Source organism: Sturnus vulgaris, unplaced genomic scaffold, assembly GCF_052056855.1.
Source record: "Sturnus vulgaris isolate bStuVul1 unplaced genomic scaffold, bStuVul1.hap1 Scaffold_465, whole genome shotgun sequence".
Lineage (NCBI taxonomy): Eukaryota > Metazoa > Chordata > Aves > Passeriformes > Sturnidae > Sturnus > Sturnus vulgaris.
Genome location: NW_028276484.1, coordinates 116041 through 187500, shown reverse-complemented (window position 1 = coordinate 187500; position 71460 = coordinate 116041). Strand labels below are relative to the sequence as shown.

At 48.9% G+C, this 71460-nt stretch overlaps 1 long non-coding RNA gene across 2 annotated transcripts; it reads left to right on the top strand.

The window, feature by feature from the left end:
• Nucleotides 1–12190: 12190 nt before the first annotated feature.
• Nucleotides 12191–29304, top strand: LOC148217691 (uncharacterized). 2 transcript variants are annotated; one of them, XR_015800851.1, is made up of 5 exons: nt 12191–12458; nt 16568–16796; nt 19125–19243; nt 19787–19977; nt 28472–29304. It is a non-coding gene; the product is annotated as an uncharacterized LOC148217691 (long non-coding RNA). The 2 variants fall into 2 exon arrangements; XR_015800852.1 differs by lacking the exon at nt 12191–12458 and adding an exon at nt 15476–15799.
• Nucleotides 29305–71460: the final 42156 nt, after the last annotated feature.

Below are 71460 nucleotides of genomic sequence, written 5' to 3'. Positions count from 1 at the left end.
AAACTAAAAGTCTGGTGCAGCAGTAGAACGTTTCTGGCTCCCGGGGAGTAAATATTGGTATTTAAATTTTAAATGTTTATTTACTTCCCGGGAGCCAGAAAGTTTCTACTGCTGCTTTTTTTATAAATCTAGAAACTAAATATAGATAGAAGAGAGAAAGAAGAAGAAGAGAGAGAGAGAGAAAGAAGAAGAAGAGAGAGAGAGAAAAAGAAGAAGAGAGAGAGAGAGAAAGAAGAAGAAGAGAGAGAGAAAGAAGAAGAAGAGAGAGAGAAGAGAATCAGAGAAAGAAGAGAATCAGAGAAACAGAAGAGACACAGAAAAACAAGAACAGAGACACAGAGAGAAACAAGAACAGAGACACAGAGAGAGAAACAAGAACACAGACAGAGAGAGAAACAAGAACAGAGACACAGAGAGAGAAACAAGAACACAGAGAGAGAAACAAGAACAGAGACACAGAGAGAGAAACAAGAACAGAGACACAGAGAGAAACAAGAACAGAGACACAGAGAGAAACAAGAACAGAGACACAGAGAGAGAAACAAGAACACAGACAGAGAGAGAAACAAGAACAGAGACACAGAGAGAGAAACAAGAACACAGACAGAGAGAGAAACAAGAACAGAGACACAGAGAGAGAAACAAGAACAGAGACACAGAGAGAAACAAGAACAGAGACACAGAGAAACAAGAAGAGAATCAGAGAGAAAAAGAACAGAGACAGAGAGAGAAACAAGAACAGAGACACAGAGAGAAACAAGAACACAGACAGAGAAAAACAAGAACAAAGACACAGAGAGAAACAAGAACAGAGACGCAGAGAGAAACAAGAACAGAGACACAGAGAGAGAAACAAGAACACAGACAGAGAGAGAAACAAGAACAGAGACACAGAGAGAGAAACAAGAACACAGAGAGAGAAACAAGAACAGAGACACAGAGAGAAACAAGAACAGAGACACAGAGAGAAACAAGAACAGAGACACAGAGAGAGAAACAAGAACACAGACAGAGAGAGAAACAAGAACAGAGACACAGAGAGAGAAACAAGAACACAGACAGAGAGAGAAACAAGAACAGAGACACAGAGAGAGAAACAAGAACAGAGACACAGAGAGAAACAAGAACAGAGACACAGAGAAACAAGAAGAGAATCAGAGAGAAAAAGAACAGAGACAGAAACAAGAACAGAGACACAGAGAGAAACAAGAACACAGACAGAGAAAAACAAGAACAAAGACACAGAGAGAAACAAGAACAGAGACGCAGAGAGAAACAAGAACAGAGACACAGAGAGAGAAACAAGAACACAGACAGAGAGAGAAACAAGAACAGAGACACAGAGAGAGAAACAAGAACAGAGACACAGAGAGAAACAAGAACAGAGACACAGAGAAACAAGAAGAGAATCAGAGAGAAAAAGAACAGAGACAGAGAGAGAAACAAGAACAGAGACACAGATAGAAACAAGAACAGAGACACAGAGAGAGAAACAAGAACACAGACAGAGAGAGAAACAAGAACAGAGACACAGAGAGAGAAACAAGAACAGAGACACAGAGAGAAACAAGAACAGAGACACAGAGAAACAAGAAGAGAATCAGAGAGAAAAAGAACAGAGACAGAGAGAGAAACAAGAACAGAGACACAGAGAGAAACAAGAACAGAGACACAGAGAGAGAAACAAGAACACAGACAGAGAAAAACAAGAACAAAGACACAGAGAGAAACAAGAACAGAGACACAAAGAGAGAAACAAGAAGAGAAACAGAGAGAAAAAGAACAGAGACAGAGAGAGAAACAAGAGGAAAAACAGAGAGAAAAAGAAGAGGAGAATCAGAGAGAGAAAAATAACTAAATCACACCAAATAAAGACAGGAGCCGGAGGGGGGGCGGGGAGGGAAAGGGGTATCTTTATTCGGGGTGATTTCTGGTGACGGATTGAATTGTTTTATTTACGGCGCAGCAAAACAATGTGTACAAAGGCACGTTCGGATACAAATTCGATTACAAATACGATCTTTCGACTCGGACTCAAACTCGCGCTCGCTTTCCTCTCCACGCCTACGGTGCACCGTGGCCATCGGTGTCCTCGGGAACGTGGTTCCCGGGAGTCTCAAAAATCGTCCTGCCTGACGAAAACCCCGGTCCCTGGACGGTCCGCGCCCTAACTTTGGCGATGAACTTCGCCTCGCGGACCGGCCGGGACCGAGGAAAAAAAAAACCCAGCCGGGGGGGAAAAAAAAAAAAACCCCCGGCTGGGGATTTTTTATTCTAAATTTAAAAATGAGTTGAAAATCCTGAAAGGCAAAAGTCACACGCGATAGGTTAGAACACGTCATCACGCACGCTCCCACGCACGCACGCTCGCAAACTCTCACGTGCGGACGTGGCCGCGCTCTTTTCGACTTACCTGCCGACCGGAACCCTTACTTGAAATGGCACGCTAAAGAGGATGCCGCCGGCGATCTTCGTCCGCCGCTCTTCGACATCGGACGCTATATTCCGGGAAAGAACGGTGGCGTCGGAGATCGCTGAGACCGATCCGCCTCGGGGACCTACGAGACAAGCATTGCTAAAGTATCGATTATGGCTAGATTTGTTTATACAAGAAACCCACAACAGAAGCGGCACGCTAAAAACCCGTGACTCTTTCGACGCGGACTCAAACTCACGCTCGCTTGCATCTCCACGCCTACGGTGCACCGTGGCCATCGGTGTCCTCGGGAACGTGGTTCCCGGGAGTCTCAAAAATCGTCCTGCCTGACGAAAACCCCGGTCCCTGGACGGTCCGCGCCCTAACTTTGGCGATGAACTTCGCCTCGCGGACCGGCCGGGACCGAGGAAAAAAAAACCCAGCCGGGGGGAAAAAAAAAAAAACCCCCCGGCTGGGGATTTTTTATTCTAAATTTAAAAATGAGTTGAAAATCCTGAAAGGCAAAAGTCACACGCGATAGGTTAGAACACGTCATCACGCACGCTCCCACGCACGCACGCTCGCAAACTCTCACGTGCGGACGTGGCCGCGCTCTTTTCGACTTACCTGCCGACCGGAATCCTTACTTGAAATGGCACGCTAAAGAGGATGCCGCCGGCGATCTTCGTCCGCCGCTCTTCGACATCGGACGCTATATTCCGGGAAAGAACGGTGGCGTCGGAGATCGCTGAGACCGATCCGCCTCGGGGACCTACGAGACAAGAGGCGGTGGCCGAGTGGTTACTTACTTGAGAGCCAGAGTTATCCCCACATATTGTCTACCAAGAGCCCCAGAGAAAAGAGAGGAACAATAAAGTTTTCTAACTGATCTACCTAAAAGCAACTATGTGCCAGGGCAGGGCAGCTCCAAGCATAATCACAGCGACAAGCGATACAATGCAATACAGTACGATACAATACAGGCACAGGCAAAGGAAATGCAGTGAACTACAACACAGGCAAAGGAAATGCAGTGGATTGCAACACAGGCAAAGGAAATGCAGTGGATTACAACACAGGCAAGGAAATGCAGTGTTTTACAACACAGGCAAGGAAATGCAGTGTTTTACAACACAGGCAAGGAAATGCAGTGATTTACAACACAGAGAAAGGAAATGCAGTGGATTACAACACAGGCAAAGGAAATGCAATGGATTACAACACAGGCAAAGGAAATGCAGTGATTTACAACACAGGCAAAGGAAAAGCAGTGATTTACAACACAGGCAAAGGAAATGCAATGGATTACAACACAGGCAAGGAAATGCAGTGATTTACAACACAGGCAAAGGAAATGCAGTGATTTACAACACAGGCAAAGGAAATGCAATGGATTACAACACAGGCAAGGAAATGCAGTGATTTACAACACAGGCAAAGGAAATGCAATGGATTACAACACAGGCAAGGAAATGCAGTGGATTACAACACAGGCAAAGGAAAAGCAGTGATTTACACCACAGGCAAGGAAATGCAGTTATTTACAACACAGGCAAAGGAAATGCAATGGATTACAACACAGGCAAAGGAAATGCAGTGATTTACAACACAGGCAAAGGAAATGCAGTGATTTACAAGACAGGCAAAGGAAATGCAATGGATTGCAACACAGGCAAAGGAAATGCAGTGGATTACAACACAGGCAAAGGAAATGCAGTGATTTACAAGACAGGCAAAGGAAATGCAATGGATTGCAACACAGGCAAAGGAAATGCAGTGGATTACAACACAGGCAAAGGAAATGCAGTGATTTACAAGACAGGCAAAGGAAATGCAATGGATTGCAACACAGGCAAAGGAAATGCAATGGATTACAACACAGGCAAAGGAAATGCAGTGATTTACAACACAGGCAAAGGAAATGCAATGGATTACAACACAGGCAAGGAAATGCAGTGATTTACAACACAGGCAAAGGAAATGCAATGGATTACAACACAGGCAAGGAAATGCAGTGATTTACAACACCGGCAAGGAAATGCAGTTATTTACAACACAGGCAAAGGAAATGCAATGGATTACAACACAGGCAAGGAAATGCAGTGATTTACAACACAGGCAAAGGAAATGCAATGGATTGCAACACAGGCAAGGAAATGCAGTGATTTACAACGCAGGCAAAGGAAATGCAGTGAATTACAACGCAGGCAAAGGAAATGCAATGGATTGCAACACAGGCAAAGGAAATGCAGTGATTTACAACACAGGCAAAGGAAATGCAGTGAATTACAACACAGGCAAAGGAAATGCAATGGATTACAACACAGGCAAGGAAATGCAATGGATTACAACACGGGCAAAGGAAATGCAGTGGATTACAACACAGGCAAGGAAATGCAGTGATTTACAACACGGGCAAAGGAAATGCAATGGATTACGACGCGGGCGAAGGAGACGCGATGCGATACGGGCGGATACAGCCCTAGATGGGCGAGTGATGATGACATGTAACTCCTTACAGAAAGGTAATGCAAAAGCTATTAAGAGGACACTCGAGAAGATCGTAAACCGACGAAATGAAGAGACGACCGCCGAGTCGACGTGGAGATAGGGACGAGATGGAAGGCGGGCTCCCAGCGCCGGTAGACCCACGACGACGTCAAGACGAGGAAAAGACCGACGACGCGAAACGAGCTAGAAAGCGGACGGGGTTCGGAACTGCCCTGCCCGGCAAAGGCTTCGATGAAGATGAGGATAAACCCTCTGCCTTTACCTCCAAAGGGAACATCCCGCTACAGCCCTCTCCTCTAAGCTAACTTCAAATTTCCTCCTGTCACCTTAAAGGCTTTTCCCTTTCTCCCCACCACCGGCCCCGACACTTATCTTTAGAAAGATGAGGGGACAAAATCCATCCTCGGTACGCGTGGGCGCCGTGGAAGTCGAGACCTCCTCCGCGTCCTCTTCGGTGCGGCCGTTTCCAAACTGCCTCCTCCGAGTGCCTAAGATGACAAAACAGTAAATATGACTCTCTCGCTCGAGCGGAGTAATCCCCGGGAATACTTTGCACAGCTTCCCCGGCTCACCTCACATCTTCTTTCGGCTCCCGTAAGGGGTCCCTGGCCACGGACCGGATCCGGCCACATCTAAAATGAAGTTAACACAAAAGTCAAAGCCCCGCAAGAGAGCTCTACGGCTCCCAACATCCCGGGTCGGTCTGCAGATATAGCCTAAAGCACAACTACACCCGGCGTCCCAAATTGCGAGTCCCCGGGACTCGTCCTCCGGGATCTATGCCCGAACTAGGCGGCAGGGCAGAGCAGCTCCGGGCCGAATATGTGCAGGCACCCGTGACACGGGACTGGACGAACGAGGGGACGACACGGGGAGGAAAAGACACTCGGGGGGAAGAATGACCCCGAGGACCGAGAGGATGCAAAAGAAGATGACCGAGAGGAGACCGAGAGCCAGCCGATGAGCCTGGAAAAAGATGCTAGCACGATGATTTATCGCAAAAAGAGCAAAGATGGATGCCTGAGAATCCAGGGGTCACGATGCTCCCCCTATGTTTTCAAAGTCCTAATTCCTTGTAATGGACCTGTGAGGGCTAGGGCTGTCAATACAGCTCAGAACAAGACCTGAAAAGACAGACCGGATGCTACTATTGAGAGATAAGATTCTGATATCTGAGCTCCCCGGCCGAAAATTAAAAGGCGCTGGCACCTGGCCGATGAATACAGAGATCGGAGATGTTAAGAGGGACCCCGGGGATTCCGGGATGCCCCTCAAAGGGCTAGAGAAAAACAGGTGCGACATAAGACAGACAAAAGACACGAAAAGCACGAGAGACAAGTGACGCAACACCCACGGAGACTGCTCTGCCCTGCGTGCCTCGGCGCTGCGATCAAACGGATCATCTTTATGGGGCCTAAGGGGCCGCTTCCTGGACGTCCCCATCTGCAAATCTGCCTCCGAGATCCCCCCTAAAATGTCCACACCCACCACCTCGCTCCCACCCCCTATGTGTTGGCAGCCCTCCACTTATCTCTCCGAAGTCCGGGGATGAGAATCCGGGTCTGCTGGGAAGGAAGGAGGCCCCGCCCTCTGGGAGGTTCCTGCGGTCACCGGGCTGATGTTTCCGAGTCAGCTAGAATAAAGAAAAGGAAATATCACAGCTGGTGCTAAGAAACTCATTGGCCAAAACCTGACAATTCCCTTACTCACCGTGTCCCGAGAAAGCCCGGGTCTTCGGGACATAAGCTTCGACAGCTCTCAGAGGCTGAAGCCACCGTCAGAGGGTATGCCTGGCTTAAGAAGAGAGAAAGTGATGAGGCGTGGCTGAAAATGGAGTTGACCCACCCTCCTCCTCCCGACATCCCGGTCTCACCGCAAGTCCTCTGCCTTTGTGGAAGGCACGCCGGATGGCACCCTCAAAAAGGAGAAGGTGAAGGCTTCATCACAGACTCCTGTAATGCTTTTAGAGGGGTCTTCAGAGCACTGAACCAGGTCTGGCAGCCAGCTCCCGAGGAGGTGTCAGCTTCAAGTGAGTGCACTGCTAAAAAACACAAATAAAGTAATGGATAGTGAGAGCTGCACCTGAAATTGAGACCTGACTAAAAGAAACTACTCTGCCCACAGGTCACAGCTCACCTCGTCCACATGAACTTGTCTGCTGATATCCATCTTGAACTGCTGAAGAAAGCACTAAGAACAATACTGTAACACAGTCACCTTTTATGCTTCCACTGCAAATACAGTGACTGACCTCCAGGGGGAGCCCCCTCCCAGAGGATGGGCCCTCTGACTCCGATTTAATCCATCTGCATCTGAAAGGAAGTAAGGACAAAAGTCAGAGCCCTGCAGGAGACATTAAGACCACTACACATCCTGGCTCACTCTACAGATAACACCTAGAGCACAACTACACCCCCCATCTCAGATTGCGAGTCCCCGGGACTCGTCCTCCGGGATCTATTCCCGAACTAGGCGGCAGGGCAGAGCAGCTCCGGGCCGAATATGTGCAGGCACCCGTGACACGGGACTGGACGAACGAGGGGACGACACGGGGAGGAAAAGACACTCGGGGGGAAGAATGACCCCGAGCACCGAAAGGATGCAAAAGAAGATGACCGAGAGGAGACCGAGAGCCAGCCGATGAGCCTGGAGGAAGATGCTAGCACGATGATTTATCGCAACGAGAGCAAAGATGGATGCCTGAGAATCCTGGGGTCACGATGCTCCCCCTATGTTTTCAAAGTCCTAATTCCTTGTAATGGATCTGTGAGGGCTAGGGCTGTCAATACAGCTCAGAACAAGACCTGAAAAGACAGACCGGATGCTACTATTGAGAAATAAGATTCTGATATCTGAGCTCCCCGGCCGAAAATTAAAAGGCGCTGGCACCTGGCCGATGAATATAGAGATCGGAGAGGTTAAGAGGGACCCCGGGGATTCCGGGATGCCCCTCAAAGGGCTAGAGAAAAACAGGTGCGACATAAGACAGACAAAAGACACGAAAAGCACGAGGGACAAGTGACGCAACACCCACGGAGACTGCTCTGCCCTGCGTGCCTCGGCGCTGCGATCAAACGGATCATCTTTATGGGGCCTAAGGGGCCGCTTCCTGGACGTCCCCATCTGCAAATCTGCCTCCGAGATCCCCCCTAAAATGTCCACACCCACCACCTCGCTCCCACCCCCTATGTGTTGGCAGCCCTCCACTTATCTCTCCGAAGTCCGGGGATGAGAATCCGGGTCTGCTGGGAAGGAAGGAGGCCCCGCCCTCTGGGAGGTTCCTGCGGTCACCGGGCTGATGTTTCCGAGTCAGCTAGAATAAAGAAAAGGAAATATCACAGCTGGTGCTAAGAAACTCATTGGCCAAAACCTGACAATTCCCTTACTCACCGTGTCCCGAGAAAGCCCGGGTCTTCGGGACATAAGCTTCGACAGCTCTCAGAGGCTGAAGCCACCGTCAGAGGGTATGCCTGGCTTAAGAAGAGAGAAAGTGATGAGGCGTGGCTGAAAATGGAGTTGACCCACCCTCCTCCTCCCGACATCCCGGTCTCACCGCAAGTCCTCTGCCTTTGTGGAAGGCACGCCGGATGGCACCCTCAAAAAGGAGAAGGTGAAGGCTTCATCACAGACTCCTGTAATGCTTTTAGAGGGGTCTTCAGAGCACTGAACCAGGTCTGGCAGCCAGCTCCCGAGGAGGTGTCAGCTTCAAGTGAGTGCACTGCTAAAAAACACAAATAAAGTAATGGATAGTGAGAGCTGCACCTGAAATTGAGACCTGACTAAAAGAAACTACTTCTGCCCACAGGTCACAGCTCACCTCGTCCACATGAACTTGTCTGCTGATATCCATCTTGAACTGCTGAAGAAAGCACTAAGAACAATACTGTAACACAGTCACCTTTTATGCTTCCACTGCAAATACAGTGACTGACCTCCAGGGGGAGCCCCCTCCCAGAGGATGGGCCCTCTGACTCCGATTTAATCCATCTGCATCTGAAAGGAAGTAAGGACAAAAGTCAGAGCCCTGCAGGAGACATTAAGACCACTACACATCCGGCTCACTCTACAGATAACACCTAGAGCACAACTACACCCCCCATCTCAGATTGCGAGTCCCCGGGACTCGTCCTCCGGGATCTATGCCCGAACAAGGCGGCAGGGCAGAGCAGCTCCGGGCCGAATAAGTGCAGGCACCCGTGACACGGGACTGGACGAACGAGGGGACGACACGGGGAGGAAAAGACACTCGGGGGGAAGAATGACCCCGAGGACCGAGAGGATGCAAAAGAAGATGACCGAGAGGAGACCGAGAGCCAGCCGATGAGCCTGGAGGAAGATGCTAGCACGATGATTTATCGCAACGAGAGCAAAGATGGATGCCTGAGAATCCTGGGGTCACGATGCTCCCCCTATGTTTTCAAAGTCCTAATTCCTTGTAATGGATCTGTGAGGGCTAGGGCTGTCAATACAGCTCAGAACAAGACCTGAAAAGACAGACCGGATGCTACTATTGAGAAATAAGATTCTGATATCTGAGCTCCCCGGCCAAAAATTAAAAGGCGCTGGCACCTGGCCGATGAATACAGAGATCGGAGAGGTTAAGAGGGACCCCGGGGATTCCGGGATGCCCCTCAAAGGGCTAGAGAAAAACAGGTGCGACATAAGACAGACAAAAGACACGAAAAGCACGAGGGACAAGTGACGCAACACCCACGGAGACTGCTCTGCCCGGCGTGCCTCGGCGCTGCGATCAAACAGATCATCTTTATGGGGCCTAAGGGGCCGCTTCCTGGACGTCCCCATCTGCAAATCTGCCTCCGAGATCCCCCCTAAAATGTCCACACCCACCACCTCGCTCCCACCCCCTATGTGTTGGCAGCCCTCCACTTATCTCTCCGAAGTCCGGGGATGAGAATCCGGGTCTGCTGGGAAGGAAGGAGGCCCCGCCCTCTGGGAGGTTCCTGCGGTCACCGGGCTGATGTTTCCGAGTCAGCTAGAATAAAGAAAAGGAAATATCACAGCTGGTGCTAAGAAACTCATTGGCCAAAACCTGACAATTCCCTTACTCACCGTGTCCCGAGAAAGCCCGGGTCTTCGGGACATAAGCTTCGACAGCTCTCAGAGGCTGAAGCCACCGTCAGAGGGTATGCCTGGCTTAAGAAGAGAGAAAGTGATGAGGCGTGGCTGAAAATGGAGTTGACCCACCCTCCTCCTCCCGACATCCCGGTCTCACCGCAAGTCCTCTGCCTTTGTGGAAGGCACGCCGGATGGCACCCTCAAAAAGGAGAAGGTGAAGGCTTCATCACAGACTCCTGTAATGCTTTTAGAGGGGTCTTCAGAGCACTGAACCAGGTCTGGCAGCCAGCTCCCGAGGAGGTGTCAGCTTCAAGTGAGTGCACTGCTAAAAAACACAAATAAAGTAATGGATAGTGAGAGCTGCACCTGAAATTGAGACCTGACTAAAAGAAACTACTTCTGCCCACAGGTCACAGCTCACCTCGTCCACATGAACTTGTCTGCTGATATCCATCTTGAACTGCTGAAGAAAGCACTAAGAACAATACTGTAACACAGTCACCTTTTATGCTTCCACTGCAAATACAGTGACTGACCTCCAGGGGGAGCCCCCTCCCAGAGGATGGGCCCTCTGACTCCGATTTAATCCATCTGCATCTGAAAGGAAGTAAGGACAAAAGTCAGAGCCCTGCAGGAGACATTAAGACCACTACACATCCGGCTCACTCTACAGATAACACCTAGAGCACAACTACACCCCCCATCTCAGATTGCGAGTCCCCGGGACTCGTCCTCCGGGATCTATGCCCGAACAAGGCGGCAGGGCAGAGCAGCTCCGGGCCGAATAAGTGCAGGCACCCGTGACACGGGACTGGACGAACGAGGGGACGACACGGGGAGGAAAAAACACTCGGGGGGAAGAATGACCCCGAGCACCGAAAGGATGCAAAAGAAGATGACCGAGAGGAGACCGAGAGCCAGCCGATGAGCCTGGAGGAAGATGCTAGCACGATGATTTATCGCAACGAGAGCAAAGATGGATGCCTGAGAATCCTGGGGTCACGATGCTCCCCCTATGTTTTCAAAGTCCTAATTCCTTGTAATGGATCTGTGAGGGCTAGGGCTGTCAATACAGCTCAGAACAAGACCTGAAAAGACAGACCGGATGCTACTATTGTGAGATAAGATTCTGATATCTGAGCTCCCCGGCCGAAAATTAAAATGCGCTGGCACCTGGCCGATAAATATAGAGATCGGAGAGGTTAAGAGGGACCCCGGGGATTCCGGGATGCCCCTCAAAGGGCTAGAGAAAAACAGGTGCGACATAAGACAGACAAAAGACACGAAAAGCACGAGGGACAAGTGACGCAACACCCACGGAGACTGCTCTGCCCTGCGTGCCTCGGCGCTGCGATCAAACAGATCATCTTTATGGGGCCTAAGGGGCCGCTTCCTGGACGTCCCCATCTGCAAATCTGCCTCCGAGATCCCCCCTAAAATGTCCACACCCACCACCTCGCTCCCACCCCCTATGTGTTGGCAGCCCTCCACTTATCTCTCCGAAGTCCGGGGATGAGAATCCGGGTCTGCTGGGAAGGAAGGAGGCCCCGCCCTCTGGGAGGTTCCTGCGGTCACCGGGCTGATGTTTCCGAATCAGCTAGAATAAAGAAAAGGAAATATCACTGCTTGTGCTAAGAAACTCATTGGCCAAAACCTGACAATTCCGTTACTCACCGTGTCCAGAGAAAGCCCGGGTGTTCGGGACATAAGCTTCGACAGCTCTCAGAGGCTGAAGCCACCGTCAGAGGGTATGCCTGGCTTAAGAAGAGAGAAAGTGATGAGGCGTGGCTGAAAATGGAGTTGACCCACCCTCCTCCTCCCGACATCCCGGTCTCACCGCAAGTCCTCTGCCTTTGTGGAAGGCACGCTGGATGGCACCCTCAAAAAGGAGAAGGTGAAGGCTTCATCACGGACTCCTGTAATGCTTTTAGAGGGGTCTTCAGAGCACTGAACCAGGTCTGGCAGCCAGCTCCCGAGGAGGTGTCAGCTTCAAGTGAGTCGAAAAAATCTCAAGTGCAGTACCGGACGCTACCTGGAATTTCCGGAAGTTGTGTTCCTCCTAAAAAAACAAAACCGAAAGCTCTTTACCACCTCTGAACACACAACCCAAAATCATTGATGCAAATACTCACTGGTTTTGATGCTGTTTTCTTCACTAAATCTTCAAAGCCTTTGCTGCTTTAGATACCTAAAAGCATTTCCTGAAAACAAGCTGAGATAAGGAAAAACAGCCTCTTCACAGAAGTGGCAGGAGAGCCCTTATCCTAGCTGATCCCTGAGAGGGAATGAAGGCCCTCAGCAAAACCTGGGGTTAATATACCCCTGATTGGGCCCCGCCTGGCACACCCAGGAAGAGGAGGAGCAAATCCCACCAGGGATAAAAGGCCTCAGAAGAGCTGCAGCTGTTTGGCTCTCCTGACTTGAATTCAAGAGGAGGAAATTCAAGGAGAAAAAGGTGAGTCTTTTCTCAATATAAAAGAAAAGTTTTCAGGGAAATGAAAGCACTTTCCTTTGGGCAACAACTGCTTTGAGAAAAAGGGCAGAAATCAGGTCAGAAATAAAACTTTGTGTTTCATCAGCATAGCTAAATAACTCAGGTAATTTATTAAGCTGCATAATTGCCCCTTAGCAATTGCTAAGCAGTGCAGCAAATGTGACTAAGCAGTTGGGACTAGAAAGGAATGAGATGAATGGCCTAAGTCTCACAGACACCTCCATTTAGGGTTATCTATATTATAAATAGAAACAGTAAAAATGAAAATTCTCTGTGAAGCAAAACTCACCCCCAGTTCCCCAGTCTTCAGTTGGGAACAGTTGTTTCACGTTCCAAAGGCAGCAAGGCTCGTAAGTGACGGCGGCTCGGGCGTGAGCGAAATGCCGATTCCTTCAGAATTTTAGCAAGCGGAAGCAAAGCCGTAAATGGCGACTGTGGGCCTTTTCCCCGTGAAACTAAACTCATCCTCCCGGTTTGCTAATATGAGTTCGGGGGAGTCGTTTGTCGCTCCAAAGTCATCGAGGGTTCTAAACGGTGGCTAAACGAGTCAGAGAGAAATCCCGATCGGTTTGAAATTTTAGCGGGCAGAAGCCCGGTCTCGGGCACGGGCCCTGGACGAGAACATCGGCGCTTTTCTCTCTGAAACAAAACTCACGTTCCCAGTTTCCCCATGCGAGTTTGGAGGAGGTGTTCGTCACACCAAAGACGGCCGAGTTTCTAATCGGCGGCAGCTCGGGTCCGGCACGAATCCCGATCCGTGCGGCGTTTTAGCTCGGTCTCGGGGGGCAGGGCCCCGGACGCGAACGGTGGCCTATTTGTCTGTGAAATAAACCTCGCTTCACCGGTTTCGTAACGCCTATTTAGAGGAGGCTTTCGGCACTCGAGGAATAGCCGGGGTTTTAAGCGGTGGCACTTTGCGTCGGAGAAATGCCGGTCCGATCGGCATTGTAGCGTGAAACATCTCGGTCCTGGGCACGGAGAGCTGGAGACGAATGGCGGTCCTTTTCCCTGTGAAAAAATCCTCGCTTCCCCAGTCTCCCGGTATCGGTTTTGAGAAGGCTTTGGTGGCTCCAAAGGGAGCCGGGGTTCTAAGTGGCCGCAGCTTGTGTCCGGCAGAAATCCCGATCCGTTCGGCATTTTGGCGGGCGGAATCTCGGTCTCGTGCGCGGAGCGCCGGGCCCAAATGGTAGCCCTTTTCCCCGTGAAACAAAAATCCCTCCCGTCATCTTGACGGAGGCCGTGCCCGAGACCGAGACGCGGGACTCTATGATCCGAGTGATAAAAAGCACTTTCTTGTTCTGACTGCGCCTTAAATACCGTTATAAATGTTCACAGGCAAGCGCTTGCGATTGCTTGAAAGTTCAGGTTGCTCAGCTCTCTGACCAATAGCTCCTGCAGCTCGGTTTGGGACACATCGGTCAAATCCTTATCTATCTCCGATTCTGTCCGGCAGTAGATTTTGCCATTCGTTGTGCCGTAGAGGGCTTTGTTCCCTAGCGTTGCGGGGCTAGCGCTCGTAAAGGCAAAATCCTGGCGTACGGTTCTTGAACCGTGTGAGTGTGTCCTGATCGTGAGAGCGAGTGGGAAAGAGAGCTCGTTTGAGATGTGCTTTTAGCAGGAAGCGAGTGGGAGTTTGGACCCGCGGTTCAGTTCTCGGGCGACTGAAACGGCCGGGGAAAAACGAGGCGAGTGGGGTGCGTGAAACCCTTAAAAACTCCCTCCCTGCTGTTACCGTGGTGCGTGCGTTGTGGTTACCAGAGACAGTATATTCACTCTAACTGTATTTCTGAGGCAATACTGCCTTTTGACTTGTGCAAAAAGTTATAAGGGAAGCACAGCCCGAGTGAAAGAGTTTATTAGGAAATGAGGCATGAATATGATTTTAAGTACAGAGGCTGTGTTTGCAGATTGTTGAAATCAGAATAAGAGCAGCGTCAGTGTAAGGATCCAATCTAACCGGATGAATAGAAGCAATTCCTTTACCTCAGTGGTTTGGGCTTGACCCACGGGAGTTTGTGAATTCAGTGAACTAGTGGACAGACAGGAGGAATAAGAGAACATATTTTAAAAGTTTATATCGGACATCTGCTGGAGGACTTGTGGCTTTGGATTGGGAGCTGTGGAAAATTTAGAGAGTTAAGAAAGAGTGAATGAAATAGCTTGTATTTGTAAGAATTTTCCTGCAGTTTTTGGTGCATCTAGAGGTTGGCCTCGTGCCTGGGTGCTATTACTATCGTTCTTCTGCTAACCAGCACAGTAAATGTAAACAACAGCTCCTTGATGGAGCTGGTAAGTGGAAAGTTACATTTAGTACCCGAGCTGTGGGCTGTAAGAAAAAGTCTAGGAAAGGATTGCAAGGATCTTGTCTTGCTGAGTGAAAAGCAGGACAAGAAGCAAAGGACAAGATAATAAGAACTAAAGCAGAGGTACCGGTTTTGTTAAGGAGGGATGACGGGAACTAACCAGAGTAAAGAGATCCCTAAAACCAGTCCTTTGGGGTGCGTTTTGGCACATGGGAAGGAGCTAGCGGGGCACGGAGGCTCAGAGAACCAAAAGACCCTTGAAAAGTTTTGTACGCAATGGTGGCCGCTTTATAACTTGAGGGGGGAGCCAGGTGGCCCTCAGCTGGACATTTACATAATGAAACTTTGTTACGGCTTATGTTATTTTTGAGACACGGAAATGGGAGGAGGCGACTTACGCTGAGCGTTTGGGGGTTTTTTTGGTTTTTTCTCTCCTGAATCACCCTGAGTGACAGAAAGATTGTGGACCCAGAGCCCCCTCTGACCCCTTGGTATCGGTCTTAGAAAAAGACAACGAGACTAAATTAAAATAATGTTGCAGTACGTGCTCCGTAAACCGACGCTGCGCACACCCTGATAAGGTGTATCCAGCTAACCCTCTGGAATAAGAACCGGGGAATTTGTTTGAACCACCCGCTAAAAGGCAAAGGGGGGTGAGAGGGGAAGCAAATTTAAGACGGTTATTAACCTCAACTCCTGCTTTACCTTCTACTTCTGAAAAAAAAAAAAGCCAGCTAGAGTTGCTTCAGCTCCTATTCCCTCATTCCACCTCCTGAAATTTCTATGTCCCATCCCCCGCTCCGGTCCCACTCCACCTCCTGAGATTTCTTCTTCTATCCCGACTCCGGCATATGTTCCATCCCCTGCTCTAGTCAAAGCAATTTCTATTTCAACTTCGGTATCCAGAAGGAAGAAAAGGTGATGATCAAAGAAGAGGAGACTGAAAAGAGGAACGGAGCAGAGGATCTTACCCTAGGAGACCCTCCGGATGCAATAAAAGTAGGGAACAAAGAAAAAAAAACTTTTGATAAACACGGGAGCAACATATTCAATGCTAAATAAAGCCTTAATACCAATAACAGATGATTATGTCACGGTAAAGGGGGCAACTGGCCAATCTGAAAGGGCTTATTTTTGTAGCCCATTGAAATATAAGTTTGGGAAACAACGGGGAATTCACAGGTTTTTACGTACGCCCTATGCTCCATTAGCGCTTTTGGGTAAGAATCTATTGGAACTATTAAAAGCAAAAATAATATTCAAAACTGGGGAAATTAGTTTGGAGGTAAATGATCAGCAATACGTGGGACTGTTAAATTTAATGCTAATAACCAAAGATATTGCGGCTGAAAACAAAGAAGAAATTATTAAGAAAATAATAGATCAGCTGCTCCCTGGGGTGTGGGCCTCCAATATACCGGCGAGAGCAAAGAATGCTCTGCCTGTACAAATCTGGCTTAAAGAAGGAAAACAACCGGTTAAAATTAGACAATACCCCTTAAAAAAGGAAAGTAGGGAAGGGATTGGTCCAGTAATTAAGAACATTTTGCAAATAGGACTACTAAAAAATGTCAATCTGATTTTAATACTCCTATTTTGTCTGTAAAAAAGCCCGATGGATCGTACAGGTTAGTACAAGATTTGCGAGCTGTTACCGGCGGTAGCCAACCCCTACACCTTGTTAACTCGTTTAACATCCAAACTAACCCGGTTTACTTTTTTAGATTTAAAGGATGCTTTCTTTTACCTTTCTCTCCATGAAACCAGCCAGAAAATTTTTGCATTTGAATGGGAAAATCCCAAAACTGGACGTAAAACTCGGCTCACGTGGTGCGTACTACCCCAGGGGCTCAAGAACTCCCCTACCATATTTGGAGAACAGCTGGTAAAAGATCTAGAATCCTGGGAAGCTCCATCAGAAGAGGGACAGCTGCTACAGTATGTGGACGACCTCCTGATAGCTACTGAAACTCAAGAAGCATGTATGGAGTGGACGGTAAGCCTCCTAAATTTTTTGGGGGTCTACAGGGGTATCCCAGAAGAAAGCCCAGATGGTGACATGAACAGTTGTCTATTTGAGCTATGAGATTAGTGCTGGACAAAGAACCTTGGGACGGGATCGCAAGGAAACAATACGCCAGACCGCAACACCCCAAGCGGTGAAAGAACTGAGAACCTTCTTGGGCATGACAGGGTGGTGCAGACTGTGGATTTACAATTATGGGCTGTTAGTCAAACTCCTATATACCTTGATTACAAAAGGAAGCAGAGATCTCCAGTGGATGAAAGAAGCAACACGAGCCTTTGACCAACTAAAGAGGGCTCTCATGTCAGCTCCGGCCCTGGGACTTCGAGATGTGAGTAAACAGCTCTTTCTGTTTTCTCACGAATAGCAGGGGATTGCTCTGGGAATACCAGCGCAAGACCCGGGCCCGTACCGGAGGGCAGTCGCCTACCTCTCCAAACAGCTGGACGCGGCAGCCAAGGGGTGGCCAGGGTGCCTGAGAGCTGTTGCAGCGGTAGCACTGAACATCCGAGAGGCACGCAAATTCACCCTAGGCCAGAAGATGACCGTGGCAGTATCCCACACGGCGTCTGCAGTCCCAGAGGTGAAAGGAAGACGTTGGCTTTCCCCACAAAAATTTCTAAAGTACCAGGCCATACTAACAGAATAAGATGATGTTGAAATTGTGGTAACTAACACCGTCAATGCAGCTTCTTTCCTCAGCAGGAGTATGGGAGAACCAGTGATCCGTGACTGCCTGGAGACCACTGAAGCCGCTTACTCCAGTCGCCCGGATCTGAAGGACACCCCTCTCGGGGACGCCGAGACCTGGTTCACTGATGGGAGCAGCTACAGCATCAGTGGAAAAAGACATGCTAGGTATGCAGTTACCACAATAGAGAGGTGATAGAGTCCGGACCATTGCCAACAAATACCTCTGCACAGAAGGCTGAAATAATCACCTTAACCCGGGCCTTAGAGCTAGCTGAAGGAAAAAAACAACATGTATACACCAAAAAGTGAGCTCTGAATTGGAAAAAGGAAATGAGCTGGTGGACTGTGATAGGTTGACTTAGGAAGAAGAAACTCAGAAGACATTCTTCCTAAGGGAATTTCCTCTGTGGGGGTTGGGATACCTGCAACAGCCAATTAGAGAAAGTTAGTTCGCCCCGTGAACACAAATTTTGAGGAAGGTAATCCGGAACCGACCCTCTTTGTCTTCCGGCGGCTGAGCAGGTAACATCAACCCGAGCTTCCCTCTCCCCCATGCGGGGGGGGGGGAGGCTCGGGAGGCCGCTTGGGCCCCGTTTGCCAACGAGGGGGACCCGATGGCCAGGGGGAGAAAAAGTTGTGTGATAAGACCTTCACGGCTTCCTCCTCCACGGGCCTGCGGCTCTGGCGTGGGGGGAGGCTGACTCTTGCTGCCGCCGGACGGGCCGGGCCTGCCCGGGTGGCCATGAGCAGTGTGGGGCTGTAGCCCAGCCCCAGAAAGGCTGATTAACACCTCAGCTGCCTCCCAGCTCGGCCTGAGCCTGGCCCAACTCTTGTAGTTGTGTTAAACTTTAACTCTTTAGTGCTCAGATAAGATTTGCAAAGCCTCCAGCCTTTCCTTTGAATATGAAAGGGAATAAGAAGATTTCTGAAGTCAGTGATGTAAGAGCTAAGTTTTTAAGATGGAAAGAGAATGAGAAGATGCTGAAATGGCTGAAAATCTTTTTGTGAAATCGTAGGAATGAACTGATGTACTGAATATTCCTATAAACCATGGAAAGAGACATGGGGGGATGGAAATGTTCCATTTAATAGATGATTTGACTAAAAAGCACCTGTGTTGAGAATTTCTGTCCTGAGAAAAGAAGGGGATTTTGGTTTTCTGAAGATGAAGCCTGAGCAGAGAAAAAGGAGACAAAGAGAATCTTTGCTGTCAAACATTTCATTCTTAAAAGTAATACCCCATGAGACAGACATGGCCCACATCTACAACTTTGGGACGGTTGTAGAGTTGGGAGGAGCGTCACGGTTGCAGGTTCCCGGGCGGATGCAAATCGTGAAAGATAAAACCACAAGAGAACTGGTTTTTTCCTTCTTGTGGGAAAAATCCCTACAACTTCCACAAGAAGAAGCTTCTTTCTCCAGAAGTGAACTGAGAAAGACTAAATTGGGCACTGACCGAAGTATTTGTTATATGTTTGTTTTGTTGTTATGAAGATTGGGAGAGGGAGGGAAGGAGTGATCTAAAAACTCTTATTCTGAAAAAAAAATTTTTTTCCTCTCTTTTTGTTTGTGTAGTTAATAAATTTTCTTTTATACTCTCTCAAGTTTTAGGCCTGCCTTGCTCTCTTACTCCTGGTTCTGTCTCACAACAAGAAAAATAAGTTTATTCAAATTAGCAACTCAAACTCAAGACATGGACAGAAAGGCAAAAGAAACAGCTAAAGGTAAGGTAATTATTAAAACAATTGAGGCATCTTTAATTCTAGATGGGCAAATTTCTATGAAAGGTAAGCCAGGATACAATAAAAGGGACAAAAGGCTCATTGGAATGAGTAAAGTGAGTAAATGGGATGAGTAAATGAATAGATGGAGCGAGTAAATAAGTAAGTAAATAAAATAAGTTTTAAGTGCTTTTAGAGAGTAAAAGATCTTAGATGCCTGAGAAGTAGCACATGCTCTAGTGAAGGTTAAAAAACATGCTAGTGTTTCCTTAAGGGCTCCAAGAACCTAGCTTCAGATACAATAGTCAAGAATATTGCTTACATTTTTCAGTTAAAACAAGATAGGCCACGTGCGTAGTTTATACGTAGCCTAGCGTGCTAAAAAACTACAATTCTGATAGGTTAAGGAGTAGCGGTCCGAGTTTGTGTCTTAGCTTGCTTGGAAGTTTCTATAAAAGAACACGCCTCGGGGAGAGCCGGGGCTTCATGCCGTGGCTTTATGCCATTGCTTTAATGCCTTTGCTTTGCTCTGTTTTTGCCTTTGAGACTGATGCAGTTCTACAAGAAATAACTTTACAGCAACCGTTAGCTGCTTCGCTTTTTTAAAAAGGAGAACAAGCCCAACAGCGTAGGAGCCCTTAAAGGCACCCGGAGGTTTCCAGAAACTCGTTACACTCCCCACGGATGAAGACCCGTCTATTGGCCGAGGACCACGAGGACGTCCGTCTCCTCTGCTGGTAGCTATTTTCCCTTCCCTCTCTCTTTTTCTCTCTGTACTTTGTTTCTTATATCTCTCTACTCGATCGCAACTGAGTTGTTGCCATCTAAAAAAAATGCATTGCTGTGAAAAAACTCATTTTGTCCCCTGCCATTTGCCTGTTTGCACCTTTGAGATCAAAAGAACCATCACGAGCCCCGCCCCGTATCAAGCGGATCGTGAGGGTAAATTGGTGTCACGGACAGGATTTTCTGGCAGACAGAAGGGATGCGAGGTTGTCTGTAGTCTGTAGCAGGGGAAGGAAGTCTTACTCCAGCCGCACCTAGCTGGCCACCTTGAAAGGGTGAGCCTGTCTAGAAAGCAAGGGGGGTAATTCTGATTTCCCGCAGACTGCAGACACCTTGGTGTAAAGCATCCCCACACTCGCTCGAGGGCTCTGTCGTCAGAATTTCACAAAAGATCTACTGGTGCAAAAGGCGGGACGCTGTTGTTGTTGTTTTTTATGATGTTTGACTGCTTGATGTAGCTAAGAGACAACCCGGTGTTTTGTAACTAAGGACTGCCTTCCAAGTAGTTTGGTCTCTTCACCCGCACAGGGAAGCGAAGGGGGGCACACAGGGGAAGCTGTTTCGTTGTGTGTGGTAACTTAAGAGATAGACCTCCCCGTTGTGGTTTTTACTTTTCCCTTCACAAAATGACTGAGAATTCCACTGTAACAGATAAAGCTGCATTTTGTGCTCTATTAGCTAAATATAGGGGCAGACCGTCCCAAGGTGGGTAAAAATGGGCCAACAAAAATTGGTTTAATCTAGAAAATACCATTGATAGAATATGTTCTTTTGCAACATGAATCAAAGTTCAGACGGGGCAACAAGATAACCGTACTCTGCTCGGTTTTGGGAGCTTCTCTTTGTCCTGGTTTTGGGCAAATTTGGGGGGAAAACCTCCAGAAGGAGCCCCCAGACAGCAAACCCCACGACTCCTCCCCCCCACCCCACCGGGTTCGGGAAGAATTTCCTCGGAGAAGAGTGGGAGAAAAAACCTGTTTATTTAACAAGCAAGACACTCCCCAGCACAGGGAAAAAAGACAACACCAGCTGACAAAAAAAACTCTTTCACCGTTCTGAAGGGATGACAAACTCAGTCTCTCTGGCGAGTGGTCGCTCAGTTATCAGTCTCTGGCGCTGGGGATGACTGCTGCCGGTGACAGAGTGTAGACTCCCGGTGTTTCTTGGGGTTTCCCAGGTCCCCGTCCGGAACAGGTTCAGATGGTATCCAGGAGAGGGAGGGGACGGGGTGGAAGAGAAAACAGTCCAGGGAAAAAGTTGGACTGCCTAGCTGAACTAACTAATAAGGAAAAAGCAAGGGCAAAGCGAAGGAAAGAAAAAGAGGCAGAAGCGAGCAAGCAGGCAAGCAAGCAGGCAAGCAAGCAGGCAAGCAAGCAGACAAACCGAGCTAAAACCTCTCCTAAACATAGACCATGGGGGAGGTGAGCCGGCTGATAACAAGACAAAACAAAGCTTCACTCTCAGACTCAGTCCTGGAAGCACAGGACATAATACCAAACATAATCAGGACACACGATTGGAGATACAAACACCATAACATCACCCTAGGACATTCCACCCCTTATCTCCATATCGTGAACATACTAAACAGCATGTAAAAACTTCAGCAAGTAGAAATTTCCATCTTTCACTTACTCGGACACATTTTCTTCCATCTCACTTGCTCAAACCTTCTACACTTACACATTTCCTTCTATCTCACTTGCTCAGACCTTTGACACTTACGTATTTCCTTCTGTCTCATGCTGCCTCACCCCACAATCAGATCTCCCTGAGGCACACATCGTGTTGTTCCATCTCTCTGCATTACCCACCATGTACAACCTGGTCCTTGAGCAAAGACAATCCCACGAATGGGTTTGTCTGTACTCGGGGCAGAATTGATCCAAACTGCCTTCCCTAACAAACCTCTGATATGTGCCACTGGGACTTTGTCTCCATCTACCATATTCAGGGACTCAGACTGGGCAGGGCCCGCTCGGTTGGTGGAACCCCGGGTGTTAACTAACCAAGTGGCCTTTGCTAAATGCTGCTCCCAGTTTTTGAATGATCCCCCACCCAATGCTCTCAAGGTGGTTTTTAACAGTCCATTGTACCTTTCCACTTTCCCTGCAGCTGGTGCATGGTAGGGGATATGGTACACCCACTCAATGCCATGTTCCCTAGCCCAAGTGTTGATAAGGCTATTCTTGAAATGAGTCCCATTGTCTGACTCAATCCTCTCAGGGGTGCCATGCCTCCAAAGGACCTGCTTTTCAAGGCCCAGGATGGTGTTACGGGCTGTAGCGTGAGACACAGGGTAGGTCTCCAACCATCCAGTGGTGGCTTCCACCATGGTCAGTACATAGCGCTTGCCTTGGCGTGTCTGGGGCAGTGTGATGTAGTCAATCTGCCAGGCCTCTCCATATTTGTACTTGGACCACCGCCCCCCATACCAGAGGGGCTTCATCCGCTTGGCTTGCTTGATGGCAGCGCATGTCTCACAGTCATGGATAACTTGAGAAATACTGTCCATGGTTAGATCCACCCCTCGGTCTCGTGCCCACTTATATGTGGCATCTCTGCCCTGATGACCTGAGGCATCATGGGCCCATCGAGCCAGGAACAACTCTCCCTTGTGTTCCCAATCAAGGTCTATCTTCGACACCCCTATCTTTGCAGCCTGATCTACCTGCTGATTGTTTTTCTGCTCTTCATTAGCCCTACTTCTGGGAACATGGGCATCTACATGGCGAACCTTCACAAGTAATTTCTCTAACCGGGTAGCGATATCTTTCCACTCTTCGGCAGCCCAAATTGGTTTTCCTCTACGCTGCCAGTTAGCCTCTTTCCATCTCTCCAACCATCCCCACAGAGCATTGGCTACCATCCATGAATCGGTATAAAGGTAAAGCTTTGGCCACTTCTCTCTTCCTGCAATGTCTAAGGCCAGTTGAACCGCTTTGAGTTCAGCAAGTTGACTGGATCCACCCTCTCCTTCAATGGCCTCTGCTACCCGTCGCGTGGGGCTCCATACGGCTGCTTTCCACCTCCGATTCATCCCCACAATGCGACAGGAACCGTCGGTGAATAGAGCATAGCGTGTTTCCTCTGCTGGCAGTTGGTTATATGGTGGGGCTTCTTCAGCCCGTGTCACTGGTTCTTGTTCCTCATCTGTGACACCAAAACTTTCACCTTCAGGCCAATTTGTAATTACTTCCAAAATCCCAGGGCGATTCAGTTTTCCAATCCGGGTGCGCTGTGTAATGAGGGCAATCCACTTGCTCCATGTAGCACTGGTGGCATGGTGGGTTGAGGGAACCTTTCCTCTGAACATCCACCCCAGCACTGGTAGTCGGGGTGCCAGAAGGAGTTGTGCTTCTGTGCCAACCACCTCTGAGGCTGCTTGGACCCCTTCGTAGGCGGCCAAGATCTCCTTCTCTGTTGGGGTGTAGTTAGCTTCAGACCCTCTGTAGCTCCGACTCCAAAATCCTAATGGTCGGCCTCGAGTCTCACCAGGCACCTTCTGCCACAGGCTCCAGGACAGACCATGGTTCCCGGCTGCAGAGTAGAGCACGTTCTTCACATCTGGTCCCGTCCTGACTGGGCCAAGGGCTACTGCATGAGCAATTTCCTGCTTTATCTGGGCAAAAGCTTGTTGCTGCTCAGGGCCCCAATGGAAATCGTTCTTCTTGCGGGTGACCAGGTAAAGAGGGCTCACGATCTGACTGTACTCAGGAATGTGCATCCTCCAAAAACCTATGGCGCCTAAGAAAGCTTGTGTCTCCTTCTTGTTGGTTGGTGGGGACATAGCTGTGATTTTGTTGATGACATCAGTAGGAATCTGACGTCGTCCATCTTGCCACTTCACTCCCAGGAACTGGATCTCTCGAGCAGGTCCCTTAACTTTACTCTTCTTGATGGCGAAGCCAGCTTCCAGGAGGATTTGGATGATTCTCTCTCCTTTCTTGAACACTTCTGCTGCTGTGTTCCCCCACGCAATGATATCATCAATATATTGTAAATGTTCTGGAGCCTCACCTTTTTCTAGTGTAGTCTGGATCAGTCCATGGCAGATAGTAGGACTGTGCTTCCACCCCTGGGGCAGTCGATTCCAGGTGTACTGCACTCCCCTCCATGTGAAAGCGAACTGAGGCCTGCACTCTGCTGCCAGAGGAATGGAGAAAAATGCATTGGCGATATCGATAGTGGCGTACCACTTTGCTGCCTTGGACTCCAGCTCGTACTGCAGTTCCAGCATGTCCGGCACGGCAGCGCTCAGTGGTGGAGTCACCTCATTCAATGCACGATAGTCTACGGTCAATCTCCATTCTCCTTCAGATTTACGCACAGGCCAGATGGGGCTGTTGAAGGGTGAGTGGGTTTTGCTGACCACCCCTTGGCTCTCCAGCTCACGGATCATTTTATGGATGGGAACCACAGCATCTCGAGTTCTTCTGTATTGTCGGCGATGCACTATGGAAGTGGCAATTGGTACCTTTTGCTCTTCTCCTTTCAGAAGTCCTACAGTACTTGGATTCTCAGACAGTCCAGACAAGGTGTTCAATTGCTGGATGCCCTCTGTCACCACAGCTGCTATCCCAAATGCCCACCTGAATCCTTTTGGATCTTTAAAATACCCCCTTCGGAGGTAATCTATGCCCAAAATGCATGGGGCCTCTGGGCCAGTCACAATAGGATGTTTTTTCCATTCATGTCCAGTCAAGCTCACATCAGCTTCCACCAAGGTAAAGTCCTGTGATCCACCTGTCACACCAGCAATAGAAACAGATTCTGCCCCCACATATCTTGATGGGACTAATGTGCATTGGGCACCAGTATCAACCAAAGCTTTATACTTTTGTGGTTCCGATGTGCCAGGCCAACGAATCCACACAGTCCAGAAGACACGATTTTCCCTCGCCTCTCCCTGGCTAGAGGCAGGGCCCCTCTAAGCCTGTTTATCCTTCTTTCCTTGGGCATATGTCTTAGAGGTTCCTTCAAGGGGATCAGATATATCATCATCATCATACCTGGCAGCTTGGCTACGGGCAACTGGAGCTGCTCTCCTTTTGGTGGAACTTCCTCTTTGGGTCTTGCCTTCCTTCAATTCACGCACCCGTTGTGCCAGAGCAGCAGTAGATTTTCCATCCCATCTCCTCATGTTTTCTCCGCAATCACGTAGGAAGAACCACAGCTCAGCTCGTGGGGTGTACCTCCTCTCCCCATCAGGGGAACGTCTGCGTTGGATACCAGGGCCTCTAATTTGTACTGCTGAGATTTGGAGAAGGTCCTCTTTAATCTCCTCCCTGAGTCTTTTATGATTCTCCTCTATCTTGTCTTCTAATTTCTGCAGACGTGTTTCCACAGCTGCAATTCTGGCATGTGTTGGGCCATGCACAGCATCTGCATATGCTCGGAGCTTCTTTGCCATATCAAGCACGGTCTCATCCCTCTCGTCCCGCTTCATTATTGCTAAAGCAGAAGCGTATTCATGGGGCCCAAGTCGTACAAGTTTTCGCCACATCACAGATGTACATGGTACCAAGTCCGGATTCCTAGTTGTTATGTCATCTGAGAAGATAATCTCTGCCACTGCCATTTCTCTCAGGCGTTGGATCCCTTGTTCTATCGTCTTCCAGTGGGTCTGCTGCATATAAAGATCATCTGCACACAGGTATCTTTGTGCTACACTGTCCAGGACCCGTGCCCAGAGGCTGTGAGGGTTAGGCCCTCTCATCATTCCTTGGTCGATGACAGGATCATGTGACAGGGATCCCAAATGCCTGGCTTCAGTGCCATCCAGAATTGTAGCCTCGCCTGCAGCATCCCAAAGACGGACCAACCAACTAATTATAGACTCATCAGGTCGTCGGGTGTAATCCTTTCTTAGGCCACGGAGGTCCTTTAGGGAAAAAGACTCAATATTGGCCTCTGATCTTTTACCAGTTGCTTTGACTCCTGGTTTTATGTCAGGAGGCGTCGAGGGTCCTTCTCCTGCATCATCATCATCATCGTCATCCACTGGTCGATCAGTCTTGTCTGTGCACTTTCCACTTCTCGTGCTGGTAGCAACAGCCATTGGTTGAGGCTTACTGACAGGTTTAGCTGCTGGCTTAGGCTCACTGTCTGGTGTAGTTGTTGGCCTCGAGCCTGGGGTGTTGGCTGCAGCCTGAGTGACTGGGATAGTGGCTGATTTATCTGCCTGTCCCCCTTCCTCTGTCTGCTGCCCTACAGTATCTAGCAGGGTACGGTAAGCATATGCCAGGGCCCAGCTCACTGCAATGATCTTCTCCTTAGAATTACCATGGCACTTCTCTTTCAGGTACTTTGCCACCTCAGCTGGGTTCTGAATTTGTTCACATGGAAAATCCCAGGATGTAGGGTCAGAAAATTCCTTTAAGATTTGGCCCATATCCTCCCATTTCCCACACCATTCAGGATTCCTCACGCCTGGCTCTACTCTGGGGTCAGGGGTCTCAGCCCCTCTAGAAATCTCAGCTCTCATTCTAGAGAAACTGCAGACTGTATAGAGAAAGCTTACTATATTAAACACCAGAAAGATGGTCTCTTTAACACTCAGGGGGAACTGAACATTCTCTAATAAGGATGTAACAAATTCAGAGGAGAAGAAGGAGAACAAAGGCTGAAAAGCCTCATCCCCTGCTTCTCCTCTAACAAACTGAGTGCACAACCACAACCAAGAACCATACATTCCTGGAACAGATTCCAGCACCTTTATAAATCTCCTGCAGGCCATTAAAACCAAGCCCAGCCCGATGGATATTTTGGTCAAAGCCCCTCTGCTACAGAAATTACGCATTAGGGACAATACCAGAGCTATTTCTGGATAAGCAAATAAACCCAGGGACCACAAAGGTATTAAGACTTCAAAAAACCCTAGGGACCAAAAACCCATGCAGGCCTCCACCCCAAAAGACATGAATTCCAACAACATAGCCAATAACTGCTCTATACCAACACAAAAGAATTTGAACCAAATTATTATTAGAACAGGGTTTTTTCCCACTTTCTCGAGCCTCGAGTTGGGCGCCAATTTATTTGTCCTGGTTTTGGGCAAATTTGGGGGGAAAACCTCCAGAAGGAGCCCCCAGACAGCAAACCCCACGACTCCTCCCCCCCACCCCACCGGGTTCGGGAAGAATTTCCTCGGAGAAGAGTGGGAGAAAAAACCTGTTTATTTAACAAGCAAGACACTCCCCAGCACAGGGAAAAAAGACAACACCAGCTGACAAAAAACTCTTTCACCGTTCTGAAGGGATGACGAGTTCAATCTCTCTGGCGAGTGGTCGCCCAGTTATCAGTCTCTGGCGCTTGGGAATGGCTGCTGCCGGTGACAGAGTGTAGACTCCCGGTGTTTCTTGGGGTTTCCCAGGTCCCCGTCCGGAACAGGTTCAGATGGTATCCAGGAGAGGGAGGGGACGGGGTGGAAGAGAAAACAGTCCAGGGAAAAAGTTGGACTGCCTAGCTGAACTAACTAATAAGGAAAAAGCAAGGGCAAAGCGAAGGAAAGAAAAAGAGGCAGAAGCGAGCAAGCAGGCAAGCAAGCAGGCAAGCAAGCAGACAAACCGAGCTAAAACCTCTCCTAAACATAGACCATGGGGGAGGTGAGCCGGCTGATAACAAGACAAAACAAAGCTTCACTCTCAGACTCAGTCCTGGAAGCACAGGACATAATACCAAACATAATCAGGACACACGATTGGAGATACAAACACCATAACATCACCCTAGGACACTCTTGTAGCTGCCGTAGAAACTCGCCCTAAGCGAGGAAGCGAGGAAAGCACAATCGTAGATTCTTTACAAAACTTAGTTGAAATTTTGTAAAAACAATTAGATGAAGAAAGGAATGAAAATCGTTTGTTATGAGCTGCCCTAAGAGAAGAATGTGCCAAAAAATCAAGGCAGATTGAAACACCCACAGAAAGAGAGGAGAAGGAAATTGTTCATATTAATCAAATTTATCTCCACAGACGAGCCAAATTCCTTTAGGAAATCAAATAGGAAGTTTGTTAAAAGGATCTGTGTGACGTTCATCGTATGTAAGAAGCTTAGATTGATGACACCGAGAAGTCATATTACTATAAACTGGGTGATAAGGATCAACGCTTAGATGAGAGCCATTTTTTCCTATACAGTGAAACAAATTATAATTGTCCATAGTGAATGAGCCTAAAATTTCTAATTCTTTGAAGGTCAGATTTATCAACTCTAGAATTATCAATCTAAGTTCGTTGTCTCGAGCTAGGGGTGGGGAAAATGTGATGATTATTATATGGCCAATATTTATCAAAAGTAACATTATCAAAACCTTCTGGTAAAGGCACTCCAACTACATGAGTAAAGCTTCCTTGTAAAAATAAAAACAAAAGGTTAAAAACACCATACACCTGCACAAATAATAATACAACTCCATCTTTTTTCTTGATCCGTTCCTGGCAGTCAGTTTTCTCCCGGTGATTCTGCGCAGTTTCGTGTTCAGGTGCCTGTCTCCTGGCTTCCACTCACAGGGTCACTAGCTGGATAATGAATGGAGCAAAGAGCTGGAAAATCGAACAAGGCACACAGCAAATCTCTTCCCCACACGGTGATGGGTTTCTGCACCAGATAGGGGCGAATCAATGCTTTCTTTCCTTCTGGTCCTATAACAGTAATCATAGATTTACTTTGCAAGCAAGGAGTGCCACCTCCGTGTAAGGGTCGGTCCGAAGTTCCCCTCGATTTTGCCTCCCGACCGTCGCGAGGAGACCTCGAGGACCCCCACCCAGGCTGACTCCCGACAATGGTTTGCCGGCCGGGCCAAGGTGGATGCTCGTGACTGCGTGCTGGTGTATTGTGTTCACTGGACTGTGCTGTCGTGGCACCAACCAGAGGTCGCGTTGTACCAACTGAGGACTGCTTGACCGTACCTGTCTCCTGCAGCACCACACAATGGTCCATAAATCTTCCCACCTCTTGGCCAGAGGCCGCTCGCTTTGGATAAGGACTATAAAGAGCGACCCTCTGGAAAAGACCTTTTGAGATCTCTCCACCGAGGAAGACACGTCTACCCCCTGGAGAAGACCCCTGAGATCTCCCCACGGACGAAGACTCGTCTATCGGATGACCCGCGAGGACGCCCGTCTCGTCTGTTGGTAGCTATTTTCCCATCCCTTCCTTTCCTTCCCCTTTCCCTATACTTTGTTTCCTATACCTCTCCCCTTTACCGTAACTGAATTGTCGGCATTTGATGAAATGCATTGCTGTTGTTGAATAAACTGATTTTGTCCCCTGCATTTTGCCTGTTTGCACCCTTCTGATCAAAAGAACCATCACGACCCCCGCTCCGCATTAATAGAGGATCGTGACATTAAATTGGCCTCACGGACAGGATTTTCTGGCAGACAGAAGGGATGCGAGGTTGTCTGTAGTCTGTAGCAGGGGAAGGAAGTCTTACTCCAGCCGCACCTAGCTGGCCACCTTGAAAGGGTGAGCCTGTCTAGAAAGCAAGGGGGGTTTTTCTGATTTCCCGCAGACTGCAGACACCTTGGTGTAAAGCATCCCCACACTCGCTCGAGGGCTCTGTCGTCAGAATTTCACAAAAGATCTACTGGTGCAAAAGGCGGGACGCTGTTGTTGTTGTTTTTTATGATGTTTGACTGCTTGGTGTAGCTAAGAGACAACCCGGTGTTTTGTAACTAAGGACTGCCTTCCAAGTAGTTTGGTCTCTTCACCCGCACAGGGAAGCGAAGGGGGGCACACAGGGGAAGCTGTTTCGTTGTGTGTGGTAACTTAAGAGATAGACCTCCCCGTTGTGGTTTTTACTTTTCCCTTCACAAAATGACTGAGAATTCCACTGTAACAGATAAAGCTGCATTTTGTGCTCTATTAGCTAAATATAGGGGCAGACCGTCCCAAGGTGGGGAGGAATGGGCGAACAATAATTGGTTTAATCTGGAGAATGTGATTGATAGAATATATTCTTTGCAACATGAGTCAAAGTTCAAACTGGGCAAAAATAAAACCATGCTCTGCTCGGTTTTAGGAGCTTGTCTTACGGCAGCTATAGAAACTCGCTCTGAGAGCAGAAATGAGGAAAGAACAATTATAGACTCTCTACAAAATCTTGTTCAAATTTTGCAAAAAGAATTATATCAAGAAAGGAATGAGAACCATTTGTTGCTAGATGAAAATAATTTGTTAAAAGCTGCCTTAAAAGAAGAATGGGACAAAAATTCAACTTAGGGTGTAACACCAAAAGAAACACAGGAGAAGGAAGCTATTCACATTAATCCAATACACTCTCAGAAAGACCTAATTTTGATGAAAAATTGTGGGCAACACTGCTGCCCCAACTTGAAACCTGTGATTAAAATAGAATATGATTATATCAGTGATGCACCCCTCGAGCAAACTTCTCCACAAGTTCTGAACAATGTACCAAATCAATCTCCTCCACAGGCTCTGGGAGTTGAGCCAAAGCAGTACACCTGCACTGGGCTTTCCCAAGGGTCTGAACATTCCCCCACTTCGGCCCACCACACTTTAGCCCAGGAATTAGAAAAGATACCCAAACCTGACAATACAGCTGTCTATCAATACATTGATGATATTCTGGTGGGAGGGGACGAAATAAAAGTAGTGGGGGATACCCAATAAAAAAATAATCTCTCATTTGGAAAACCCTGATTTGCAAATTTCCTCAGAGAAAATTCAAAAACCTTCTCAGGAGGTAAAGTTTTTGGGAATTTGGTGGAAAGGAAGTATGACATGTATTCCACCTGATACTCTAACCTCCCTGGATCAAATTAAATTGCCTGAATCCAGGAAAGAGATCCAACAGGCTCTAGAATTATTAGCGTTCTGGAGAAAACACATCTCAGTCACTATTGAGACCCCTCCCCCTGACGGGGTGGCCCAGAGATCCTCAGTTGGGAAGTGGTATGCCCAGATAGAACATTACTGTAACATCTTCTCAGTAACAGAAAGAGCTGTAAAAAATCTGGCAATACAAGAAACTGAGAGCTTGGCTAATAGCCATGACAAACCTGCCTTGGTAAGTAAAGTAGCCACTCCTTTCTCCCCTGAACAATCAGCAAATTCTTGGTTCGCTGATGCCTCTGCCAAACGAGAGGGAAAGGTGGGGAGATACAGGCCAGTAGGCCTCCCCACTTCTGCTGGTGAACAAATTATTACTGAGGGAGAAGGCAGCTCTCAGGCCGGTGAGCTGACAGTTGTTTGGAGTGTTTTCCAGATTGAGGTACAGAATATCTCTCTTGTTTACATCTACACTGACTCCTATGCTGTGTTTAAAGGAGGTACAGAGTGGCCCCCTTTTCAGCAGCAAAATGATTGGGAAGTTAACAGAATTCCAGTCCACGCTACGCACTGGATAGTTCCATCATTTTAATCTCCTGCCTCCTGGAGGCAGACTCTGCTGTGTTTACTTTTCACAGAAGAACACCGAGGGACATGAAGAAGCACCCCCTTAGTGTTGGATGGCAAAAGCAAAGTTTTTCCTCCTTCACGGTGACACAAGGTGATGATGTCACAATAACTCGTAAATTAATGGCCGGATCCCTCATCAAACCTGCATACGGTTATGGCATAGGACCCCACGGCCGGACTTTATATTGTAGAACCCAAACTCAAGACTGTTGGCTAAATCTAACTGCTATACAATTTTCCTATAAAACCACGTGTGGAAAAAATGATACAAAATACTGGGGGGAACTTGATTTTAATGTTGTAACGCCTACTACCCAACCACCGGTTGTGTTGAGCCCTACGATTTTTCAATTTGGACCATATGTAATTAGAAAAACTGGCCAACAACAAATATCGTTTAATCCGGCATGGTTTCTCAAACAAATCAAATTGCTGATGCAAAATAATGTCTCAGAAGTTCAGCCAGCTTGTTCACCCTTTCTACAGACTTCTTTTGAGGGACGGACAACCTGGCTGTGGAAACGGAATCCTTCTAAAAAAATGAATGGCAAGAGACATAACCGGTGTTGTGGGAACAGGATTAGGAATTTTGAATACCATCGATTCAGAAGTACTAATGAATAAATTGGCTACCACAGCTGGAGATGTAACCAAATTACAACGGCCCCTGCAAACAGCCTTAACAGCTTTGGGGACCCAACAGTGGTTGTTATCAAACATATTACCAAGTTGGGACGTAAATGACCACAAATTGATAATCGATGCACTTGGTACTACACAAAGTATCATCTCTTTGGCTCTCAGTTGTATCCGGGCCCAGTTGTGGATGCAGTCGGTTGCTGCTTTAATTATAAGAGAAGGTGAGGAAGGCACTTTTCCCACTGAAATTTGAAAAATACTCTGGGAAAGTGCCACTGATTTTGAAAAAGAATTCCAGTCCTGGTGGAACTTAGTAAATTTTACCTACGATCCCAGCGCAAACACAGCCACAGCCTTTGTACTGACAATTCGTAATGCTTCAGTGCATTCGATATTCCCTATCATTGCATTAGGGTTGAACCATGATGGAGCTATTCTCTATCCTTTCGAGCATAGGGAATGGGCCCGTCAAATCGGTGGGAGGTGGCAAACCGTCAATTTGGGAACTTGCATTGTCCGGGAACAACAAGGGTTTATCTGTGAAAGTAATGCAATCAGAGCTCAAGATATTTGCTTGGATACAGAACAGAATGTTTGCAATTTTGAAATTCATCCAAACGAGATTCCTGAAATAGTACTGGTATATGTAGGAAATGGATGTGCATGCTTTAGAAGTGCTTGCGATAGTGTTTCCATAGAAAATTTAGTAGTGAATACTAAAAATCATTCAAACTTTTGTGTCTGTAACTTTACTAGGATTTCATGATGTGATTTTTCCTATGTAGCCCCAGTTACTTCTCACCATCTTTTGCAGTCAAATTGACTGATCCACCATCTATTGCCCACTCCAATTGGAATGAACCTCTCTCTGGTGAAGCAATTGTTGCTCCACCAAGATCTGATCGAAATTTTGGAGAAGATCAAGAAAAATGGACAGAAAACTCTAATAGCTGTTCATCACAATGTGGAAAAAATACATCGTGTTTTGGAAAGGGTAAAGACAGATGCTGAACACAGGTGGTGGGATACTCTCTTTGGGTGGTCACCTACTGCTAGAGGTGTCCTGAACAAATTGTGTCATCCCACCATTGTTCTTTTCATTTTGGTTTTGTTTTATCAGCAATTCTATACATTGTGACTTGGAGAATAATGAAACGGTTAGCACAATTGGCATCTGTGACAGATGTATCCAGATCGGTTACTGTTGACATCCCTAGGGTTATTGACACAAGGTTTTAAATAGGATAAAATATTTTAACTAGAATTGATTATCTTCTAATGGCAATTAGAATTGTTTAATCAAAAACTTGCTTTAAAAAAATTGATTTATTTCTAAACAAAATTGAAAAAAATTAAAGAATTGAACAAATTGTTTGAAATTGTTAGCAATCAAAAAATTGAATATAATTAATCTGTTTTGTTTTCCCTTTTCTCCCTTTCCTTATCCTGTCCCTTATCTTTTTCCTACTTTCCGGTCTCTGTTTTCCGGGATATGCTACCAACTTGGACGAGTCCTGAAGACGCCACAACTGAAGACTTCACTACAACTCTACAAAGGGGCGCTCTTGACGACGATCGTGAGTCACGGGGTGGTGTAAGGGTCGGTCCGAAGTTCCCCTCGATTTTGCCTCCCGACCGTCGCAAGGAGACCTCGAGGACCCCCACCCAGGCTGACTCCCGACAATGGTTTGCCGGCCGGGCCAAGGTGGATGCTCGTGACTGCGTGCTGGTGTATTGTGTTCACTGGACTGTGCTGTCGTGGCACCAACCAGAGGTCGCGTTGTACCAACTGAGGACTGCTTGACCGTACCTGTCTCCTGCAGCACCACACAATGGTCCATAAATCTTCCCACCTCTTGGCCAGAGGCCGCTCGCTTTGGATAAGGACTATAAAGAGCGACCCTCTGGAAAAGACCTTTTGAGATCTCTCCACCGAGGAAGACACGTCTACCCCCTGGAGAAGACCCCTGAGATCTCCCCACGGACGAAGACTCGTCTATCGGATGACCCGCGAGGACGCCCGTCTCGTCTGTTGGTAGCTATTTTCCCATCCCTTCCTTTCCTTCCCCTTTCCCTATACTTTGTTTCCTATACCTCTCCCCTTTACCGTAACTGAATTGTCGGCATTTGATGAAATGCATTGCTGTTGTTGAATAAACTGATTTTCTGCCGTTGAATAAACTGATTTTGTCCCCTGCATTTTGCCTGTTTGCACCCTTCTGATCAAAAGAACCATCACGACCCCCGCTCCGCATTAATAGCGGATCGTGACGCTCCGATGTCTGCGAGGGCACCTGAAGGACTTACAAAGTTCCAATTTCTTGGCCAAACAGAATGAGATATTACAGTAACATCAGCTCCTTTGATATCAGCGCCTGTGATATCAACTTGAGTTCCACACTCTGACAATTCGCAAGTCAGCAGTGGTCATTGGCGAAACAAATCCGGTTGCTTTCCAGGGGTTCCTGGTGTTGTTTTAAAGTCCCCTTTTCCCTCCAGGGTATTGTTACATTCGTCAGTTTCTCGTACCGCAGTGGCAATCGGCGTTATCTTCCCCCGCCTTTCTCGCGTCTGGAGAAGCTGGCAGGGACTGCTCGGAGGGGATCGGCGGTGAGACTTCAGGTGGAATGCGGGACGGGGAGCGGTTTCGGGACAAAGATCTCCACAAGCAAACGGCAAGCCGGGAGTAAATCTGTTGCTATTTTGTTGCGGTGAGAAATGTTATATAATTTAACCGCTACAGAGTCCCAGAAGTCTCTAGTACAGATCTCTTCAGAGTTAGCATTTGGGACATGAGTTATAGTCCATGTTACAATCTGTTTGAGCTCTTGCTTAGGCAAGACTTGATTCAATTAAAGATTAAAAATGCTGATACACATCCCTCTGATTTGCAGATATATTCTGCCCCGTGATTACCCAGTGCGCACCTGCTGTCTTCCTCTGCAGCAGAAGCCGTCGAGCTCCGGTCCGCGTACCGTCCAGCAGCAACGATGTCCAGGCACCGGTCGCTTTTCCTTCAACGTGCCTAATCCTCTTCCCTTTCAAGTTCACCGGGAGGCCTCTTACTGAAGAATATTCCGATTCTGCCCTTTAAAATCTGGGCGCCAATTGTAAGAGCCGAAATCGAGCGACGCGGGGCTCTGGGCAGCTCTTGAAAACGCCGTTTATTATATCCAAATGATACAGCCATTCACGGGTCGTGGGTGACAAGAGCCCAGCCCACAGCCTTTTCAGCTGTAGGTTTGTCCGAAGCCCCCTCCGGCTCTGGTGACGATGCATTATACGCTTTTCATTACAGAGCGTCTTAACGCACGACAACCAAGCAATACTTTTACTATTACCTATGACCTATCCTAACTACTAACATTACAGTATTCGTGTTGCTATTTCCAGTCGCAAAAGGTTAGGATGTTACAGTTTACGCTAGAAGGCGTTGTTCAGTTTTCTTGCAGTGGAAAATTCTGAGATCTCTTCTCTACTTGCAACATCGGCTTCCTTGTTTGTCTGTGAAAATCCTTTTGTTTGGTAAAACATCTTTTGTTTGAGGAGGGTTTTTCCTTTGCTCTAAGCCAAAAAATCCCCTTCCAACTCACTTGCTCTTTGCCTTCTAGTCACCCAGTAAGGCTGGCTCAGCAGTTCTTCTCTTCTATATCAAAACTTGCTGTCATTTCTATTCCTTCTTCAGATTCTACATTCAAAGATCTTTCTGTGACACGTACGTATCTGTGAGAACTTCCTGTCCAATCCTTATCGTTCCCAACACATCTGAATAGCCTTGAGTTACAAATTCCACCGGAGAAAATTAAAAAACCTTCTCAGGAGATGAAGTTCTTGGGAATTGGGTGGAAAGGAGATATGACATGTATTCCACCTGACAGTTGAACTTCCTTAGATCAAATTAAAATGCCTGGATCCAGGAAAGAGCTTCTACAAGCTCCAGGACTATTAGTGTTCTGGAGAAAACACATTCCAGATTTTTCAATAATTGCCAGGCCTCTTTATGACTTGCTGAGGAAAGGGGTGAAATGGGATTGAACTTCTCAGGAGGAAGCGCTGCAATTGCTGATTTTTCAAGCGACTGCGCATCAAGCTCTAGGCCCTATTCATCCCACAGATCCTTTCCAGGTAGAATGGAGATTTCCCACCTCAGGGTTGTCGGTGCGCATATGGCAAGGGGGCCCGGAGGGCCCTACAAGGCCAGTGAGTTTCTATTCCTGTGGTTTTAAACATGCCGATAAAAGGTACGCTACTTGGGAAAAGGGACTTTTTGTTGGTAGCTTAGCTCTCACAGAAGTGAAGAAAATTACAGGTCAACAATCACTTGTATTGAGAGGCCCTTTCAAAATTATTCAAGTGGTTACCAGCAGGACCCCTCCCCCTGAGGGGTAGCCCAAAGAACCTCAGTCAGGAAGTGGTATGCGCAGATCGAGCATTACTGTAACATCTTCTTAGTAACAGAAGGAGCTGCAAAAAATCTGGCAATACAAGAAACTGAAAGCTTGGCTAGCGGCCATGACAAACCTGCCTCGTTAATTAAAGTGGCCCCTCCTTTTTCTCCCAAAAAACTGGCAAATTCTTGGTTAGCTGATGCATCTGCTAAACGAGAGGGAAAGGTGTGGAAATACAGGGCAGTAGCTCTCCATACTTCATCTGGTAAGCGAATTATTAGTGAGAGAGAAGGCAGTGCTCAGGTGGGTGAGCTGATTGCTGTTTGGAGTGTTTTCCAGTGTGAGGCACATAATACCTCTCTTGTTTGTATTTACACTGACTCCTATGCTGCGTTTAAAGGATGTACAGAGTGGCTTCCTTTCTGGCAGCAAAATGATTAGGAAGTCAACAGAATCCCAGTATAGCAAAAAATTCTAAATATAGCAGGTCAAGGGAATTTTGACGTAGGTTGACTGGCTTCTCATCAGACAGATGGAAATCCAGCCGGCGAGTAGAACAATGCAGCTGATGAGTTAGCGAGAGTGAATCCCCAGAAAAATGAACAAATTACAGAGGACTGGGAGCACCTGCTAGAATGGCTGCCTATAAAAGACGACACACAGGTGCGAAAGATTTGTACAAGGAAGCCCTTGCTCGTGGCTGGCCTGTCACCAGGGAAATGCGCAAAACGTGCGTATCAGCTAGTGAGCGATGCCGTGGACGATTTGAAAGACATCCTTTGGAAGGTGACCCGTTGCGCTTAAGGAAGGGTAAAGGCTTATGGAACACGTGGCAGATAGATTATGTCGGTCCCTTTAAAAATTCAGGTGGCAAACATTTCGTGATGGTAGGAATGCAAATAATATCGGGGTTAGGTGGAGCTGAAACTTTTAATAGAGCTACAGGAGATAACACTGTTAAGGCATTGCAAAAATTGTTTGGAACTTTCCCAAAGCCGCAGGAAATTCAATCTGATAATGGGTCTCGCTTTACTGCTAAAGTAGTACAGGGTGGGACAAGGCAGGAACGAATAAAGCGGACTTTTCACACCCCCTATTACCCACAAGCCAACGGAATTGTAGAAAGGACTAATGGTCTCCTAAAGCGACTCCTAAAACCACGAGTGAAGTTGGCATCTTCAATTATGGCAAGCTGTAAAAGGTGTCTTGGTTTGAAAGACAGGTATTTGCTAAGGGAATGCAAGAAACCCTTCTCTGGGATGGAGAGTGCAGCCCCCTCCCTTCCAATTATTATAGTTTGAAATCAGGCAGAAGATATGGAAGATAGGAATAACAGTTCTTTACTAATATATCTAACGTGGCAAACAAAAGAAAAAACAACAGCTATAAAAATTGACAGCAAAACAGAACACTATAACTCAGTTCCAGTCCTTTTTTGGCCCCAGGCTCCCTCTCCCTGTGCTCAGGTACCGGTCGTGGGGACAGGGCAGATCCCGTGCAGCTGAAGGGGGCTGGCTGATGGCCCGGGTGTGAGAGGAATGGAGGAGCGACTCCCCCCTCACGGTGTCGGTCGTGGTGCTCGGCAGAGTTTCCGGAGGAAGTAGGACGAAGGGGGAAGGCGGCGGTGCGATGTCCGACGGCAGGGAACGTGGCTCCCGGCGTTGGGACTGCGGGGAGGATGCTAGGATGCCCCGGCCGTCTTCCTCTCACTCCATTAGCGAGTGAGAGAGCACCCTGGCCCCCCCATCCCACCTTTGCTTTTCCGATATTCCCCCTGTCCCCACCCTCCTGAGAAAGAAAACTGTTACTACTAAGGTGCAGCCACAAATACTTAGCGTAACAATGGGGAAAATTCCACAGAAAGAAAAGGGAACAATTCAACCCCCAACACCTGAGCAACCTGTTTTAGTAAACCTCCGTACAGTAGAAGTACCGTTAGCGTTAAAAACCCCTTTGAATAAATAGGCATGAGTAACCACCGATGCTTTGGGGAAGGAGCGTCGGATTAGTACCCGTTGGATAGTTCCATCGTTTTGACCTCCTGCCTCTTGGTGGCAGACTCTGTTGTCTTTGCTTTTCACGGAAGAACACTGAATGACATGCGAACGGTTAAACAGTGATAATCTTTTTGATACTTCTCTGTATCCTACCGCAACGCCGTGGCCAAAACTCGGCTGAGTGGCCATGGTCTGAAGCTTCCATCAGGTATACCGGTGCTCTAGGACCGTACCCCAGAGATCGTCGCCCAAACCCAGCGACGGTAGTATTGCACGATTCTGAGGTATACGTTCGAGTGACCGGGGTTGGGACAAAAAGGATTTGGGCTAGGGTACTAACGGGAACGATTGGTGACAAAATTAAGGTAGGATGCAGAAAAATGGAGAAATCCCTTCACGAGAAAGCTACTACCATTGCGATCGCCGGCAATTTTTAAAATCGGTTATAACCGGTAGTTTGCAGCCCAACGTTACAGCGAGTCCTTGCCCCACAACAGTACGGTCATGTGAAAAACAAGTCTCTCTTATACTGTATTGTCACCAGGAACAGGTTGATAATTATGCCTTGGAACCCATCACCAACAATGTGGAAATTAGAAAGCTTTGTGTGGACAAACTTTCTGACTGTTGGTATAACTTGACTTTAACTAGACCAACCTATGTAACATGCTGTCAGAATGACACAGCAGATGGGTCCGGCTTGAAAGGTCTAACCTATAGGTTCAAAATAAACGCTGTGAAAAACCAACGTTGACCGCACTAATTGCACACCGTGGTGTAAGCGCTCCCCTGGTGTTGGTTGAGAAACACAATGTTCTTCCTTCTTTCCTGGTAATGCAAGGTGATGATGTCACAATAACCTGTAAATTAATTGCTGAGTCCCTCATCGAACCTGTATACAGTTATGGCACCTCATGGCCGTGTTTCGTACTGTAGAATCCAAAATCGGGATTGTTGGCTAAATTTAACTGCTGTACAATTTTCCCATAAAATCGTTCAGGACATGTACTTTCCATCCCGATTTTTCTTTCCAGGTAAGTGCTGCCTTTTTTGTTCTCCTTCCTGCATCTGTGTATACCGTAATACCTTTGACAGGTTGTGTCTTTACCTTTGGTTGCTGTAACAATTGCTGTCTTGCTATTACTTGTAATCGCGCATCGGATGGTTGTCTGTTATGCACGTGGCCAGCGTAGTCTAGGAGAGCTATTTGTAGGGTCTCTGAGCATCTCAACATGAACTCAAACAGTTCAGTTTTTAATGGTAGACTGATATGTTCCGCCTCTGTACAGGTGATGTCGAGCCCCCGTTCCCATGCTTTCCTAATGAGATGTTCTATTACCTCTGTTCTTTGCCAAATGCTCACGGGCAGCGTATGTGGTGGAAAGGCCAGTTCCAGAATCGTTATCTGATTTTGTTGCTCCTTGCCTTTCTGTTGATTTTGCCGGCCGCGTGGTCGTTCCCGTGATTGTGTTTGCTTGGCACAATCTCCCGTAGGATGGTCTCCCCTTTTTCTTAATATCAAGCAGGCCGCTGGTATGAGATAGCAAATAGAGCATCGGCATGGTTGAAAATAGGAACACCTAATGGCACATCTGACAATGGATGACCTGCGACAGATGACACTGGACGCTGACTCAGCTTGTTAAGGCAATCGCGTCATTCAGGAGAAAGACAGATTGGATTATTTGGGTCCGCACTTTAAGCAGACTTGTAAGACTTGATATCTCATCGTTGAGGATCCCTGCGACAATTCTAAACCACTGCGAATCTCCAATTAATTTCTGAGCATGGTGAAGTGTTGCAATAGTAGTTGTACGTAGCACCATGTAGGTTGTATCTTTTCTGGTGCAATTAATAAACCTTTTGACAACAGCTGAGTGATAATGTACTGTAAAGTATCATTAGTAAAGGGTTCTTATTGACATAGCAGGATATCATCCATGTAACGATAAATAATTGTGCAAATTTATGACAGATAGGCTCTAATGTCCAATGAACAAACGTTTGACACATAGTAGGAAGACTTTCATGCCAGGTGGAAGTAGTACACGTTCATATCCTTGTGAAGGACTTGCTTTATTTATTGCTGATAAAGTGAATGCAAATCACACTGTATCATCCTTTCGCAAGCGTATAGTGAAAAATGGTCTTTGAGGTGAATAATCAAGAGATGCCAATTCTGAAGCAACATAGTTGGAGTAAGCATTCCTGGTTGTAATGCTCCCATGGGACACGGCTGGTCGTTCGCTTTTTGGAGATCGTGTAACCGTCGCCATTTGCCTGATTTGTTAGGAATAAAAAATGGGAGCGTTCCGCAGACTAATGGAATGTTGTCTATGTTTGGCTTATAACTGTTCTTTCGCTAATTCGTGGGCTATTTTCAGCCGCTCTTTGGACAAGGTCCGCTGCTCAACCCATACTGGTCTATGGTTTTTCCATTGTATTTTTGGGGTTGGCGGCAGAACGGCAGCGGCTGCAACTAAAAAGGCGACTGAGAGGCTGCGGGCGACGTGAGAGTTGCTCCTAGCTGATTTAATGCATCTCGACCGATTAGGCCTCCTAAATTTCCAAGTAAAGACGTGACATATGGGCGTTGTGTGGCTGTTTGCCCTTCGGGAAATCTCACTTCTATGGCATGGACACTTCCCTATGGTATAGGATTCCCTATTACGCCTTGTACTGCATGCACAGTTTCTTGAAGAAACCAATCTTTGGGCCAGCGTTCTTTGTAAATGATGCTAACATCAGCTCCTGTATCTAGCATAACGGTGACTTCTTTTTGAACCGTGCCAGATCGTAAGGTTGCTTTCACCATTGGTCTCTGTTTCATTTGCTGTACTAAATTTACTACTGTGTCTCCAGTGGATCCGAAGCCTTTAATTCCTCTCTGTGGTGGAGTTCAGAAGATGTCCCTTATGTAGGAATTGTTAAATATAGAATCAATTGTGCAATTCTGGTTGCCTTGGAAATAGGAAGTGGTGGTGATAAAGTGTAGGCACGCACTTGAATCTCTCCGGTGTAGTCAGCATCGATTACACCTGGGAGGACGATGAGTCCTGCAAGTCCAGCAGAAGATTTTCCAGTTAATAATGCCGCAAGTGCGCTGTCTGAGGCGTATATTGCTCTGGTGACACCTGTTGGAATTTGACACGCAGTTTGATTGATAAGAGTAACGGCTACTGCTGCTGCTGAATCGATTGCCAAGCTCGCTGTGGTCGCTGGTGGGTCAAGTTGTTGGACAGCGTTGGGCCGACTGCTTGTGTCACCGCACGGCGGCTCTTTGTGCTTTGTAATCCGTTTTTTGCGGACCGATGGGCGGCTGCGGAACGGTTGCCTTTTTGACATCTATCGCACCGTACTGACGCTTGGCGTGTCTTTTTGAAATGTCCCTTTGCCCCACATCGCTAACATGCGCCTCGTGTCTTTGAAGGTCCTGACTTTGGTGTTTGGCCTATTTTGCTTACTGCAGCAGCAAGTAAATTTGTGGCTGGTTTTATGGCCTCTGCTACGGCATTGGCGACAACTTGTCCTTGTTGGGACTGAGATGCTCTAGTAGCCGTATCTGCTACAGTAGATCGTTTCTGTTACATCAGCATCTTTACCCAAAGTAATCAACAAAGGTTTTGTTTTGGAAATAGCCTTTTCAAATGCCACTAACTTGAATGTTTTTTGTCACGCCTTGTCGGTTAAATCATTCTGATTGCTTCAAGCTGCCCATAAGCGATGAATAAAATTGGTATAAAGGTTCTGTTATTCCTTGTTGAACAGCTGAATAAAGAGTACGTGGTTGAGAATCTGGAACGACATTAAAAGCCTGTCTGGCTAAACGTGCAGATAAATGATGTGTTCCCAATGCGTTCAATTAAGTTGAACGTCAGTTACTAAATACCCCTGATCCGGTGAGCATATCTGGATTTAGTGCATTTAGGATGTCATTTGGATCCCTAGGTCTACGAGCTTCGGTGACTGCCGATCTGGTCCGCTCCTTTACCTGTATGACGTGTTGAGATGGTGTCAATAGTAATCGTGCTATTTGCCGACAATCGTGAGGTGAATTTACATTGGCGGTGAAAATGCGGTCCTGTGTAGTTCTGGCAGCCTCAGATCTAATTCCATGTTCTGTCATAGTTTGTTTGGTTTGTTGCAAAATTTTCCAATGATGTTGTTCGTACCTAGGAGCTTGTTGATCATACAGAATTGCGCAAGCTAAAGCTTCAGCTGGTTGCCGCTCTCCTTCAATGATTGCATTGCAAACTATTCCTGACCGTCGTTTCCTGATGATATTTTTGCAGAATGTTCTTCGGCACCTGCTGGGCCTGGGATTGGGCCTAGATACGGAGGTGGAAGGATTTGCATTGAAGGTGCTGACGGCTCTGGTCGTAGCATCTGCAGTAATTGCTGAACTGACTGTGTAGGAGGACTGCGCTGTTCTGGGCAGGCAGTTATGTTTTGTTTGTGCCCTGTGTTGCAACTTTCCATTTGATGTGTTAATTGTTCAACTTGACGTTATAACTTTTCCATTGGAGGAGTAAAGGATTTAACCAATTTTCTTTCTTCAGGTGTAAGTTGCTCCTCTTCTTTTTCCCTATCAACATCCTCTTCCAGGAAGGGGTATTAATTCTGGACCACACAGAGGAGCAGACAGAGGGATAGCAGGATATAACTTCGGCTGGCAAGGTGTCTCTCCCTGTTCTTTACTTACCTGGGACTTCGGCAGGCTACCTGACTCTCCGTGTTCTTTCTGAGACCCTACTTCTGACAGTCCGGCTGCAACTCCTTTCTTATCCCGTTTTATTTCCACATTGGCTATCGGAGCAGATAACTCTGCTTTTTGCTCCGTTACTGCATTAGACTTAAAGATTACGCTTGCTTGGGTTTTTAACACTTCTGCAACAGAGCTCCATTGTTTTCCCCTTATTCCATTTACTGGCTGTACGCTCCCTATCCCAAAAAATGCACTGAGGCAGCCTAACCGAGACAGCACAGGAGATGATAACCCTGTGTATTGTTATGACATAGCTTGCACAGGAGCAGCTGGAAACTTGGATTCAGCTTTCATCTCTCCAAGTGTTTATAATCGTTCCCCATGTACTCCCAAAACAAAGAGTCTCCGTGCCCTTGCCAATAATTGTTTAATCCCACAAACGGTCCCCTAGCTCACTCCACTCATCTTCCATAAACAACACAGTGGAGTATTTAAAAAAACAATTTTCTCTTGACCAGATAATGAGCTTTCCCAAGCCTTTTTCATCTCCTCTCCTCTCTTAGTGAGTATGCTGAGGAGTAACCTTTTAGCCGCTACAAATTCTATATCCATTCTAATGGTCTGCATTGGGATGACGGGAAGGTAATGAGCCTCCTACAGGATGCCGACGACTTTGGTGCTGATGCCTCTTGGACCTTGGCCTCGCCTCAGATCTCGTCCGTCCTCACTCTTCTCATATTTTACTCACCTTCTGCGTCAGGATTTAATCATCTGCAGCTGAAAGGAAGTCAGGACAAAAGTCAAAGCACTGCAGGCCAACATAGCACCACCAGAAAACTTACGTCAACCTAGGAAAACCATCCAGAATCCTACTACAGACTGCATTATAACTTTCAAGTCCCCGGGACTGAGCCTTTTAAACGCACACTGCGCAGCAGGGAAGGGCAGCCCCAGGCCAGACACAAAAACGCCTCTGACACAGGGGATGACAAACAAGGGGACGCAACAGCAAGAGAAAACTCATTCAGAAGAGCAAATGCAAGCACAGAGAGAACGAGGAAGGACACGATCAGATGAGAGCGACGCTGACCTGATGAGGCTCAGAGAAGCCGGCAGGAACAAGACGCTAACAGGACGATTCATTCCAAGAACGGCAAAGATGGATGCACGAGAACCCTACGCTCAGAATCCACTACCTATCTTCACACTCCTGCAAGTCCTACTCCACTAAAAATGGATCTCTGCAGTGCACAGCTGTCAATGGCAGCTCAGAATAAGACAGTAAAACACTTCTGATTGGATGCTTCTAAAGAGAGATGAGATTCTGATGCCTGTCCTAGCTCCCGACTCAAAGGTTTGATGGCACCGGCGCAGGGACAGGAAAGGTGGGAATACAGATGCTAAGAATGATGCTAGAGGTCCCAATAAGCCCCTCGAAGGACAAAGGCAAAAGACATGCCACACAAGACACACTAAAGACACACACTGCACGATAGACAAATGACACGACAGACACCAGGGCCGCTCTGCCCTGCGCACGTCAGCATTACAGGACTTACCCTTTATATGGCCAAAGGGCACACATCTTGGACACCCCCATCTCCAAAGCTGGCTCAAAAATCCCTCCCGCAGAGTCCCGAATCCACATCCCGCTTTCATCCTCCCTGTGGGCGGAAGCCCTCGACTTATCTCTCCGACGTCCGAAGATGCGAACCCACGGCAGTTGTAAAGGGAGGCCACCTCATCCTCTGCAATTTCATGTTCTCACCAGGCTGCTGTCACTCATGTCAGCCGCTATAAATGAAATCAACCATCAGTGTATGATCTGAGCAGCACCATCAGCCAAAACATGACAATTCTGCCGCTCACCATCTCCTGACAACACTGGAGGGCCACACGCAGAGCCTGACGCCGTCATCACAGGGTATGCGTGGCTGAGGGGGGGACAAGGTGATGCGACATTGCTCAAACTTGAGTGCACCCACACTACTCCACCCTACCTCCCCAACTCACCACAGCTCCTTACCTATTCCTGAAGGTTACCTGGATGGCATCTCCAAACAGGAAAAGGTCAAGGCTTCATCACAGGCTCCTGGAATACTTCCCGAGTTCTCAGGACAGTGCAAAACCACTTTTCTTAGCGAGGAGGGGTCTCACCTTAATAAAAGTGCAATGCCTAAAACACACCAACAGTAACGGACGCTTAGACTTGCACCAGAAATTGAGACCTTTACCACAAATAACTGCTTCTGTCACTGCTCACCTTGCCCACTTCCACCTGACAGCTGATATCCACCATCACTTCCTAAAAATAAAGAGAAAGAACAGTGCTGTAACACAGCCACCACTTATGCTTCCCCGGCGAGGACAAACAGTCACCGACCTGCTTGGGGCAACCCCCTCACCCACAATGGGGCGCTCTGCTTCTGATTTAAACCATCTGCATCTGAAAGGAAGTTATGACAAAGGTTAAAGCCCTGCACAGCTCCAGAGGCCTTGTTTCTACCTAGGAAAACCATCCAGAATCCAAATATACTCTGCATTACAAATTTCAAGTCCCCAGCATTTATGCTTTTACCCCCACTCCCACACTGCGCAGCAGGGCAGAACGATCCCAGGCCAGACACGCAAACGCCTCTGACACAGGGGATGACAAACAAGGGGACGCAACAGCCAGAGAAAACTCATTCAGAAGAGCGACTGCAAGCACGGAGAGAACGAGGAAGGACACGGTCGAGATGAGAGCGACGCTGACCTGATGAGGCTCAGCGAAGCCGGCAGGAACAAGACGCTAACAGGACGATTCATTCCAAGAACCGCAAAGATGGATGCCTGAGAATCCTACGCTCAGAATCCTCTACCTATCTTCACACTCCTGCAAGTCCTACTCCACTGAAAATCGATCTCTGCAGCGCAGAGAACAAGACCTTAAAAAAGACATCTCATCTCTCTTGAGACGCATCCAATCAGATAACGATGCCTGTCCAAGCTCCTGAATCAAAGGTTTGAGGGTACCGGTGCCAGGCTGAGGAAGGAAGCAATCAGAGATGGCAAGAATGACGCCAGAGTTTCCAGAAAGAACCTTGAAGGGCAAAGGGAAAAGACATGCCACACGAGACACACTAAAGATACACAGAGCACGATAGACAAGTGACACAACAAACACCAGGACCGCTCTGCCCTGTGCACCTCGGCATCCTCAAACCGACACCTGAAATGGTCCAAGGGGACACAGCCTGGACGTCCTCGGCTCCAAACATGACTCAAAAATCCCTCCCGCAGGGTCTTGACCCCATATCCAACTTCCATCCTCCCTGTGCGTGGAAGCCCTTCACTTATCTCTCGGACGTGTGGGGATGCGAACCCACAGCAGGTGCGAAGGTAGGCCGCCTCGTCCTCTGGCAATTCTGCGCTCTCAAAGCGCTGCTGTCATGGATGGCAGTTGCAATAAAGGAAATCAATGCATGATCTCAGCAGCACCATCGGCCTAAACACGACAATTTTGATGCTCACCATCTCCTGACAATGCCAGCACCCTCGGGCCACACGCTTCGGCCACACGCAGAGCCTGACGCCGTCATCACAGGGTATGCGTGGCTGAGGGGGGGACAAGGTGATGCGACATTGCTCAAACTTGAGTGCACCCACACTACTCCACCCTACCTCCCCAACTCACCACAGCTCCTTACCTATTCCTGAAGGTTACCTGGATGGCATCTCCAAACAGGAAAAGGTCAAGGCTTCATCACAGGCTCCTGGAATACTTCCCGAGTTCTCAGGACAGTGCAAAACCACTTTTCTTAGCGAGGAGGGGTCTCACCTTAATAAAAGTGCAATGCCTAAAACACACCAACAGTAACGGACGCTTAGACTTGCACCAGAAATTGAGACCTTTACCACAAATAACTGCTTCTGTCACTGCTCACCTTGCCCACTTCCACCTGACAGCTGATATCCACCATCACTTCCTAAAAATAAAGAGAAAGAACAGTGCTGTAACACAGCCACCACTTATGCTTCCCCGGCGAGGACAAACAGTCACCGACCTGCTTGGGGCAACCCCCTCACCCACAATGGGGCGCTCTGCTTCTGATTTAAACCATCTGCATCTGAAAGGAAGTTATGACAAAGGTTAAAGCCCTGCACAGCTCCAGAGGCCTTGTTTCTACCTAGGAAAACCATCCAGAATCCAAATATACTCTGCATTACAAATTTCAAGTCCCCAGCATTTATGCTTTTACCCCCACTCCCACACTGCGCAGCAGGGCAGAACGATCCCAGGCCAGACACGCAAACGCCTCTGACACAGGGGATGACAAACAAGGGGACGCAACAGCCAGAGAAAACTCATTCAGAAGAGCGACTGCAAGCACGGAGAGAACGAGGAAGGACACGGTCGAGATGAGAGCGACGCTGACCTGATGAGGCTCAGCGAAGCCGGCAGGAACAAGACGCTAACAGGACGATTCATTCCAAGAACCGCAAAGATGGATGCCTGAGAATCCTACGCTCAGAATCCTCTACCTATCTTCACACTCCTGCAAGTCCTACTCCACTGAAAATCGATCTCTGCAGCGCAGAGAACAAGACCTTAAAAAAGACATCTCATCTCTCTTGAGACGCATCCAATCAGATAACGATGCCTGTCCAAGCTCCTGAATCAAAGGTTTGAGGGTACCGGTGCCAGGCTGAGGAAGGAAGCAATCAGAGATGGCAAGAATGACGCCAGAGTTTCCAGAAAGAACCTTGAAGGGCAAAGGGAAAAGACATGCCACACGAGACACACTAAAGATACACAGAGCACGATAGACAAGTGACACAACAAACACCAGGACCGCTCTGCCCTGTGCACCTCGGCATCCTCAAACCGACACCTGAAATGGTCCAAGGGGACACAGCCTGGACGTCCTCGGCTCCAAACATGACTCAAAAATCCCTCCCGCAGGGTCTTGACCCCATATCCAACTTCCATCCTCCCTGTGCGTGGAAGCCCTTCACTTATCTCTCGGACGTGTGGGGATGCGAACCCACAGCAGGTGCGAAGGTAGGCCGCCTCGTCCTCTGGCAATTCTGCGCTCTCAAAGCGCTGCTGTCATGGATGGCAGTTGCAATAAAGGAAATCAATGCATGATCTCAGCAGCACCATCGGCCTAAACACGACAATTTTGATGCTCACCATCTCCTGACAATGCCAGCACCCTCGGGCCACACGCTTCGGCCACACGCAGAGCCTGACGCCGTCATCACAGGGTATGCGTGGCTGAGGGGGGGACAAGGTGATGCGACATTGCTCAAACTTGAGTGCACCCACACTACTCCACCCTACCTCCCCAACTCACCACAGCTCCTTACCTATTCCTGAAGGTTACCTGGATGGCATCTCCAAACAGGAAAAGGTCAAGGCTTCATCACAGGCTCCTGGAATACTTCCCGAGTTCTCAGGACAGTGCAAAACCACTTTTCTTAGCGAGGAGGGGTCTCACCTTAATAAAAGTGCAATGCCTAAAACACACCAACAGTAACGGACGCTTAGACTTGCACCAGAAATTGAGACCTTTACCACAAATAACTGCTTCTGTCACTGCTCACCTTGCCCACTTCCACCTGACAGCTGATATCCACCATCACTTCCTAAAAATAAAGAGAAAGAACAGTGCTGTAACACAGCCACCACTTATGCTTCCCCGGCGAGGACAAACAGTCACCGACCTGCTTGGGGCAACCCCCTCACCCACAATGGGGCGCTCTGCTTCTGATTTAAACCATCTGCATCTGAAAGGAAGTTATGACAAAGGTTAAAGCCCTGCACAGCTCCAGAGGCCTTGTTTCTACCTAGGAAAACCATCCAGAATCCAAATATACTCTGCATTACAAATTTCAAGTCCCCAGCATTTATGCTTTTACCCCCACTCCCACACTGCGCAGCAGGGCAGAACGATCCCAGGCCAGACACGCAAACGCCTCTGACACAGGGGATGACAAACAAGGGGACGCAACAGCCAGAGAAAACTCATTCAGAAGAGCGACTGCAAGCACGGAGAGAACGAGGAAGGACACGGTCGAGATGAGAGCGACGCTGACCTGATGAGGCTCAGCGAAGCCGGCAGGAACAAGACGCTAACAGGACGATTCATTCCAAGAACCGCAAAGATGGATGCCTGAGAATCCTACGCTCAGAATCCTCTACCTATCTTCACACTCCTGCAAGTCCTACTCCACTGAAAATCGATCTCTGCAGCGCAGAGAACAAGACCTTAAAAAAGACATCTCATCTCTCTTGAGACGCATCCAATCAGATAACGATGCCTGTCCAAGCTCCTGAATCAAAGGTTTGAGGGTACCGGTGCCAGGCTGAGGAAGGAAGCAATCAGAGATGGCAAGAATGACGCCAGAGTTTCCAGAAAGAACCTTGAAGGGCAAAGGGAAAAGACATGCCACACGAGACACACTAAAGATACACAGAGCACGATAGACAAGTGACACAACAAACACCAGGACCGCTCTGCCCTGTGCACCTCGGCATCCTCAAACCGACACCTGAAATGGTCCAAGGGGACACAGCCTGGACGTCCTCGGCTCCAAACATGACTCAAAAATCCCTCCCGCAGGGTCTTGACCCCATATCCAACTTCCATCCTCCCTGTGCGTGGAAGCCCTTCACTTATCTCTCGGACGTGTGGGGATGCGAACCCACAGCAGGTGCGAAGGTAGGCCGCCTCGTCCTCTGGCAATTCTGCGCTCTCAAAGCGCTGCTGTCATGGATGGCAGTTGCAATAAAGGAAATCAATGCATGATCTCAGCAGCACCATCGGCCTAAACACGACAATTTTGATGCTCACCATCTCCTGACAATGCCAGCACCCTCGGGCCACACGCTTCGGCCACACGCAGAGCCTGACGCCGTCATCACAGGGTATGCGTGGCTGAGGGGGGGACAAGGTGATGCGACATTGCTCAAACTTGAGTGCACCCACACTACTCCACCCTACCTCCCCAACTCACCACAGCTCCTTACCTATTCCTGAAGGTTACCTGGATGGCATCTCCAAACAGGAAAAGGTCAAGGCTTCATCACAGGCTCCTGGAATACTTCCCGAGTTCTCAGGACAGTGCAAAACCACTTTTCTTAGCGAGGAGGGGTCTCACCTTAATAAAAGTGCAATGCCTAAAACACACCAACAGTAACGGACGCTTAGACTTGCACCAGAAATTGAGACCTTTACCACAAATAACTGCTTCTGTCACTGCTCACCTTGCCCACTTCCACCTGACAGCTGATATCCACCATCACTTCCTAAAAATAAAGAGAAAGAACAGTGCTGTAACACAGCCACCACTTATGCTTCCCCGGCGAGGACAAACAGTCACCGACCTGCTTGGGGCAACCCCCTCACCCACAATGGGGCGCTCTGCTTCTGATTTAAACCATCTGCATCTGAAAGGAAGTTATGACAAAGGTTAAAGCCCTGCACAGCTCCAGAGGCCTTGTTTCTACCTAGGAAAACCATCCAGAATCCAAATATACTCTGCATTACAAATTTCAAGTCCCCAGCATTTATGCTTTTACCCCCACTCCCACACTGCGCAGCAGGGCAGAACGATCCCAGGCCAGACACGCAAACGCCTCTGACACAGGGGATGACAAACAAGGGGACGCAACAGCAAGAGAAAACTCATTCAGAAGAGCGACTGCAAGCACGGAGAGAACGAGGAAGGACACGGTCGAGATGAGAGCGACGCTGACCTGATGAGGCTCAGAGAAGCCGGCAGGAACAAGACGCTAACAGGACGATTCATTCCAAGAACCGCAAAGATGGATGCACGAGAACCCTACGCTCAGAATCCACTACCTATCTTCACACTCCTGCAAGTCCTACTCCACTAAAAATGGATCTCTGCAGTGCACAGCTGTCAATGGCAGCTCAGAATAAGACAGTAAAACACTTCTGATTGGATGCTTCTAAAGAGAGATGAGATTCTGATGCCTGTCCTAGCTCCCGACTCAAAGGTTTGATGGCACCGGCGCAGGGACAGGAAAGGTGGGAATACAGATGCTAAGAATGATGCTAGAGGTCCCAATAAGCCCCTCGAAGGACAAAGGCAAAAGACATGCCACACAAGACACACTAAAGACACACACTGCACGATAGACAAATGACACGACAGACACCAGGGCCGCTCTGCCCTGCGCACGTCAGCATTACAGGACTTACCCTTTATACGGCCAAAGGGCACACATCTTGGACACCCCCATCTCCAAAGCTGGCTCAAAAATCCCTCCCGCAGAGTCCCGAATCCACATCCCGCTTTCATCCTCCCTGTGGGCGGAAGCCCTCGACTTATCTCTCCGACGTCCGAAGATGCGAACCCACGGCAGTTGTAAAGGGAGGCCACCTCATCCTCTGCAATTTCATGTTCTCACCAGGCTGCTGTCACTCATGTCAGCCGCTATAAATGAAATCAACCATCAGTGTATGATCTGAGCAGCACCATCAGCCAAAACATGACAATTCTGCCGCTCACCATCTCCTGACAACACTGGAGGGCCACACGCAGAGCCTGACGCCGTCATCACAGGGTATGCGTGGCTGAGGGGGGGACAAGGTGATGCGACATTGCTCAAACTTGAGTGCACCCACACTACTCCACCCTACCTCCCCAACTCACCACAGCTCCTTACCTATTCCTGAAGGTTACCTGGATGGCATCTCCAAACAGGAAAAGGTCAAGGCTTCATCACAGGCTCCTGGAATACTTCCCGAGTTCTCAGGACAGTGCAAAACCACTTTTCTTAGCGAGGAGGGGTCTCACCTTAATAAAAGTGCAATGCCTAAAACACACCAACAGTAACGGACGCTTAGACTTGCACCAGAAATTGAGACCTTTACCACAAATAACTGCTTCTGTCACTGCTCACCTTGCCCACTTCCACCTGACAGCTGATATCCACCATCACTTCCTAAAAATAAAGAGAAAGAACAGTGCTGTAACACAGCCACCACTTATGCTTCCCCGGCGAGGACAAACAGTCACCGACCTGCTTGGGGCAACCCCCTCACCCACAATGGGGCGCTCTGCTTCTGATTTAAACCATCTGCATCTGAAAGGAAGTTATGACAAAGGTTAAAGCCCTGCACAGCTCCAGAGGCCTTGTTTCTACCTAGGAAAACCATCCAGAATCCAAATATACTCTGCATTACAAATTTCAAGTCCCCAGCATTTATGCTTTTACCCCCACTCCCACACTGCGCAGCAGGGCAGAACGATCCCAGGCCAGACACGCAAACGCCTCTGACACAGGGGATGACAAACAAGGGGACGCAACAGCCAGAGAAAACTCATTCAGAAGAGCGACTGCAAGCACGGAGAGAACGAGGAAGGACACGGTCGAGATGAGAGCGACGCTGACCTGATGAGGCTCAGCGAAGCCGGCAGGAACAAGACGCTAACAGGACGATTCATTCCAAGAACCGCAAAGATGGATGCCTGAGAATCCTACGCTCAGAATCCTCTACCTATCTTCACACTCCTGCAAGTCCTACTCCACTGAAAATCGATCTCTGCAGCGCAGAGAACAAGACCTTAAAAAAGACATCTCATCTCTCTTGAGACGCATCCAATCAGATAACGATGCCTGTCCAAGCTCCTGAATCAAAGGTTTGAGGGTACCGGTGCCAGGCTGAGGAAGGAAGCAATCAGAGATGGCAAGAATGACGCCAGAGTTTCCAGAAAGAACCTTGAAGGGCAAAGGGAAAAGACATGCCACACGAGACACACTAAAGATACACAGAGCACGATAGACAAGTGACACAACAAACACCAGGACCGCTCTGCCCTGTGCACCTCGGCATCCTCAAACCGACACCTGAAATGGTCCAAGGGGACACAGCCTGGACGTCCTCGGCTCCAAACATGACTCAAAAATCCCTCCCGCAGGGTCTTGACCCCATATCCAACTTCCATCCTCCCTGTGCGTGGAAGCCCTTCACTTATCTCTCGGACGTGTGGGGATGCGAACCCACAGCAGGTGCGAAGGTAGGCCGCCTCGTCCTCTGGCAATTCTGCGCTCTCAAAGCGCTGCTGTCATGGATGGCAGTTGCAATAAAGGAAATCAATGCATGATCTCAGCAGCACCATCGGCCTAAACACGACAATTTTGATGCTCACCATCTCCTGACAATGCCAGCACCCTCGGGCCACACGCTTCGGCCACACGCAGAGCCTGACGCCGTCATCACAGGGTATGCGTGGCTGAGGGGGGGACAAGGTGATGCGACATTGCTCAAACTTGAGTGCACCCACACTACTCCACCCTACCTCCCCAACTCACCACAGCTCCTTACCTATTCCTGAAGGTTACCTGGATGGCATCTCCAAACAGGAAAAGGTCAAGGCTTCATCACAGGCTCCTGGAATACTTCCCGAGTTCTCAGGACAGTGCAAAACCACTTTTCTTAGCGAGGAGGGGTCTCACCTTAATAAAAGTGCAATGCCTAAAACACACCAACAGTAACGGACGCTTAGACTTGCACCAGAAATTGAGACCTTTACCACAAATAACTGCTTCTGTCACTGCTCACCTTGCCCACTTCCACCTGACAGCTGATATCCACCATCACTTCCTAAAAATAAAGAGAAAGAACAGTGCTGTAACACAGCCACCACTTATGCTTCCCCGGCGAGGACAAACAGTCACCGACCTGCTTGGGGCAACCCCCTCACCCACAATGGGGCGCTCTGCTTCTGATTTAAACCATCTGCATCTGAAAGGAAGTTATGACAAAGGTTAAAGCCCTGCACAGCTCCAGAGGCCTTGTTTCTACCTAGGAAAACCATCCAGAATCCAAATATACTCTGCATTACAAATTTCAAGTCCCCAGCATTTATGCTTTTACCCCCACTCCCACACTGCGCAGCAGGGCAGAACGATCCCAGGCCAGACACGCAAACGCCTCTGACACAGGGGATGACAAACAAGGGGACGCAACAGCCAGAGAAAACTCATTCAGAAGAGCGACTGCAAGCACGGAGAGAACGAGGAAGGACACGGTCGAGATGAGAGCGACGCTGACCTGATGAGGCTCAGCGAAGCCGGCAGGAACAAGACGCTAACAGGACGATTCATTCCAAGAACCGCAAAGATGGATGCCTGAGAATCCTACGCTCAGAATCCTCTACCTATCTTCACACTCCTGCAAGTCCTACTCCACTGAAAATCGATCTCTGCAGCGCAGAGAACAAGACCTTAAAAAAGACATCTCATCTCTCTTGAGACGCATCCAATCAGATAACGATGCCTGTCCAAGCTCCTGAATCAAAGGTTTGAGGGTACCGGTGCCAGGCTGAGGAAGGAAGCAATCAGAGATGGCAAGAATGACGCCAGAGTTTCCAGAAAGAACCTTGAAGGGCAAAGGGAAAAGACATGCCACACGAGACACACTAAAGATACACAGAGCACGATAGACAAGTGACACAACAAACACCAGGACCGCTCTGCCCTGTGCACCTCGGCATCCTCAAACCGACACCTGAAATGGTCCAAGGGGACACAGCCTGGACGTCCTCGGCTCCAAACATGACTCAAAAATCCCTCCCGCAGGGTCTTGACCCCATATCCAACTTCCATCCTCCCTGTGCGTGGAAGCCCTTCACTTATCTCTCGGACGTGTGGGGATGCGAACCCACAGCAGGTGCGAAGGTAGGCCGCCTCGTCCTCTGGCAATTCTGCGCTCTCAAAGCGCTGCTGTCATGGATGGCAGTTGCAATAAAGGAAATCAATGCATGATCTCAGCAGCACCATCGGCCTAAACACGACAATTTTGATGCTCACCATCTCCTGACAATGCCAGCACCCTCGGGCCACACGCTTCGGCCACACGCAGAGCCTGACGCCGTCATCACAGGGTATGCGTGGCTGAGGGGGGGACAAGGTGATGCGACATTGCTCAAACTTGAGTGCACCCACACTACTCCACCCTACCTCCCCAACTCACCACAGCTCCTTACCTATTCCTGAAGGTTACCTGGATGGCATCTCCAAACAGGAAAAGGTCAAGGCTTCATCACAGGCTCCTGGAATACTTCCCGAGTTCTCAGGACAGTGCAAAACCACTTTTCTTAGCGAGGAGGGGTCTCACCTTAATAAAAGTGCAATGCCTAAAACACACCAACAGTAACGGACGCTTAGACTTGCACCAGAAATTGAGACCTTTACCACAAATAACTGCTTCTGTCACTGCTCACCTTGCCCACTTCCACCTGACAGCTGATATCCACCATCACTTCCTAAAAATAAAGAGAAAGAACAGTGCTGTAACACAGCCACCACTTATGCTTCCCCGGCGAGGACAAACAGTCACCGACCTGCTTGGGGCAACCCCCTCACCCACAATGGGGCGCTCTGCTTCTGATTTAAACCATCTGCATCTGAAAGGAAGTTATGACAAAGGTTAAAGCCCTGCACAGCTCCAGAGGCCTTGTTTCTACCTAGGAAAACCATCCAGAATCCAAATATACTCTGCATTACAAATTTCAAGTCCCCAGCATTTATGCTTTTACCCCCACTCCCACACTGCGCAGCAGGGCAGAACGATCCCAGGCCAGACACGCAAACGCCTCTGACACAGGGGATGACAAACAAGGGGACGCAACAGCAAGAGAAAACTCATTCAGAAGAGCGACTGCAAGCACGGAGAGAACGAGGAAGGACACGGTCGAGATGAGAGCGACGCTGACCTGATGAGGCTCAGAGAAGCCGGCAGGAACAAGACGCTAACAGGACGATTCATTCCAAGAACCGCAAAGATGGATGCACGAGAACCCTACGCTCAGAATCCACTACCTATCTTCACACTCCTGCAAGTCCTACTCCACTAAAAATGGATCTCTGCAGTGCACAGCTGTCAATGGCAGCTCAGAATAAGACAGTAAAACACTTCTGATTGGATGCTTCTAAAGAGAGATGAGATTCTGATGCCTGTCCTAGCTCCCGACTCAAAGGTTTGATGGCACCGGCGCAGGGACAGGAAAGGTGGGAATACAGATGCTAAGAATGATGCTAGAGGTCCCAATAAGCCCCTCGAAGGACAAAGGCAAAAGACATGCCACACAAGACACACTAAAGACACACACTGCACGATAGACAAATGACACGACAGACACCAGGGCCGCTCTGCCCTGCGCACGTCAGCATTACAGGACTTACCCTTTATACGGCCAAAGGGCACACATCTTGGACACCCCCATCTCCAAAGCTGGCTCAAAAATCCCTCCCGCAGAGTCCCGAATCCACATCCCGCTTTCATCCTCCCTGTGGGCGGAAGCCCTCGACTTATCTCTCCGACGTCCGAAGATGCGAACCCACGGCAGTTGTAAAGGGAGGCCACCTCATCCTCTGCAATTTCATGTTCTCACCAGGCTGCTGTCACTCATGTCAGCCGCTATAAATGAAATCAACCATCAGTGTATGATCTGAGCAGCACCATCAGCCAAAACATGACAATTCTGCCGCTCACCATCTCCTGACAACACTGGAGGGCCACACGCAGAGCCTGACGCCGTCATCACAGGGTATGCGTGGCTGAGGGGGGGACAAGGTGATGCGACATTGCTCAAACTTGAGTGCACCCACACTACTCCACCCTACCTCCCCAACTCACCACAGCTCCTTACCTATTCCTGAAGGTTACCTGGATGGCATCTCCAAACAGGAAAAGGTCAAGGCTTCATCACAGGCTCCTGGAATACTTCCCGAGTTCTCAGGACAGTGCAAAACCACTTTTCTTAGCGAGGAGGGGTCTCACCTTAATAAAAGTGCAATGCCTAAAACACACCAACAGTAACGGACGCTTAGACTTGCACCAGAAATTGAGACCTTTACCACAAATAACTGCTTCTGTCACTGCTCACCTTGCCCACTTCCACCTGACAGCTGATATCCACCATCACTTCCTAAAAATAAAGAGAAAGAACAGTGCTGTAACACAGCCACCACTTATGCTTCCCCGGCGAGGACAAACAGTCACCGACCTGCTTGGGGCAACCCCCTCACCCACAATGGGGCGCTCTGCTTCTGATTTAAACCATCTGCATCTGAAAGGAAGTTATGACAAAGGTTAAAGCCCTGCACAGCTCCAGAGGCCTTGTTTCTACCTAGGAAAACCATCCAGAATCCAAATATACTCTGCATTACAAATTTCAAGTCCCCAGCATTTATGCTTTTACCCCCACTCCCACACTGCGCAGCAGGGCAGAACGATCCCAGGCCAGACACGCAAACGCCTCTGACACAGGGGATGACAAACAAGGGGACGCAACAGCCAGAGAAAACTCATTCAGAAGAGCGACTGCAAGCACGGAGAGAACGAGGAAGGACACGGTCGAGATGAGAGCGACGCTGACCTGATGAGGCTCAGCGAAGCCGGCAGGAACAAGACGCTAACAGGACGATTCATTCCAAGAACCGCAAAGATGGATGCCTGAGAATCCTACGCTCAGAATCCTCTACCTATCTTCACACTCCTGCAAGTCCTACTCCACTGAAAATCGATCTCTGCAGCGCAGAGAACAAGACCTTAAAAAAGACATCTCATCTCTCTTGAGACGCATCCAATCAGATAACGATGCCTGTCCAAGCTCCTGAATCAAAGGTTTGAGGGTACCGGTGCCAGGCTGAGGAAGGAAGCAATCAGAGATGGCAAGAATGACGCCAGAGTTTCCAGAAAGAACCTTGAAGGGCAAAGGGAAAAGACATGCCACACGAGACACACTAAAGATACACAGAGCACGATAGACAAGTGACACAACAAACACCAGGACCGCTCTGCCCTGTGCACCTCGGCATCCTCAAACCGACACCTGAAATGGTCCAAGGGGACACAGCCTGGACGTCCTCGGCTCCAAACATGACTCAAAAATCCCTCCCGCAGGGTCTTGACCCCATATCCAACTTCCATCCTCCCTGTGCGTGGAAGCCCTTCACTTATCTCTCGGACGTGTGGGGATGCGAACCCACAGCAGGTGCGAAGGTAGGCCGCCTCGTCCTCTGGCAATTCTGCGCTCTCAAAGCGCTGCTGTCATGGATGGCAGTTGCAATAAAGGAAATCAATGCATGATCTCAGCAGCACCATCGGCCTAAACACGACAATTTTGATGCTCACCATCTCCTGACAATGCCAGCACCCTCGGGCCACACGCTTCGGCCACACGCAGAGCCTGACGCCGTCATCACAGGGTATGCGTGGCTGAGGGGGGGACAAGGTGATGCGACATTGCTCAAACTTGAGTGCACCCACACTACTCCACCCTACCTCCCCAACTCACCACAGCTCCTTACCTATTCCTGAAGGTTACCTGGATGGCATCTCCAAACAGGAAAAGGTCAAGGCTTCATCACAGGCTCCTGGAATACTTCCCGAGTTCTCAGGACAGTGCAAAACCACTTTTCTTAGCGAGGAGGGGTCTCACCTTAATAAAAGTGCAATGCCTAAAACACACCAACAGTAACGGACGCTTAGACTTGCACCAGAAATTGAGACCTTTACCACAAATAACTGCTTCTGTCACTGCTCACCTTGCCCACTTCCACCTGACAGCTGATATCCAGCATCACTTCCTAAAAATAAAGAGAAAGAACAGTGCTGTAACACAGCCACCACTTATGCTTCCCCGGCGAGGACAAACAGTCACCGACCTGCTTGGGGCAACCCCCTCACCCACAATGGGGCGCTCTGCTTCTGATTTAAACCATCTGCATCTGAAAGGAAGTTATGACAAAGGTTAAAGCCCTGCACAGCTCCAGAGGCCTTGTTTCTACCTAGGAAAACCATCCAGAATCCAAATATACTCTGCATTACAAATTTCAAGTCCCCAGCATTTATGCTTTTACCCCCACTCCCACACTGCGCAGCAGGGCAGAACGATCCCAGGCCAGACACGCAAACGCCTCTGACACAGGGGATGACAAACAAGGGGACGCAACAGCCAGAGAAAACTCATTCAGAAGAGCGACTGCAAGCACGGAGAGAACGAGGAAGGACACGGTCGAGATGAGAGCGACGCTGACCTGATGAGGCTCAGCGAAGCCGGCAGGAACAAGACGCTAACAGGACGATTCATTCCAAGAACCGCAAAGATGGATGCCTGAGAATCCTACGCTCAGAATCCTCTACCTATCTTCACACTCCTGCAAGTCCTACTCCACTGAAAATCGATCTCTGCAGCGCAGAGAACAAGACCTTAAAAAAGACATCTCATCTCTCTTGAGACGCATCCAATCAGATAACGATGCCTGTCCAAGCTCCTGAATCAAAGGTTTGAGGGTACCGGTGCCAGGCTGAGGAAGGAAGCAATCAGAGATGGCAAGAATGACGCCAGAGTTTCCAGAAAGAACCTTGAAGGGCAAAGGGAAAAGACATGCCACACGAGACACACTAAAGATACACAGAGCACGATAGACAAGTGACACAACAAACACCAGGACCGCTCTGCCCTGTGCACCTCGGCATCCTCAAACCGACACCTGAAATGGTCCAAGGGGACACAGCCTGGACGTCCTCGGCTCCAAACATGACTCAAAAATCCCTCCCGCAGGGTCTTGACCCCATATCCAACTTCCATCCTCCCTGTGCGTGGAAGCCCTTCACTTATCTCTCGGACGTGTGGGGATGCGAACCCACAGCAGGTGCGAAGGTAGGCCGCCTCGTCCTCTGGCAATTCTGCGCTCTCAAAGCGCTGCTGTCATGGATGGCAGTTGCAATAAAGGAAATCAATGCATGATCTCAGCAGCACCATCGGCCTAAACACGACAATTTTGATGCTCACCATCTCCTGACAATGCCAGCACCCTCGGGCCACACGCTTCGGCCACACGCAGAGCCTGACGCCGTCATCACAGGGTATGCGTGGCTGAGGGGGGGACAAGGTGATGCGACATTGCTCAAACTTGAGTGCACCCACACTACTCCACCCTACCTCCCCAACTCACCACAGCTCCTTACCTATTCCTGAAGGTTACCTGGATGGCATCTCCAAACAGGAAAAGGTCAAGGCTTCATCACAGGCTCCTGGAATACTTCCCGAGTTCTCAGGACAGTGCAAAACCACTTTTCTTAGCGAGGAGGGGTCTCACCTTAATAAAAGTGCAATGCCTAAAACACACCAACAGTAACGGACGCTTAGACTTGCACCAGAAATTGAGACCTTTACCACAAATAACTGCTTCTGTCACTGCTCACCTTGCCCACTTCCACCTGACAGCTGATATCCACCATCACTTCCTAAAAATAAAGAGAAAGAACAGTGCTGTAACACAGCCACCACTTATGCTTCCCCGGCGAGGACAAACAGTCACCGACCTGCTTGGGGCAACCCCCTCACCCACAATGGGGCGCTCTGCTTCTGATTTAAACCATCTGCATCTGAAAGGAAGTTATGACAAAGGTTAAAGCCCTGCACAGCTCCAGAGGCCTTGTTTCTACCTAGGAAAACCATCCAGAATCCAAATATACTCTGCATTACAAATTTCAAGTCCCCAGCATTTATGCTTTTACCCCCACTCCCACACTGCGCAGCAGGGCAGAACGATCCCAGGCCAGACACGCAAACGCCTCTGACACAGGGGATGACAAACAAGGGGACGCAACAGCAAGAGAAAACTCATTCAGAAGAGCGACTGCAAGCACGGAGAGAACGAGGAAGGACACGGTCGAGATGAGAGCGACGCTGACCTGATGAGGCTCAGAGAAGCCGGCAGGAACAAGACGCTAACAGGACGATTCATTCCAAGAACCGCAAAGATGGATGCACGAGAACCCTACGCTCAGAATCCACTACCTATCTTCACACTCCTGCAAGTCCTACTCCACTAAAAATGGATCTCTGCAGTGCACAGCTGTCAATGGCAGCTCAGAATAAGACAGTAAAACACTTCTGATTGGATGCTTCTAAAGAGAGATGAGATTCTGATGCCTGTCCTAGCTCCCGACTCAAAGGTTTGATGGCACCGGCGCAGGGACAGGAAAGGTGGGAATACAGATGCTAAGAATGATGCTAGAGGTCCCAATAAGCCCCTCGAAGGACAAAGGCAAAAGACATGCCACACAAGACACACTAAAGACACACACTGCACGATAGACAAATGACACGACAGACACCAGGGCCGCTCTGCCCTGCGCACGTCAGCATTACAGGACTTACCCTTTATACGGCCAAAGGGCACACATCTTGGACACCCCCATCTCCAAAGCTGGCTCAAAAATCCCTCCCGCAGAGTCCCGAATCCACATCCCGCTTTCATCCTCCCTGTGGGCGGAAGCCCTCGACTTATCTCTCCGACGTCCGAAGATGCGAACCCACGGCAGTTGTAAAGGGAGGCCACCTCATCCTCTGCAATTTCATGTTCTCACCAGGCTGCTGTCACTCATGTCAGCCGCTATAAATGAAATCAACCATCAGTGTATGATCTGAGCAGCACCATCAGCCAAAACATGACAATTCTGCCGCTCACCATCTCCTGACAACACTGGAGGGCCACACGCAGAGCCTGACGCCGTCATCACAGGGTATGCGTGGCTGAGGGGGGGACAAGGTGATGCGACATTGCTCAAACTTGAGTGCACCCACACTACTCCACCCTACCTCCCCAACTCACCACAGCTCCTTACCTATTCCTGAAGGTTACCTGGATGGCATCTCCAAACAGGAAAAGGTCAAGGCTTCATCACAGGCTCCTGGAATACTTCCCGAGTTCTCAGGACAGTGCAAAACCACTTTTCTTAGCGAGGAGGGGTCTCACCTTAATAAAAGTGCAATGCCTAAAACACACCAACAGTAACGGACGCTTAGACTTGCACCAGAAATTGAGACCTTTACCACAAATAACTGCTTCTGTCACTGCTCACCTTGCCCACTTCCACCTGACAGCTGATATCCACCATCACTTCCTAAAAATAAAGAGAAAGAACAGTGCTGTAACACAGCCACCACTTATGCTTCCCCGGCGAGGACAAACAGTCACCGACCTGCTTGGGGCAACCCCCTCACCCACAATGGGGCGCTCTGCTTCTGATTTAAACCATCTGCATCTGAAAGGAAGTTATGACAAAGGTTAAAGCCCTGCACAGCTCCAGAGGCCTTGTTTCTACCTAGGAAAACCATCCAGAATCCAAATATACTCTGCATTACAAATTTCAAGTCCCCAGCATTTATGCTTTTACCCCCACTCCCACACTGCGCAGCAGGGCAGAACGATCCCAGGCCAGACACGCAAACGCCTCTGACACAGGGGATGACAAACAAGGGGACGCAACAGCCAGAGAAAACTCATTCAGAAGAGCGACTGCAAGCACGGAGAGAACGAGGAAGGACACGGTCGAGATGAGAGCGACGCTGACCTGATGAGGCTCAGCGAAGCCGGCAGGAACAAGACGCTAACAGGACGATTCATTCCAAGAACCGCAAAGATGGATGCCTGAGAATCCTACGCTCAGAATCCTCTACCTATCTTCACACTCCTGCAAGTCCTACTCCACTGAAAATCGATCTCTGCAGCGCAGAGAACAAGACCTTAAAAAAGACATCTCATCTCTCTTGAGACGCATCCAATCAGATAACGATGCCTGTCCAAGCTCCTGAATCAAAGGTTTGAGGGTACCGGTGCCAGGCTGAGGAAGGAAGCAATCAGAGATGGCAAGAATGACGCCAGAGTTTCCAGAAAGAACCTTGAAGGGCAAAGGGAAAAGACATGCCACACGAGACACACTAAAGATACACAGAGCACGATAGACAAGTGACACAACAAACACCAGGACCGCTCTGCCCTGTGCACCTCGGCATCCTCAAACCGACACCTGAAATGGTCCAAGGGGACACAGCCTGGACGTCCTCGGCTCCAAACATGACTCAAAAATCCCTCCCGCAGGGTCTTGACCCCATATCCAACTTCCATCCTCCCTGTGCGTGGAAGCCCTTCACTTATCTCTCGGACGTGTGGGGATGCGAACCCACAGCAGGTGCGAAGGTAGGCCGCCTCGTCCTCTGGCAATTCTGCGCTCTCAAAGCGCTGCTGTCATGGATGGCAGTTGCAATAAAGGAAATCAATGCATGATCTCAGCAGCACCATCGGCCTAAACACGACAATTTTGATGCTCACCATCTCCTGACAATGCCAGCACCCTCGGGCCACACGCTTCGGCCACACGCAGAGCCTGACGCCGTCATCACAGGGTATGCGTGGCTGAGGGGGGGACAAGGTGATGCGACATTGCTCAAACTTGAGTGCACCCACACTACTCCACCCTACCTCCCCAACTCACCACAGCTCCTTACCTATTCCTGAAGGTTACCTGGATGGCATCTCCAAACAGGAAAAGGTCAAGGCTTCATCACAGGCTCCTGGAATACTTCCCGAGTTCTCAGGACAGTGCAAAACCACTTTTCTTAGCGAGGAGGGGTCTCACCTTAATAAAAGTGCAATGCCTAAAACACACCAACAGTAACGGACGCTTAGACTTGCACCAGAAATTGAGACCTTTACCACAAATAACTGCTTCTGTCACTGCTCACCTTGCCCACTTCCACCTGACAGCTGATATCCACCATCACTTCCTAAAAATAAAGAGAAAGAACAGTGCTGTAACACAGCCACCACTTATGCTTCCCCGGCGAGGACAAACAGTCACCGACCTGCTTGGGGCAACCCCCTCACCCACAATGGGGCGCTCTGCTTCTGATTTAAACCATCTGCATCTGAAAGGAAGTTATGACAAAGGTTAAAGCCCTGCACAGCTCCAGAGGCCTTGTTTCTACCTAGGAAAACCATCCAGAATCCAAATATACTCTGCATTACAAATTTCAAGTCCCCAGCATTTATGCTTTTACCCCCACTCCCACACTGCGCAGCAGGGCAGAACGATCCCAGGCCAGACACGCAAACGCCTCTGACACAGGGGATGACAAACAAGGAGACGCAACAGCAAGAGAAAACTCATTCAGAAGAGCGACTGCAAGCACGGAGAGAACGAGGAAGGACACGGTCGAGATGAGAGCGACGCTGACCTGATGAGGCTCAGAGAAGCCGGCAGGAACAAGACGCTAACAGGACGATTCATTCCAAGAACCGCAAAGATGGATGCACGAGAACCCTACGCTCAGAATCCACTACCTATCTTCACACTCCTGCAAGTCCTACTCCACTGAAAATCGATCTCTGCAGTGCACAGCTGTCAATGGCAGCTCAGAATAAGACAGTAAAACACTTCTGATTGGATGCTTCTAAAGAGAGATGAGATTCTGATGCCTGTCCTAGCTCCCGACTCAAAGGTTTGATGGCACCGGCGCAGGGACAGGAAAGGTGGGAATACAGATGCTAAGAATGATGCTAGAGGTCCCAATAAGCCCCTCGAAGGACAAAGGCAAAAGACATGCCACACAAGACACACTAAAGACACACACTGCACGATAGACAAATGACACGACAGACACCAGGGCCGCTCTGCCCTGCGCACGTCAGCATTACAGGACTTACCCTTTATACGGCCAAAGGGCACACATCTTGGACACCCCCATCTCCAAAGCTGGCTCAAAAATCCCTCCCGCAGAGTCCCGAATCCACATCCCGCTTTCATCCTCCCTGTGGGCGGAAGCCCTCGACTTATCTCTCCGACGTCCGAAGATGCGAACCCACGGCAGTTGTAAAGGGAGGCCACCTCATCCTCTGCAATTTCATGTTCTCACCAGGCTGCTGTCACTCATGTCAGCCGCTATAAATGAAATCAACCATCAGTGTATGATCTGAGCAGCACCATCAGCCAAAACATGACAATTCTGCCGCTCACCATCTCCTGACAACACTGGAGGGCCACACGCAGAGCCTGACGCCGTCATCACAGGGTATGCGTGGCTGAGGGGGGGACAAGGTGATGCGACATTGCTCAAACTTGAGTGCACCCACACTACTCCACCCTACCTCCCCAACTCACCACAGCTCCTTACCTATTCCTGAAGGTTACCTGGATGGCATCTCCAAACAGGAAAAGGTCAAGGCTTCATCACAGGCTCCTGGAATACTTCCCGAGTTCTCAGGACAGTGCAAAACCACTTTTCTTAGCGAGGAGGGGTCTCACCTTAATAAAAGTGCAATGCCTAAAACACACCAACAGTAACGGACGCTTAGACTTGCACCAGAAATTGAGACCTTTACCACAAATAACTGCTTCTGTCACTGCTCACCTTGCCCACTTCCACCTGACAGCTGATATCCAGCATCACTTCCTAAAAATAAAGAGAAAGAACAGTGCTGTAACACAGCCACCACTTATGCTTCCCCGGCGAGGACAAACAGTCACCGACCTGCTTGGGGCAACCCCCTCACCCACAATGGGGCGCTCTGCTTCTGATTTAAACCATCTGCATCTGAAAGGAAGTTATGACAAAGGTTAAAGCCCTGCACAGCTCCAGAGGCCTTGTTTCTACCTAGGAAAACCATCCAGAATCCAAATATACTCTGCATTACAAATTTCAAGTCCCCAGCATTTATGCTTTTACCCCCACTCCCACACTGCGCAGCAGGGCAGAACGATCCCAGGCCAGACACGCAAACGCCTCTGACACAGGGGATGACAAACAAGGGGACGCAACAGCCAGAGAAAACTCATTCAGAAGAGCGACTGCAAGCACGGAGAGAACGAGGAAGGACACGGTCGAGATGAGAGCGACGCTGACCTGATGAGGCTCAGCGAAGCCGGCAGGAACAAGACGCTAACAGGACGATTCATTCCAAGAACCGCAAAGATGGATGCCTGAGAATCCTACGCTCAGAATCCTCTACCTATCTTCACACTCCTGCAAGTCCTACTCCACTGAAAATCGATCTCTGCAGCGCAGAGAACAAGACCTTAAAAAAGACATCTCATCTCTCTTGAGACGCATCCAATCAGATAACGATGCCTGTCCAAGCTCCTGAATCAAAGGTTTGAGGGTACCGGTGCCAGGCTGAGGAAGGAAGCAATCAGAGATGGCAAGAATGACGCCAGAGTTTCCAGAAAGAACCTTGAAGGGCAAAGGGAAAAGACATGCCACACGAGACACACTAAAGATACACAGAGCACGATAGACAAGTGACACAACAAACACCAGGACCGCTCTGCCCTGTGCACCTCGGCATCCTCAAACCGACACCTGAAATGGTCCAAGGGGACACAGCCTGGACGTCCTCGGCTCCAAACATGACTCAAAAATCCCTCCCGCAGGGTCTTGACCCCATATCCAACTTCCATCCTCCCTGTGCGTGGAAGCCCTTCACTTATCTCTCGGACGTGTGGGGATGCGAACCCACAGCAGGTGCGAAGGTAGGCCGCCTCGTCCTCTGGCAATTCTGCGCTCTCAAAGCGCTGCTGTCATGGATGGCAGTTGCAATAAAGGAAATCAATGCATGATCTCAGCAGCACCATCGGCCTAAACACGACAATTTTGATGCTCACCATCTCCTGACAATGCCAGCACCCTCGGGCCACACGCTTCGGCCACACGCAGAGCCTGACGCCGTCATCACAGGGTATGCGTGGCTGAGGGGGGGACAAGGTGATGCGACATTGCTCAAACTTGAGTGCACCCACACTACTCCACCCTACCTCCCCAACTCACCACAGCTCCTTACCTATTCCTGAAGGTTACCTGGATGGCATCTCCAAACAGGAAAAGGTCAAGGCTTCATCACAGGCTCCTGGAATACTTCCCGAGTTCTCAGGACAGTGCAAAACCACTTTTCTTAGCGAGGAGGGGTCTCACCTTAATAAAAGTGCAATGCCTAAAACACACCAACAGTAACGGACGCTTAGACTTGCACCAGAAATTGAGACCTTTACCACAAATAACTGCTTCTGTCACTGCTCACCTTGCCCACTTCCACCTGACAGCTGATATCCACCATCACTTCCTAAAAATAAAGAGAAAGAACAGTGCTGTAACACAGCCACCACTTATGCTTCCCCGGCGAGGACAAACAGTCACCGACCTGCTTGGGGCAACCCCCTCACCCACAATGGGGCGCTCTGCTTCTGATTTAAACCATCTGCATCTGAAAGGAAGTTATGACAAAGGTTAAAGCCCTGCACAGCTCCAGAGGCCTTGTTTCTACCTAGGAAAACCATCCAGAATCCAAATATACTCTGCATTACAAATTTCAAGTCCCCAGCATTTATGCTTTTACCCCCACTCCCACACTGCGCAGCAGGGCAGAACGATCCCAGGCCAGACACGCAAACGCCTCTGACACAGGGGATGACAAACAAGGGGACGCAACAGCAAGAGAAAACTCATTCAGAAGAGCGACTGCAAGCACGGAGAGAACGAGGAAGGACACGGTCGAGATGAGAGCGACGCTGACCTGATGAGGCTCAGAGAAGCCGGCAGGAACAAGACGCTAACAGGACGATTCATTCCAAGAACCGCAAAGATGGATGCACGAGAACCCTACGCTCAGAATCCACTACCTATCTTCACACTCCTGCAAGTCCTACTCCACTAAAAATGGATCTCTGCAGTGCACAGCTGTCAATGGCAGCTCAGAATAAGACAGTAAAACACTTCTGATTGGATGCTTCTAAAGAGAGATGAGATTCTGATGCCTGTCCTAGCTCCCGACTCAAAGGTTTGATGGCACCGGCGCAGGGACAGGAAAGGTGGGAATACAGATGCTAAGAATGATGCTAGAGGTCCCAATAAGCCCCTCGAAGGACAAAGGCAAAAGACATGCCACACAAGACACACTAAAGACACACACTGCACGATAGACAAATGACACGACAGACACCAGGGCCGCTCTGCCCTGCGCACGTCAGCATTACAGGACTTACCCTTTATACGGCCAAAGGGCACACATCTTGGACACCCCCATCTCCAAAGCTGGCTCAAAAATCCCTCCCGCAGAGTCCCGAATCCACATCCCGCTTTCATCCTCCCTGTGGGCGGAAGCCCTCGACTTATCTCTCCGACGTCCGAAGATGCGAACCCACGGCAGTTGTAAAGGGAGGCCACCTCATCCTCTGCAATTTCATGTTCTCACCAGGCTGCTGTCACTCATGTCAGCCGCTATAAATGAAATCAACCATCAGTGTATGATCTGAGCAGCACCATCAGCCAAAACATGACAATTCTGCCGCTCACCATCTCCTGACAACACTGGAGGGCCACACGCAGAGCCTGACGCCGTCATCACAGGGTATGCGTGGCTGAGGGGGGGACAAGGTGATGCGACATTGCTCAAACTTGAGTGCACCCACACTACTCCACCCTACCTCCCCAACTCACCACAGCTCCTTACCTATTCCTGAAGGTTACCTGGATGGCATCTCCAAACAGGAAAAGGTCAAGGCTTCATCACAGGCTCCTGGAATACTTCCCGAGTTCTCAGGACAGTGCAAAACCACTTTTCTTAGCGAGGAGGGGTCTCACCTTAATAAAAGTGCAATGCCTAAAACACACCAACAGTAACGGACGCTTAGACTTGCACCAGAAATTGAGACCTTTACCACAAATAACTGCTTCTGTCACTGCTCACCTTGCCCACTTCCACCTGACAGCTGATATCCACCATCACTTCCTAAAAATAAAGAGAAAGAACAGTGCTGTAACACAGCCACCACTTATGCTTCCCCGGCGAGGACAAACAGTCACCGACCTGCTTGGGGCAACCCCCTCACCCACAATGGGGCGCTCTGCTTCTGATTTAAACCATCTGCATCTGAAAGGAAGTTATGACAAAGGTTAAAGCCCTGCACAGCTCCAGAGGCCTTGTTTCTACCTAGGAAAACCATCCAGAATCCAAATATACTCTGCATTACAAATTTCAAGTCCCCAGCATTTATGCTTTTACCCCCACTCCCACACTGCGCAGCAGGGCAGAACGATCCCAGGCCAGACACGCAAACGCCTCTGACACAGGGGATGACAAACAAGGGGACGCAACAGCCAGAGAAAACTCATTCAGAAGAGCGACTGCAAGCACGGAGAGAACGAGGAAGGACACGGTCGAGATGAGAGCGACGCTGACCTGATGAGGCTCAGCGAAGCCGGCAGGAACAAGACGCTAACAGGACGATTCATTCCAAGAACCGCAAAGATGGATGCCTGAGAATCCTACGCTCAGAATCCTCTACCTATCTTCACACTCCTGCAAGTCCTACTCCACTGAAAATCGATCTCTGCAGCGCAGAGAACAAGACCTTAAAAAAGACATCTCATCTCTCTTGAGACGCATCCAATCAGATAACGATGCCTGTCCAAGCTCCTGAATCAAAGGTTTGAGGGTACCGGTGCCAGGCTGAGGAAGGAAGCAATCAGAGATGGCAAGAATGACGCCAGAGTTTCCAGAAAGAACCTTGAAGGGCAAAGGGAAAAGACATGCCACACGAGACACACTAAAGATACACAGAGCACGATAGACAAGTGACACAACAAACACCAGGACCGCTCTGCCCTGTGCACCTCGGCATCCTCAAACCGACACCTGAAATGGTCCAAGGGGACACAGCCTGGACGTCCTCGGCTCCAAACATGACTCAAAAATCCCTCCCGCAGGGTCTTGACCCCATATCCAACTTCCATCCTCCCTGTGCGTGGAAGCCCTTCACTTATCTCTCGGACGTGTGGGGATGCGAACCCACAGCAGGTGCGAAGGTAGGCCGCCTCGTCCTCTGGCAATTCTGCGCTCTCAAAGCGCTGCTGTCATGGATGGCAGTTGCAATAAAGGAAATCAATGCATGATCTCAGCAGCACCATCGGCCTAAACACGACAATTTTGATGCTCACCATCTCCTGACAATGCCAGCACCCTCGGGCCACACGCTTCGGCCACACGCAGAGCCTGACGCCGTCATCACAGGGTATGCGTGGCTGAGGGGGGGACAAGGTGATGCGACATTGCTCAAACTTGAGTGCACCCACACTACTCCACCCTACCTCCCCAACTCACCACAGCTCCTTACCTATTCCTGAAGGTTACCTGGATGGCATCTCCAAACAGGAAAAGGTCAAGGCTTCATCACAGGCTCCTGGAATACTTCCCGAGTTCTCAGGACAGTGCAAAACCACTTTTCTTAGCGAGGAGGGGTCTCACCTTAATAAAAGTGCAATGCCTAAAACACACCAACAGTAACGGACGCTTAGACTTGCACCAGAAATTGAGACCTTTACCACAAATAACTGCTTCTGTCACTGCTCACCTTGCCCACTTCCACCTGACAGCTGATATCCACCATCACTTCCTAAAAATAAAGAGAAAGAACAGTGCTGTAACACAGCCACCACTTATGCTTCCCCGGCGAGGACAAACAGTCACCGACCTGCTTGGGGCAACCCCCTCACCCACAATGGGGCGCTCTGCTTCTGATTTAAACCATCTGCATCTGAAAGGAAGTTATGACAAAGGTTAAAGCCCTGCACAGCTCCAGAGGCCTTGTTTCTACCTAGGAAAACCATCCAGAATCCAAATATACTCTGCATTACAAATTTCAAGTCCCCAGCATTTATGCTTTTACCCCCACTCCCACACTGCGCAGCAGGGCAGAACGATCCCAGGCCAGACACGCAAACGCCTCTGACACAGGGGATGACAAACAAGGGGACGCAACAGCAAGAGAAAACTCATTCAGAAGAGCGACTGCAAGCACGGAGAGAACGAGGAAGGACACGGTCGAGATGAGAGCGACGCTGACCTGATGAGGCTCAGAGAAGCCGGCAGGAACAAGACGCTAACAGGACGATTCATTCCAAGAACCGCAAAGATGGATGCACGAGAACCCTACGCTCAGAATCCACTACCTATCTTCACACTCCTGCAAGTCCTACTCCACTGAAAATCGATCTCTGCAGTGCACAGCTGTCAATGGCAGCTCAGAATAAGACAGTAAAACACTTCTGATTGGATGCTTCTAAAGAGAGATGAGATTCTGATGCCTGTCCTAGCTCCCGACTCAAAGGTTTGATGGCACCGGCGCAGGGACAGGAAAGGTGGGAATACAGATGCTAAGAATGATGCTAGAGGTCCCAATAAGCCCCTCGAAGGACAAAGGCAAAAGACATGCCACACAAGACACACTAAAGACACACACTGCACGATAGACAAATGACACGACAGACACCAGGGCCGCTCTGCCCTGCGCACGTCAGCATTACAGGACTTACCCTTTATATGGCCAAAGGGCACACATCTTGGACACCCCCATCTCCAAAGCTGGCTCAAAAATCCCTCCCGCAGAGTCCCGAATCCACATCCCGCTT